The sequence below is a fragment of the Barbus barbus genome (assembly GCF_936440315.1).
Source record: "Barbus barbus genome assembly, chromosome: 19".
Classification (NCBI taxonomy): Eukaryota; Metazoa; Chordata; class Actinopteri; order Cypriniformes; family Cyprinidae; genus Barbus; species Barbus barbus.
This window is the reverse complement of record NC_136747.1, coordinates 5,642,425-5,714,513: the sequence shown is the minus strand read 5'-3', so window position 1 is coordinate 5,714,513 and position 72,089 is coordinate 5,642,425. Positions and strand designations below refer to the sequence as shown.

At 37.5% G+C, this 72,089-nt stretch overlaps 1 protein-coding gene across 1 annotated transcript; it reads left to right on the top strand.

Moving 5' to 3' along the window:
- Nucleotides 1–12,348: 12,348 nt before the first annotated feature.
- LOC306885314 (zinc finger protein ZFPM2-like) lies at nt 12,349–69,292 on the top strand (the record flags this gene model as incomplete). Its single annotated transcript, XM_079441767.1, has 8 exons — nt 12,349–12,388; nt 29,698–29,847; nt 33,403–33,504; nt 42,676–42,800; nt 50,797–50,893; nt 64,622–64,828; nt 65,525–65,749; nt 66,984–69,292. The coding sequence occupies 8 exons, from the start codon at nt 12,349–12,351 to the stop codon at nt 69,290–69,292; spliced, it is 3,255 nt and encodes a 1,084-aa protein (XP_079297893.1).
- Between the last annotated feature and the right edge of the window lie 2,797 nt (nt 69,293–72,089).

Genomic DNA, 72,089 nt, shown 5'->3' with positions numbered 1-72,089 from the left:
ACCGTCTGACAACCTCAATATGTCAGTTTTTGTTTTAATTTTGAACAGAATATCAATTGATTTATTTTTAAGTTATGTAATAAAGTGCTTGAACAATCTTTCTTTTAAAAAAATGCCTTTCGAGCTAATATTTTGTTGCAATGACCATTAAACACGTTTCTAAAAAAGCTGCTATTTGTGAACAATAGAGTCTGATGATCAGAGTTGAAATTTGAGTAAAAACAAAAGGGAAAATAAAGATATTCATTGCATGATACAGACCATGAAGCAACACAATGATGGATGTTTCATAACTCTATAAGAGATCCTGGTATATGTAGATGACACTCGGAGCGCTATTGTCTCCTCGCCGCCAACAGCTGTCTTTATCTTTTGTTATGACATGACAATCTCTGACAGAAGCCTAATTACTGTTTAAGTTAATTACCAGCACTACACTGATGCTCTGCCTTCAGTTCAAAGCTCTCAGCAGCTAATTGACACGTCGCCTTCTGCATATTGGAACGGTAATGGTGGCGTGCCATTATCAAACCCCTAATGATCAGGTGCTGGGCATTATATGAGGAAGCAGGGCCTTTCTGCCAAGGCCTCTGGACTCTCCTCGCCCCCCGTGGCGACTCGTCATGCCCCCATCGCTGATTTGATGCACTGGATGCTACAGCGGTGACAGCGCTAGGAGAGGATGTTCTCAGAGAGAGGAAGTGAGTGTGTGATGGATAGTAATTATGGAGTTGTTGATTTGATAATCCTGTCTGCTGTCCCACAGGGAGCTAATTAAACACTGGGAGCATTTATTAAGCTGCACCTGTCTCACTGGAAACGATAATGGGCCAAAGTTCATCTAAGCTGAAAATGTCAATGACAGAATGGAGGAAGTCAGGAAACAATGTAGGAGCTGTTGTGGTGAACGACTGGAAGCATCAGTGGGCTTTATAGTCTAAACCCGCTGGGAAACCAGTTTTAATAAACATGCAAGTGCTTCGTATTGTTTTCAGTTTTTTAAGGTGTCCTCTGCTAAACATTTAATATTTTTTCCCCCTACTTAAAGACAACATGAAATTAAAATTGGCAATATTTACTTTCTTAGTTTGGTTTATTATAACGATAACATCTAAATGAACTGTTTTTATTAAAGTTAAAATATTATTTCTGAATCACTGAATCAAGTATTTTTATCTCTTAATTATTAAAAAAAATATTTAAAGTAACCATTGCAGGTTAACACTTTTTACAGTGTACTTGATAATTATTTTACTAATTTAAAAAAGTTTTAAATCTCATTTTATTAATGTATTATTTATTATAAACAGTGGATCTGTTATTTAATAATTTATGAAGCAGATGTGCATTTCCAACATCTACAATATTAATCATAACCTACAGGCCATGTGAGCAGAATTATTTAATCTTAAATTGACAAATATCACAGACCTGTATATAACACTGAGTCATGTAAATAATGTAAGACTGATCTCTTTGACAAATCTGATATTTGATTTAACCAAATGCATACATTTAATGTTATTTGCATACAGAGTATTTTACATAAACGTTGGTAAACTGTTGGTAAAACCTTATAAGGTTTAATTTGTTAATATTACCATTGTTAACATGAACTACCAATGAAAATGACTTAAACATTTATTAATCTTAATACTGTATTTTTATTAAAGGGAACGTGATGAATAAATACTGTAATAAATGTATTGCTCATTGTTAGTTGATGCATTAACCATTTAACAAATACCAAATAATTTATTACAAATTATATCAGGTGTATTTGAGGAAACATTAGGGATACACCACTGGTAGATACTGCAAAATTTGCTGAATTTTATTCACAAATTTAGTGGCATTCAGTCCAACGTTGGAAGCACTTAGGTCAAGACTTTTTTTTTTTTAAACACTGTTCAACTTTAATTATAAAAAACTGAATGTTTCTGTCCTGGATGCTAATTGGTCAATCCAGTGTTAGAGCTTCCATGACTGCACATCTTCCATAGAAACTACTGTTAAAATGTCTAATTATATAGCCTCAGTGTTTAAAGATGTGTAACACAATATTCCAGTGCGGCGTGACAGGGGCTGAATTTGCTCTGTGTGACTGTTATAAGCAGAGGTGTTGTTCTCTTAATGATTAATTACCTAATGTCAGCGTGCCTGTGCGAGGGCCAGACGCACACAGAGACTCCGTCAGGTTGTTAGTATGTGTGATGATTAGCAGTCCAGCCCCATAGGGACGCATATTAATGAGGCCACATACAGTGTTAACAATTCATATCAATTCTTAAGGCAGGGCCTAAATTAATTAAGCTCTGATTTACAGGCATACAGAAACCCCTCTGGATTTGACCTGAAGAGAGGGAGTGTTAATAACGCTTTTTGGAGTAGCATTTACACAATTAATTAAATCTCATTAACAGCTAGTGAAATATAACAGTTATCAAAAGGATGTTAAGGTGATGTCTCAATAATGACGAGTCTGACGCTTCACTCCCTCTGTGGTCAGTCTGTAAAATCTCATTTAGTGTGAGTGTTTCAGTCGAAATATGACAGTACGTTGCATCTTGCTGGTAGTTTACACATACACACTCTAAAAAATTATGGGTTAAATACAACCCAGCGCTGGCTAAACTATGGACGAACCCAACAATTGGGTTGTTTAGACCCAGCCCGGAAGGTTGGGTTAATTAACCCAACTGTTGGTTGAAAACTTTCAATTAAAATAATCCTGAAAAAAACATATTTCCGCAAAAATATGATCAGCTGCACAACTGTTTTCAACATTGATAAAAATAATGAATGTTTCTTGAGCAGTAAATCAGTATATTAGAATGATTTCTGAAGGATCATGTGACACTGAAGACTGGAGTAATGATGCTGAAAATTCTGATTTGATCAAAGCAATAAATTACGTTTAAAAAATATTACAATAGAAAATGGTTATTTGAATTTTAATAATGTTTCACATTATTACTCTCTTTACTGTATTTTAAGTTAAATAAATGCACCCTTGGTGACAACAAGAGACTTCTTTCAAAAGCATTTTAAAATCTTATCAACCCCAAACTTTTAGTGTATACACTCTGCTGGGTTAAAAACAACCCAATATGGGTTATTTTGGCAACCCAGCGCTGGGTCAAAAAGGGACAAACCAGGCTTCTGGGTTATTTTAACCCAACAAGTTGGGTTATTATGTTTAACCCTGCATGCTGGGTTGCTTTTTTATGGTTTAAAATGACTACATTGCTAGGCTATGCAGTAGGATAAACACTCATATGCTAAATAGAGATTGCTTGCTTTGATAGATTATAACAAGTAACATGGCATTGACATTCAGGCCTTGTTCATCAACAAAACTTCATAAGAAGTGTGTCCAGGTCCTCCACATATTTAAAGATGAATAAACAGACATCCCTTGCTTCATTAGGTATTTTTATATTTATTCTTTTACAAAAATAATTCAATTTAACATTTTACCAAAAAAAATGTTCTATAAGAGATATGTTCCAACTATCATAAATGAACAGATGAATGATCAGATATACAGTTCTTTAAATGCAGTACACATACATACATAAGCTACATAGAGAGATTCCTTGCCTTGTTAAGATTATTCACAGAAACATGACATGGACTTTCAAGCCTTGTTCAGCAACACAATTTGATATAAATGTGTCCAGCTCCTCCAGATACTCAAACAATCAGAATATTGTATTGTACAGATGTGCTATATACAAATTATGCAAGGGAATCAGAATCAGAATCAGAATGAGCTTTATTGGCCAAGTATGTTTACACATACAAGGAATTTGTTGTAGTGACAGAAGCTCCACAGTACAACAGAAAGACAGCAACAGGACAGGACACAGGTAATAAAAGAATAACAACAATTAACCAAAAGGCAATGTACAAAGCAGCAAAAACACAATATATATAATATAAACAACTATGTATGTACAGGTCAAGTATGTGCAAATTAGGAATGAGAAAATAAAGATAAAATTAGTGAGTGTGGTGAATGGATAGTGTATTATAGTTGTGTGTTCCACATTTATTGTTGAGTGTTCATGAGATGGATTGCCTGAGGGAAGAAACTGTTCCTGTGTCTGGTCGTTCTGGTGCACAGAGCTCTGTAGCGTCAACCAGACTTAACACTTCAAAGAGGGAGTGTGCTGGGTGTGAGGGGTCCAGAGTGATTTTACCAGCCCTTTTGCTCACTCTGGATAAGTACAGTTCTTGGAGACTGGGGAGGGTTGTACCAATGATTCGCTCAGCAGTCTGGACTACCCTCTGTAGTCTTCTGAGGTCAGATTTGGTAGCTGAGCTGAACCAGACAGTTATTGACGTGCAGAGGATGAATTCAATGATGGCGGAGTAGAACTGTTTCAGCAGCTCCTGTGGCAGATTGAACTTCCTCAGCTGGCGAAGAAAGTACACAGTACAGCTTCTGCTGGGCCTTTCTGACAATGTGAATATGTGAATATCCCACTTCAGGTCCTGGGAGATGGTGGTGCCCAGGAATCTGAATGACTCCACTGCAGACACAGTGCTGTTCATGATGGTGAGTGGGGGGAGAGCAGGGGGGTTTCTCCTGAAGTCCACTATCATCTCCACAGTTTTGAGCGTGTTAAGCTCCAGGTTGTTAAGACTGCACCAGACAGCCAGCTCCTTAACCTCCTGTCTGTAAGCAGACTCGTCACCGTCCTGGATGAGGCCGATCAGTGTGGTGTCGTCTGCGAACTTCAGGAGCTTGACAGAGGGGTCTTTAGATGTGCAGTCGTTGGTGTAGAGGGAGAAGAGCAGTGGGGAGAGAACGCAACCCTGAGGAGCTCCAGTGCTGATGGTTCGAGTGCTGGATGTGAATTTACCAAGCTTTACTAACTGCTGTCTGTCTGTCAGGAAGCTGTTGATCCACTGGCAGACGGAGGTGGGGACAAAGAGCTGGGTTAGTTTATTTTGAAGGGTTTCCGTGATGATGGTGTTAAAAGCGGAGCTGAAGTCCACAAACAGGATCCTCACATAAGTCCCTGGTCTGTCCAGATGCTGCAGGATGAAGTGCAGTCCCATGTTGACAGCATCATCCACAGACCTGTTTGTTCTGTAGGCAAACTTCAGGGGGTCCAGTGATGTCCTTCAGATGAGCCAAAACCAGTCTTTCGAATGATTTCATGGCTACAGACATTAGGACCACAGGTCTGTAGTCATTAAGTAATTTTGGGTTTCTTTGGGACGGGGATGATGGTGGAGCGTTTGAAGCATGAGGGGACTTCACACAGCTCCAGTGATCTGTTGAAGATCTGTGTGAAGATGGGGGCCAGCTGATCAGCACAGGTTTTTAGGCAGGCTGGTGTTACACCGTCTGGACCTGGTGCTTTCCTTCTTTTGTTCTTCCTGAAGACCTGGCACACATCTTCGCTGATTTGAATCGTAGGTGTGGGGGAGAGAGGGGTTGCTGGAGGTGTGAATGGTTGTGTGGAGAGGTGTTCAGGGCGGGTGTAGGGTGATCTTTCAAAACGACAATAAAACTCGTTCAAGTCGGCCAGGTGTTGATTCTCCAGAGTGCTGGGGGATGGTGTCTTGTAGCTGGTGATGTCCTTCATTCCTCTCCACACTGAAGCAGGATCACTGGAAGAGAATTTGTTCCCGAGTTTGTCAGAATAATTCCTCTTTGCCACTCTGATCTCCTTTTCCAGTGTGTATTTGGCCTGTTTGTACAAGACTTTATCCCCATTTCTTTAAGCATCTTCTTTGGCCTGACGGAGCTGCCTGAGTTTTGCAGTGAACCATGGTTTGTCATTGTTGTAGAATAGATTAGTCCTGGTAGGAATGCACATAACCTCACAGAAACTGATATAAGATGTTACAGTCTCTGTGAGCTCGTCCAGATCGGTGACAGCGGCTTCAAAAACTGACCAATCAGTGAGGTCGAAACAGGCTTGTAGATCCCGCTCTGTTTCGTTAGTCCATCTTTTAACAGGCTTTGCAGACTTAAGTTTCTGCCTGTACGACGGAATAAGATGAGCCAAACAGTGATCAGAGAGTCCTAAAGCTGCTCGTGGAACAGAGTGATATGCGTCCTTTATTGTTGTGTAACAGTGATCCAATATATTACTGTCTCTAGTGGGACATGTGATGTGCTGTCTGTATTTTGGCAATTCGCGGGAGAGATTTGCTTTATTAAAGTCTCCTGTGACAGGTTGAACTTCCTCAGCTGGGCCTTTTTAACAATGGACTCAATGTGAATGTCACACTTCAGGTCCTGAGAGATGAGTAAAAAGACATCTCTTGCTTCATCCGATTCGACCCCAGGTAGTCTTTGATGGCATTTTGTTGATTTTTACTGTCCATCTGGAGTAAGGCAGGCCCTTTCACCTCCCCACAGAATAACTCACGGTGACTCTGTATCCAGCACAACACTGGGCCAATGTCTCTTACAAACTTCCACTTGATGTCCTCTTGGCACTCCTGTTAAAAATACAGAATATATGTGTGTTGGTCCACTAAATATTTGTCATACTAAATAGTATTTACCTCATCATTTTGCATACAAGAATATTTATCATTTTAAACCACAAAAATCAATCACTACAGTATCTAGAGAAATGCTCCCACCATTCCTCCATACCCTTCTTTACTGTTGAAACAGCAGCAGGGACCCCTCATCACAACAGAACTGCTCTGCATCAGGCTTGGACCAAACATGCGTAGAATGCTGTAAAACATGACAAACAAAGATTGACAATAATTATGTGATCGTTCCATTAATATAGAATAATACAAAGATAATTTGTCACAAACACAGAGTTATCCAGCAATTCATAGTGAAATTAAATGGTTGCTCAACCAAGTTACTGTGCAAGGGTACTGTGATCAGTGTATATCATTAAAAATATCATATGTATGTGAGTGAGTGTTTGGTGTGTGTGTGTGTGTGTGTGTGTATGGTGGTAAGTACATATCTGTGAGTCGGTGAGATGAGTGTTCGGACCAGTCGCGCTTCCTCTTCCTCTTCCTCGCCGCGTCGCGTCCTCCATGTTTGCACTGCGTCAGTTTCCCAACCTCCACGTTGTGCCTGCGCATCTGTTTCCTGTTTAATTGAATCAAGCCTTTAGAGTTTCCCTACACCCCCTGCAGTAAATGTGGTAAGACCACAGAAGTAAACATCAGAGGTAGTAGGAAGCAGCTTTTGCCATTCACAGCTTATCACCAAAGACCCATATGTTCACATAATATGCCTTCAATTTGAAGGAAAGGATAACATTGTCTACCAAATATCCCTCGCAGACAATGTTGGAGCAATAGAGACAAATACATCAAACTAAATGTGCTTGCCTTACTGTAAATATAATCTTCTGCTTTGTTTTTTAGGGGGAGTTAAAGCACACTTGCAGGAGTTGAGTTATTTTTGCCAGATTTTGGCCGTTTTAGATGCATTTTTTCTCTTTATGGATAGCACACAGGTGGGTAAAAGGTTGGCGAGGATGATGTTTTTGCCAATTTATTTTATCAAATGAACTAAAAATGAACTTCAAATATATCTCACGCTGGAGGCGAAAACATATGCAAAACCCATTACGCAGGCTTCACCCTACCCCATTTCACACTATAATTCTATCAGATATCCTTTTAATGGTCTTCAGAAATGTGAAGGTGATGGAAGGCAGGTGCAAGGAGTTGAGGGCTTCAGACAAGCCAGATAAGGTAACTGGATGAATTATGCCTTAATTGTGCCTGCTCGAGTCAATCTTCTCAGAGAGATGGGAAAAATGCATGGAGATGCACGCGGCAAAACCGCATGACAGAAGTCAGAACTGCCTCTGTAGTTCCTTGAGAAAGATCTCAGACTTGTTTGTTGGATAGTTAAGAGCCATTATAACCATTTAGGATGCGATGTTACATCCAAGCCATCAAGAATTTGACCAAACTATCCATTTCTAATCTTTCAAAATCTTAAAAATATACCATTTTGAATAATTAATGCATCAAAGGGTTCAAGTTCAAGCACTTCAATTCTTGTAAACGGAGCCGAAAGGAAGTATAAGTTCATACCTGCTCATAAATCCCTGAATATAATAAGGGTTAACAGATCTGGCTTGCTGTTGAAAATAGAGGGCTTCAGCTTGAGACTCAACTCGAGCGTTAAAGTCTCCTTAAACTGCTTAATAATGAATTTGTTATACATTTACATAAATAAAGGTGGAGCTGAACTGTCATGGCACTGAACTATGCAACTGTTGCATTATATTTGGCAAGATTAGATGAACAAACTCATCCAGAGCCTTCATTAGAAAGCAAAATGGGAGAAGTGTTTTACTGAAGTTTATTGAGAGCAAGACATTTCAGAAGGGCCTTCCCTAGTGTACTTAAAAATAAAACTTATTACAGAAATAGTATATTTACACATAATTGTGAATGAATGTATTGTCTTTGGACACTTACGTGTGTGTTAATTTATATTAAATTCAATTTATTATAGTTTCCATTCATATTAAATTTGAAAGTGCTTTTTTGGAGCATGCAATACAGACTTAAACACATCTTTATTATTTATAATTACTTCTGAAATATGGTTAAAGTGAACTGTTGAATGACAAGCATTTATGAGAAATTAGAATATTTTTTAGTGTCATTTCTATTGAAACTTGTATGTTATGCGTTTAAATATATCACACATTTGTAATGATGAAGTTGCAATTTAGTACGTTTAAAATATATTAACGTAATACTGAATAACAATTACACTTAAAATTACTTTAAACAGGGTTCGTACAAGATGCTTAAAGTGCTTGAAGTACTTGAATTTGACTTTTTGGTATTTAAGTCCTGGAAAACCCTTGAGAACAGCCATATTTATGAAAAGGTACTTGAAAAGTACTTGATATATTTTCACGCAAAATTAACAATGCTCAAAGTCCTTGAAAGTTTTCGAGTTTCACGAACCCTGTTTAAAACACAAAAAATAATGTAATGTAAATGTGCTTTAATTTAAAAAGTAAATACTAGTAATTTAAAATGTACTTTAAATCTGACATTTTTTTTAATTTACCAAAGTGTGTTAAGAAACATACTCATGACCTGTGAGTAATGCAGCAAAATGTACATTTCAGATTTGAAGTATGCTATAAGTGCCCATTCGATACATTTAAGCATACTTCTTTATCACAAGGGGTAAAATTTCTGTCTGAACGAACACAAATGTGATCTGTTCAACAGTCAGTCTTCAACATAAAAGTTTAAGCATAAGGGTTTTAAAGCCAGATACCATAAAGTTTTCAGTTATACAAAGAACACGTTTCTAGTTCATTTGTGTTTGTGCTTTACATAATCCAGAAATGGTTTGATCTGAAGAATATAACAAAAAGGATTTTTTTTAAGGATATTTTCTAAAGAACCATATAGCAACTCAAAAACAATCTATAGAGTGATTGATGCGTCTTGACAGGAGCCTATTGAAAGAGCCACTGAAGAAGCTTTAGTTTTAAGAGTTATGTGGCCGTGATGCACTTTCACCCGTTCTGTATCTTCTGTTTCACTGAGGTCATTACGTCCTCTGTGTTTTATATAGACTGTCTTTCCCCTGCCATAATTTTACAGCACAGTTATTTACATCGCCCTCTCGGTTGAGCAAGATACAGCATAATTGCATGTTAGTTTTTAATTATAAAAAAGTAAGGCAATGGGTTGTAAGGTAGCATCGCATTGTTCCGTCTTATCCGTGCTCTGTGATCGTGTGAGCCTGTCTCCTGTGCTAAGTGATGATAAGCCTGCTTTCTATGCTTGCTCATAATTAATCCATCTCTAGCGCGCCCCCAGCCCTTATCGCGCTCGCTCCCGCGCCTCAATGGAACTCAATTCTCTATTGATATCTCCTATAAAAAGTGAGGTGAAAATCCTTTAGTTGAGCCTTAGATTGAAGACATGATTCCCATCTTGCTAAATCTCAGCATCTACAGCCTGAAAATACATCAAATTACAAACAAGACACTTTTCTGCTATTTGGTCTTTAAGAAATGTGTCTTCTGGCTATGGAGGAATTCAGCGTGTTTGTGTTTATAGAACACCATGCACTCTTAAAAATAAGGGTTCCTTATTGGCATTCCATGGCAGAACTTTTAACATCAACGGAACCTTTCCAATACACAAAAGGTTCTTTTATAGTGGAAAAACGTTCCACTTTTTATTGAATGTCATCAATTACATTTAAATTAATCACTTAATTCAATGCACTTATTGTGTTAAATGTTTTTACATCGGATATTGTAATACCTGCATGTAATTACAACAGTGGTTAATTTCTGTAGGTCTGTTGTCTCTACCCTTACACCTTTACCCACCCTTAAACCTAACCATACCACCAAACCTGTCCCTAACCTTAACCGTATCCCACTTCAATAGCAGCAAAAGTGTTTTACCATATACAGGAATATAAAAGTACATACACTCTCAGAAAAAAGGTACAAAAGCTGTCACTGGGACAGTACTTCTTCAAATGGTACATATTTGTACCTTATTTACCCCTAAAGGGTGCATGTAAGTATCCATAAAATATACATAAAGTGTATAAGTATCTTAATGCTACTTATTTGTACCTTTTGTTGTAGCACCACAGTGACAGATTTTTTACCTTTTTTTCTGAGAAAGTAGCAGTTAAAGACACTTAATATATATATAAAGATTATTTTAAGAATTGTTGGCTGAAAGGTTCATTGTGGATCCAAAAATGGTTATTCTATGGCACTGCTGTGAAAACTCACTATTGGAGCATTTTGGAGAGTGTAGGGCACGTGATATTTATGGATAGTGAAAAAAGACTGATATAAAAAGCTGTGTGAAACTTGTACAGAATAAGAAATAAATTAACATTTTCCCTCCCCACATGTTTTAGTTTTAAAACGACTGAGCATGTGAACAAAACAGATTCAAATAAAATAGGTTTCTTCATTTATGATTATGAATTCAGTGTCATTGCACATAATGATTTTCTGAGCAGCAGCAGCACGGGCTCTCATCATGCTTTGGATCTGAATAAATACAAAGGTTAAAGCCAAAGCTGCATGTTGCAATTGAAGGGACGCAGTGGTTGGCACATGATTACGACATGCTTAAAGGTTTGAGTCCGGCTTCTGTCATGTTCCTGTTCCAATTCCCCTTTCCCCCTCTCTTCCTTTTCCTGCTGTTCTTTACTGTCCTACCTGGTAAAAAGGCAAACTTAAAAAGTATGCCTAATTGTTACGTTACACGCTTTAAAATAGTGCTACTCTCCCAAACTGAACTGAAGTCACATTCATTGATATTGCTGAATTTTTTTACCCTTTCTGAATCAGAATGCATCAAAATCAGGTCCAAGTAGTGATACATTTAGAATGGAATACGTATTGCATACTGTGCAGTAAACACTGTAAACAGCCTATTTTGGTCAAACATGATGTATAGTGCAACATTTCAGATTCAGCAAGCCATCAGCTCAGAAATAAAAAATTTCATATTTGATGTAAAATAGTTTTATTTCTTTGTAATCTGATAAACAAAAACATGATAAAAGTGATGGATGCTGTTCATTCTCACACTAGAAAGGTAAAACTGAGTAGATTGCAGCCTATTGTAGGTTATAGGGCATAAATGCATAAATCCCAGTTTCCCTGTACTGTACCAAATAGGCTTTGCAGTACCCCACAGAGGAGTCTATGGCAGCAGTCTTTGGCATTACATCAAGTGTGGACCCAGAGGACGACTGTGCAAACCATGCAAATGCTATATACACTGCATATATATATTTTTTTTTTTTCATAGTATGGAAGTATGCAATTTTGCACACAGCCACAGTATAGAGACAATTTATATCCGTTTAATTTAAACTTTTACATTGTGTTGTTCTGTATTCAATATTTCCAGCTACTATACAGAAAACAATAAACACTGGTTGTAATTAAGAAGGCGAGATTCGTTCACAAGCAAACAAACAAAAACAAAACTCCATCTAATCCGGGAAGTTCCATCTATTTCACCGGAGCTGGACATCCCGAGGGGACAGAGAAAACAGTGAATGCTAGAGTGCAGTGAATGTGTGTGTGGACAGTGTGGAGTGTGTGAGCGCTGCTGCAGCTCTACGGCGCACCGCTGCGCTCAAACCTCCTGCAACAAAAGCTGAAGACGCGCTCATCTGCGCTGTCAGTGTGCGCCCGGATCACAGCACAACTTAACCCTCTACACGACCAGACCAGCAACCCCTGACTGGAATCAGACCGACACCCGAACACACACGAGTCTTACAGACAGCGCGTTTATCTGGGTTTGGATGAATCGCGGTATCATATTTTAATCTCGAGTCCAGCGCGCGGAGCAGGAATGTCCCGGAGGAAACAGAGCAACCCCAAGCAATTCAAACGTGAGTTTGCCAACGCGGATTTGACTCATGCATTGTTTCAGAGGACAGGACAGGTTGTTTATAGTAGTTTCATAGTTTTTATAGGTTCAGCTGAAGTTGATGTTTCATTTAAAGATTTTATATCGGTTACATCGAATGTTGATCAGTCAGATGTGGATCAGAAAAATCAAAGGCTCGGTTATCTAGTTTGATGCGTTTATCAGAATTGTGATTCATTGTTATTCTTCTTTTATTTTATATATATATATATATATATATATATATATATATATATATATATATATATATATATATAAAATATAAATGACAAAATTGAGATCTTTGGAAAGTTGGAAACTCTTGATTTGTTTGAATGGCTGCATGCAATTTGTGAAGTAGAAGCATGCGCTTTATGGTTTTTAATCCAGTGCTTTGAATAAACTAAGAAATATAGACTTTTTAAAATTACTAATTCACTACAATTATCATTATTTTTGTAATCCAGAACTTTCCAAATTAATGCTAGAAATGTAAAATATCTTATGACAAAAAATATATATATATATTTAACCCGTAAAAATTGTAAATCTAGGCTACTACACTGTTTTTTTTTTTTTTTTGAATAATGCAAACATTGCAAAACATCTGTATCTGTTCATGCATCTCAGAACTACAGAGAAGTGCTTTGGTCCACACTGTGTGAAATTTCTATTTTTATTGTGGCAGACTTGAAATCTAGCACAAGGACAGCTCTCCAAAACACCTTATTTATTTTCAGTCTTGGCATATTGCACGGGAGTTTCTGCAAGTGATGAAACTGTTTGCTTAGCAGTCCGGCATATCAGCTCTCATCATGTCTGTTTTCTGCTTTTCAAGGTCTGCATTATACAGAAGGCAGTTGTAGTGATATCTCAATCTGCAGACGTGTCCCACATATTTCTGGAGAGATTTGAAACACTAGCACACAGCGGAGAGTTCGTGAAATGACTGTAGGCTAGAGCACCTGTAAAGAGCGCAGCTTTACCAGCCACCTGCTTCATAGCAAAGGACAAAGAGGTTGTTATGGGTAGAGACGCTCCTCTCTCTCTTTTTTTTATGGTTACATTTTGTTCCCAATTGAACAGAGTTTGTCCTGTTATCTGAACCCTGGCGATTCACCCTGGATTTTCATATTTTGCCTATTCCATTCTCTGGTGTGCCCTCTGTGAGGCAGATAAAGCGAGAGCACTGAAAGAGCTCCATTAATTTGCCCCGATGACTGTGGCGATAAGGGCAGATAATGGGCTTGATAAGCTGGGGAAGATATACCATCAGAGACCCCATTATTACCATTAGAATTCCAGGCCGGCAATCTGTTCCAGCCTGATAATCCCTCCCCCATCCTCCACTTCTCATGATAAGACAAGGAATAGTCAGTCCACACTCTCTTTATTAGCCCGCCTGGATATTCCGATAATATGGTGATAAATTATGTATTTTCTCTTCTCCCACTATTTTAGCCCCATTGAAGGATCTGTCTCTCTCCTTATGGAGAGATAAAAGGGCATTTTTGGTCATCTTTTTTTCCCTTCCCATGCGTCCCTCCCCCCTCGGCTGGTGTTTAGGGGTTTATTGTAATAAGAGTTTGATGGTAAGGGAGATTGGGTGGCCAAGGTGTCTTGGTGGGAGAGTAGACGTCAGTGCTATCAGCTCAGCATCTCCAGCACAGGCTGCTACCAGCTGTTCATCTCAACCTCTTATCACCTGCACGGCCAATCGCGGTGTAAATTTGATATAAATTGTTAGTCGGTGCAAGGCGGGATTGCCAAGTAAATGACAGCAAGAATGGTATGAGTTGCTATAGTTGTCTACCAGCTATTTTTGTCATAAACTGAAACGTAATTTATTGTTATGTTGAGGACATGTTTACTGTCTATGGATTTTTAAAACAGCGAATAATTGCTGTTGGTCATCGCACTATTGAGAAAAAGGTACAAAAGCTGTCACTGGGGCAAAAGGTACATTTAGGAATGTATCATTTAGGTATTTATAAGCACACTTTAGATACTAATATGAGCATTTATAGTACAAATTTGCAGCCTTTAGGCATAACTATGGAGCAAAGGTGTAGCTTTTGAAAAGGTACTGCCCCGTTGACAGCTTTTGTAACTTTTTTCCTGAGGAAAAAAGGTACTAAAAGAGGCTGTAGATGTACTGAGGACTTTTTTTAATGAATGACTTATTCACATAATTTGAAATTATGGTTTGTGTCTCTGTGTGTGTGTGTGTGTGTGTGCAAATTTATGTATACACAATGTTACCCAGAATATATGCATATATTACAACTCTCTTGAATACTTGATTTTGCGTTCTATCTTTGAATGTCCTTGTCTAATGATTGCCAAACTGTAGATTTAATTAACAAAAGTGTATTGTCTTTAATGTCACTCTGCATCTCTGTAATCTGTCAAAAAACAAACAAACAAAAAAACAATATATATATGCTTCTATATGTTATGCTTCTGTTTCAGTATGGTGTAACTGCTAATGAAGTTTTGTGACTAGTTTCAGCTCTTGCAGCAGTGAACTGTCAAAGTATTTCTCTTGCACTCATTGTTCATAATACTTCAATTATTTATTTGGAGGCTGTCATTCGTGGTTGTTGGCGCTAACTTTGTGCTGTCAGAATATGATAATTTATTTCATTATTATACCCTATCAAGGATGTCAGATTTGTTGCCTCTCCTTTATTCTTTTTTTAATCCGTTTTGATTAACTTCATCTGCCAACTGTCAGCGTGAGGCATCCCTCAGTCGTGAGCTATCTCTCAAAGATCAGTGCAATATGAAGAGAGAGCTTATTGCGTGCCAACTTTCTCCCCAGCATCTGTTCAGCACTAATGAGCTATGAAGTGTGGCTCACTAGGCTGCAGGAGGAGGAGGGGAGATGGAGAGGACAGGAACGCCACGCGCCTGTCTCACCCTTCTCCAGGAACACTGGGAGACGTCCCAACTGTTTAGGAATGCAGCTACTGTTTGTCTTTGTTTGTTACACACAACAGTTCCACAACTCAGTCATTATAATGCCTGTATTCTAGTCTAAAGCAACAAGCCACGAGAGGCTGTGCATTACAGTAAAGGTAAGAGGTAACTGTGGTAAAATTCTTGTAATGCACAGTCCTGACTGGTTTATCGCTTTACAAAATGGTATGTTAAAACTCCGATAAGTTATCAATAAACAGTTACATTTACATACAAAATATGAACAAAATAATATTAATAAAGCATATGGAAACCTAGTGGATGACAACTTGTAATTTGAAAGGTATACACACACACACACATATATATATATATATATATATATATATATATATATATATATATATATATATATATATATATATATATATATATATATATACTGTATATGGTGAGCATTAGAGAATGGTAGCGTACATTTTATATATATATATAACCCGAATTCAGAAAATGTTGGGATGTTTTTTTAAATTTGAATAAAATGAAACCCAAAAGAATTTCAAATCACATGAGCTAATATTTTATTCACAATAGAACATAAATAACATAACAAATGTTTAAACTGAGAAATGTAAAAATGTTATGCACAAAATGAGCTAATTTCAAATTTGATGCCTGCTACAGGTCTGAAAATAGTTGGGACTGGGGCATGTTTACCATGGTGTAGCATCTCCTCTACTTTTCAAAACAGTTTGAAGACTTCTGGGCATAGAGGTTATGAGTTTCTAGAGTTTGGGTGTTGGAATTTGGTCCCATTCATGCCTGATATAGGTTTCCAGCTGCTGAAAAGTGTGTGGTCGTCTTTGGCGTACTTTTCGTTTAATGATGCGCCAAATGTTCTCTATAGGTGAAAGATCTGGACTGCAGGCAGGCCAATTCAGCACCCGGACCCTTCTACTATGAAGCCATGCTGTTGTAATAGCTGCAGTATGTGGTTTTGCATTGTCCTGCTGAAATAAACATCATCAGACTTCCCTGAAATAGACATCATCTGGAGGGGAGCATATGTTGCTCTAAAACCTTTATATACCTTTCAGCATTCATAGTGCCTTCCAAAACAAGCTGCCCATACCATCAGAGATGCTGGCTTTTGAACTGAACGCTGGTAACACGTTCGAAAGTCTCCCTCCTCTTTAGCCCGGAGGACACGGCGTCCGTGATTTCCAACAAGAATGTCAAATTTGGACTCGTCTGACCATAGAAAACTTTTCCACTTTGAAACAGTCCATTTTAAATGAGCCTTGGTCCACAGGACATGATGGCGATTCTGGACCATGCTCACAAATGGCTTCCTTTTTGCATGATAGAGCTTTAATTGGCATCTGCAGATGGCACGGCGGATTGTGTTTACTGACAGTGGTTTCTGGAAGTATTCCTGGGCCCATTTAGTAATGTCAGTGACAGAATCATGCCGATGAGTGATGCAGTGTCGTCTGAGGGGCCGCAGACCACGGGCATCCAACAAAGGTCTTTGGCCTTTTCCCTTACGCACAGAGATTTTTCCAGTTTCTCTGAATCGTTTGATGATGTTCTTCACTGTAGATGATGAGATTTGCAAAGTCTTTGCAATTTGATGTTGAGGAACGTTGTTTTTAAAGTATTACACAATCTTTTTACTCACTCTTTCACAGATTGGAGAGCCTCTGCCCATCTTTACTTCTGAGAGACTCTGCCTTTTATGTTACAGAGCTGATGTCAGTTAACTTAATGAGTTGCTAGATGTTCTCCCAGCTGAATCTTTTCAAAATTTCTTGCTTTTTCAGCCCTTTGTTGCCCCTGTACCAACTTTTTTGAGACATGTAGCAGGCATCAAATTTGAAATGAGCTCATTTAATGGATAAAAGTGTAAAATTGTTTAACATTTTTAACAGTTTAAACATTTGTTATGTTCTCTATGTTCTATTGTGAATAAAATATTGGCTCGTGATTTGAAAGTCTTTTAGTTTTTCGTTTATTCAAATTTAAAAAAATGTCCCAACATTTCTGGAATTTGGGGTGTGTATGTATATATATATATATATATATATATATATATATATATATATATATATACACACACACACGCACACACATATATATATATATATAGATTGATAATCGATAATTATATGAAAATTATGCTACCGTTCTCTAATGATTATTTGATCAGAAGTACAGTAAAAACATTAATATTTTCAAATATTGTTACAATTTAAAATAACTGTTTTCTATTGTAATATATTTTAAAATATAATTTATTCTTGTGATCAAAGCTGAATTACTCCAGTCTTCAGTGTCACATGATCCTTCAGAAATCATTTTAATATGTTGATTTGCTGCTTAAGAAACATTTATTATTATTATCAATGTTATTGATAATTTGATTCAATTTGATGAGTAGAAAGTTCAAAAGAACAGCATTTATTAGAAATAGAATAATTTCTAAAGTCATAAATATCTTTACAGTCAGTTTCAATGTTTTTTGATCAATTTAATGCATAGTTGCTGAATAAAAATATAATTGTACATATGTATAATATGTATAATTGTACATATATTGGCATCAGCAGTTAGTGAAACATCCGTATCAGTAAACCAACACAAAATACAACCAAAAAAAAAAAGCATTATAATACAAATATACAAAACACTGTCTTTAAGGCGCGTCTGCAGGCCGCCTCTGGGACCAGTAGCTTTAAAAGAGGCCGACAGAATCAATGGCAAAAACAAGATAAGCAAGATGTTTATTTGACGAGCCTTAATCATTGATGCCCCTGCTGTGCTAGATGTCCTATCAGTGAGGTCCAGCGGCTCTAAGGGAACACGCCACTTTTATTCTCCTCACCTTCATTGAGCTTAGAGTTCAATGATGTTAAATCAATAACTGTTGTCAGATGCACAAACTGGTGCTTGGTTTTCAATGGGAACAAAAAGACGGCTCAATTAGAGTGTTTGTGCTGAAGATTTGTTAAAGAGCTTGTCCTTGCAGTTAGACCAGCGTCCCTTTAAGGCATGTCATTGCACTTGGCGGCCATCTTGGTAGCGCCCTTGGGTGTCTGTTTTCTATGTCGTCAATCGGCAAGCACATCTGTCCACTTCAATGGAAAAAGACAGAAGTAGTCAAAACTATAAATCAAGATTACATTTGAACAATGTCAAATCAGCAATGGAATCAGACAACAAGGGTATCACATAGTAAATAAAACATTGAAACAACAATTCAATTTCTTTAGCTTTAGCTTATTTACCTTTGTAATACTTCTGTTTCTGCATAAAGTGTTACTATACTCAAATTTATTGTTGTAAAAGTAGTGGTCGACTGATATCCTGGGCAAATATATTGGCTGATATTTGGGATTTTTAAATTATCAACATTAGCAAAAAAGTGTTTCACCAATCTGTTTCGCCAATGTGTTGGAAGCAGACTTTTATTTTGACAGTGTACAGGATTTTTATTTTGACATTACTGAGATCTCCCGAGGTGATAAATCTGCTGATATTTGGGATTGTTTTTAATTATTGAAAAAAAAAATTGCCAAAATTTGGCAAAAAAAGAAAAGGAAAAAACGTTTGAACAATGTGTTGGAAGCTAATTTTTATTTAGACAGTGCATGTGACCTTTATTTTCACCTCGATGAGACTGATTTCCTGGGCCGTATATCTGCTGATATTTGGGATTTTTAAAAAGTATATATATATATATATATATATATATATATATATATATATATATATATATATATATATATGTAAAAGAAAAAAAGTTTGGCCAATGTATTGGAAGTTAACTTTTATTTTGACATCACTGATAACACCAGAACCTGAGTACGATAATCAGATTTATTGAAAATGCGATTTTTCTAGTCAAAAATTGGACATATACGGCCTCTCAAGTTGTATTTACAACTGGAAAACTCTGAGATCATTTTAATAAACTAGTTTCCAAGTTGGGCGGGCCATAAACTTTAAACATAGCGGAGGAGAGAAACATAGCAGTAGTTCTGTCATTTTATTTTTGTTTTTCCCACAACAGTTACATTGCTTTCTCCTGAGGTTACAGTTATGTATATTTACGTATATAAATAACCATTTGATGCATAATGCATGTACTGAACACATCTAAAATAGGATTTATTTGACAGAAATGTAGCGTTTGCTTTTCTATGAATCCATTGCAGTTGTCATCTAAATAAATATAGTTTTTTTAATCAAGTTATACATTTAAAAAAAAGATCAATTAAATTTCAGCATTTGTTATGCATATGTTTGTTACTATCTTTAAATTAAATAGTGTGATATCATATATATCATTCATTGGCCACCCTCCTCTCTAAGATATCTCTAGTGCTCTGTCTGCTCATCCTTATACTATTTTATTTCATAAATCAAAGAACTTTCTGTGATACTATTAGAAGAAGGATTTTTGTTGAATATTTTCCTCCTGTTGTTGGCTCAGTGAAAGAGGAATAGGTTTGTTGACTACCTACAGTTAATGATGTTAACTTAATCTGTGATTAAGGATTTGACTTTCTTTTGCAGACTGATAAATGCCTCAAAGCACATTCTCTTTTAGCTAGTTGTGGAAATGAAGAATATCTTCCCTCAGTGACTGTTAAGAGTTTATATGTTTCTTGGTCTGAACGTTTGTGGAGTTGTTCCTCACAGGAAGGTTCTGAGATGTTGATCATGTCATGTGGCTGAAATATCACTTACGAAGTTAAAGAGACATATAAATATATAAACAGAAGAGCAGAGGAGCTCAGAAAGGTTTGCTTGTTGGATGCAGTTTTTAATCAGTGTCTGATCTAAACTAAGACGCTAAGCATGAGACATTGTCAAATCATCTGTCTAATAAATGAGTTATTTGAAAAGCCAGATATGTTTGCTTGTACAGTGGCTGCTGGTGCCACAGTAAACGGTGTTTGTTGGGATTAGAGAGCTCGGCGGTCTAATTTTAACTTCAGCACCTCCACAGCAAATGTGATGGCACGCTTTTAAATGCGGAGTGGAAAATTGCTAATGGCACAAATCCGGGGCACTAATAGGTGATAGCTGAATTTTGTGTGAGCATCTTTTGCAAACTGCGCTTAAAAGTTCATAATTCAAAGTGCTTTTGGGGTTGAGTCTGCAAAGCTGTTGATATCAAATGACAGCCTTTAAGTTCTTTAATTACGTTAGTGATTGCACAGCGAGCTCTCGGGATACTGGAATACTGTAAAGCTTAATTATTAGTTGTGCTTTCTGTTTATATCAGGGATTTGCAAGAAAATGATACAGTGTGTTGCTTGTTTTGGAAATGGTTTCTTTGCCAAGAATATGAGGATCACAGAATAGAAAAATAAAACAGGAGATCTCTTTAATATCTCAGTTGATTCTCACAGACAGTAATGAGATTAAATGAACTAACATAGACGTCTGTGTAAATCTGCTGCTTCTCAGATTTTCTCCTGAGAAAACAACCCCGATGATCAATGATGATTTCTGCTCAGATTTGTAAAGTCTGCAGTCTCGATATGATCTCAAATATTTCAGTTACTGATCTACATTCATTTTACAGCGCCATACTCTTACTTATTTGTGTATTTTTTTATTACTTCTGGACAATTTTAGGATGGTCATCAGTTATGCTTCATTTATGATTTCAGAGATTTTCCATCACTGTAAAAAAAATTGTTTCAAAAACTTGTTTCAATTTAAAATAATTTGTTAACACGCTCACTTAAAATTTTTAGCTTAGTCAATTGAAATTTTAAGTTACTCAATGTTAATTTAAGGGGCAAATGGAATATTTTAGTTGACTAAACTAAACATCGGAAACGTCGTTATTAAATAATTTTATACCTTTTGCATAGATAGTGTGCGGGATTTGTTTCTTGTTTTTTAGTTGACTAAAAAAAATTTAAGTCAGCGGGGTAACAAATTATTTTAAGTTGAAACAACTATTTTTTTTTACAGTGACACATTAAACTTACTTCTGTTGTATAAATGCTGTAAATAATGTAAACATTGAGGAACAAAGACTGTTTTTATGAATGCATCTTTAAATAAAAAAAAAAAAAAAGTAAATATACAATTCAGTAGAGTAAATGTCTGGATAATGGTGACTTTGCTCTGATTAATGTAATTGATTATTTTATGGTGGATTGATTTCTTGTTGGGTTTCAGTAGATAATTCCGATCTTTAGAGTCAGGAAATCAAAAAAAAAAATTCTCAGATAAGGATGTTTGGTCATTCTGTTCCCTCTTTAGTCACAGTTTCTCCATCCAGATGTCAGCTCTTATACGAGGCGTTGTCCCAACACTTATCCTTAAATAGTTCTGGGATAACAGAGTGTATTGTAGGATGAGGTCTGAACGTTATTCATATTTCCATGCTGTGTAATCATTCATCTAATCTCATTTAAAGATACAGCAGCACGAAGGCTGTTCGTGGGAAACACTGAGCATGTGTGTGTGTGAAGATTATGGGAACATGGTGATTGCTGATGGGCTTCTGTATGCTAAACGAAAAAAGTTCCTATTGTATCTCAGATTAGTCATGCATGGAGTTTTTCAATCTCCCCAAACATCACAGAACAAACACAGATGTATCACTGAGATGCTTTGAGAGCTGTATAGAGAATATTAAATACTTAGCTTTAGGTGCTAAAAAGCAAAAACATAGTATTTACACCAACACTACCCTTAATAAAATATTTGTACGTTAAGATACTTTAAAAAAATATACACTTAATTGCATGCTATTTACAAATAAATGAAAATTTTATTATATATAACATTTATATTAAATGCAATTAGCTGAACTGAAGACTGTTTTTAAACCCACTTAAGTAGGCTTATCTTTGTATGTCATTTCATAATTACTTTTGTTAACTGTTGAAATATAGTTAAAGTGTACTTCTGAATGTACTGACAAGCATTTAAGGTAAGCTAAAATATACTTTAATGTCATTTCTTTTGAAATCTGTATGCCATGCATTTAATTCTATTTGTAATTACACCTTTCTAATGATGTTGTAGTTTAGCACGTTTAGAATATAAAACACTAGTTTAAATGATAATCATGTGCTTTAGTAGTCGACACATCAAAATAAGTGTACTTCTTTAAAGCACAACAAAATATTATTAAAACATAATGATTTAAATGTACTTTAAAGTAAAACTTTTAATTTGACATGAATATAAAGTGCACTTTTTTAAAAGTGTGTTAAGAAACGTTGACATGAAAGTGAACTCTGTAAGTGGCCTTTTATTTGATTGATATATTACTTGCAAGTATATTTTCTAAAAGTATACTCTTGGCATTTGAAATATACGCTACCTTTAGTGAAACAATTGTAACACTTCTTTTTGTACTATATATTGTATGCAACAGTACACTCTCAGAAAAAAGATACCGCTGTCACTGGGGTGGTATCTTTTCAAAAGGTACACTTTGGTACATTATAGGAACCAATACATACACTCTCAAGAACTATTATTGATCTTTAAGATACCATATGGACCCTTTAGATACAAAGTTGTACCATTTGAAAAGATAGGCCTCTGCTTTTGTACCTTTATTTCTGAGAGCGTACAATATATTGAACATGCTGTGTTTTAGCCCTCTCAGCCTAATGTTAATTATTCATGTCAAATTATACATGGCCTGGAGGTACAGTAGATATTCTCATATAGGCCCTGGGACACTTTAAAAGACATTCTTGGCCCACACCTTTCCTGAAGCCTCTCTTTCCTTGTCCCTTTCTCCTGTTTTCTCCGATCTCTCTGGCCCATCTACCCCTGGGAAGAGCCCAGCAGAACGACTGAGATGTTATGCCACTGAGGTGATCGGGCATGCGATACGCTGCCAGGCTTCCACAGCTGTTTGTTTGATGTTGTGCCGAGGTTTAGAAGGAGGAATCCAAATCTGACATTCACACAGAGAAACAGGAGGAAAAATGATTCTGTTTGGGAATGTAGTCAAGCATGCTCTATATGATGCATCTTAGTTTTTGTGTTGTGTTGTCCTTATAGTAAAGCAAGTTGTTTTTAACCCTTTAGGCGCCAGGGTTTTTTGGAAAAAATGCTGGATTTTGACATCAAGATTTCAAAAGCTTGTGGCTTGAAATGGCTTAAAGATAGAGCTCTACTGTAAATTAGAAAAATGTTGGGCATGACCGAAAGTTTATGTGGGGTGTAAATATACTCATCTAATTAGCATATTATGACGTCATCAGGGGCGCCCCTCTTGAATTTCATAATATTTAGGAAATAGTAGATATTGAATTGATGTTTGATTTTTTGGTTTCTTTTTTTGTCTTTTTCTCCTCATTCCAAATAATCAGAAAAGAGGAAACCAACAATAAAACAGGAGAAAGTACTAAATTATTACTATATTACTATACTATATAGTAGTAAAACGCATGTGAACAGTAGCCTACTTTTTGATAAGTTCATCAGTAATATTCAGGAAATAATAGATATTGAATGGATGTTTGAACTTATTTGCATGTTGTTGTTGTTTTTTTGTCTTTTTATCCTCATTCCAAATGATCAGGAAAAGAGGAAATCAACAGTAAAACAGGAGAAAGTAGTAAATTATTACTATATTACTGTGCCGTAGTAAAATACATGTGCCTATTTTTTGATCAGTTGACCAGCTATCTGCCCAATCAGGTATCTATGTGACAGTTTATAGTTCTTGAGAGTATGGTACCTCTCATTGTATGGCACAGCGCACAGACCTACCCCAAACTGACTACACCTGTCCTGTCTGCCGGCAGCCCTTAGAGCGCGTAGAGCTCCTATGGACACTAAGACCACGTCCACCCCTGCCACCCTCATCCCCGTTGGGCAAAGTGTTGAAATGATCACTTGTTTGTGCTTTGTGAACGATCGCGCCTTGCGCAGCGGCACCATTGCGCGGAAAAGATGTTCCGGGAGAAGCGCGATCATTAGACGGCCGATCGTCATTTCCAAAAGGCAAATATTTCCCTTCAGAGTCAGAATCGGCGAATGACATTTGCAACACATCCTCACAGTACAACATTTTATTAGCCGTTTGGCGATTTTCTCTCACAAATCTCACAATTTACTCAGACGCTATGAACTGAATTGCTTCTGCATCAATGACACGATAGCTCACTTACTCTGCTATTTCCTCGAACAATTTTGGTCTAGAATCGAAGTACTACATGTCTGCCATCTAGTGGAAGGGAATACAAATGAGCCATTACACCAGATTAGGAACTACAGCCCATTTCATGAAGTATGACGTCTTGTCGCAATTTTGCGACTTTGGCGTTTAGAGGGTTAAAAACTGCAAAATTTAATTCGGTAGGTCGGTGTTGGAGGGTAGTTTCTGGATGTTATGCACATGTTTTCGATGCATGGTATTTGCAATATGCATACAACGGGTGTGTAATATTGACAAAACCAGCAGAATTTATTTACACTGCACTTGTAATTGCATACACAATTCTATGATATTAATGTTTTAAAAATATTTTGAATATTAAAATATAAAATTATATTTTGAAATCAAATTAAGCTTTTCCATTTGAAACTAAAACCAACAGCAGGTGCGGCAAGTCATCTTTTTGAGTGAGTCATTGAAACATTTATTCAACCAATTCGTTTGAACAACGAATTCATTGTGGGAACGAAGCAAATGTATGTCTTTATGAATGGATCATTGAATCATTGATTCATTCAAAAACACAGATTCATTCAGGAACGAAGCAAATATCTGTCTTTATGAATGGATCATTGAATCATTGATTCATTCAAAAACACAGATTCATTCAGGAACGAAGCAAGTGACTATCTATGAATGGATCATTGAATCATTGATTCATTCATAAGTGCAGATTCATTCAGGAACAAAGCAAGTGACTGTTTTATGAATGGATCATTGAATCATTGATTCATTCATAAGTGCAGATTCATTCAGGAACAAAGCAAGTGACTGTTTTATGAATGGATCATTGATTCATTCAGAAATAAAGATTAATTTAGAAATGAAGCAAGTGACTATCTATGAATGGATCATTGAATCATTGATTCATTCATAAGTGCAGATTCATTCAGGAACAAAGCAAGTGACTGTTTTATGAATGGATCATTGATTCATTCAGAAACAAAGATTAATTTAGAAATGAAGCAAGTGACTATCTATGAATGGATCATTGAATCATTGATTCATTCATAAGTGCAGATTCATTCAGGAACAAAGCAAGTGACTGTTTTATGAATGGATCATTGATTCATTCAGAAATAAAGATTAATTTAGAAATGAAGCAAGTGACTATCTATGAATGGATCATTGAATCATTGATTCATTCATAAGTGCAGATTCATTCAGGAACAAAGCAAGTGACTGTTTTATGAATGGATCATTGATTCATTCAGAAACAAAGATTAATTTAGAAATGAAGCAAGTGACTATCTATGAATGGATCATTGAATCATTGATTCATTCATAAGTGCAGATTCATTCAGGAACAAAGCAAGTGACTGTTTTATGAATGGATCTATGAATCACTGATTTGTTCAAAAATTCTGATTCATTTTGGGGGAAAAAAACACATTTCAAAGCAAAAACAGACAATTCTGACAATATGGCATCTAAAATGTAACTCTCAATATTAACTTGTTTATTGAACTGCTATATAAAATCAATGTCACATCTGCAGTCCTCCTGATATTTGGGCAAACAGCACGCTTGCTCGTTTAGAAATATAAACATACACAGGCATATTTGTTCCATAATTTGAATTTTGGGCTTATTCTAACTCCAATTGGAATGGAAGGTCAAGTTGAGCACATTGCATTGTGGGATATAATATGCTCTGCCGTATTCTGTATACTACTGCATATACTGTATGTCAAATGAATTCAGTCATATTCTCTGCATAAACAAAATATCTTCTGCACTGTATGCATTCTGCATTTCAAAAATAATTGGTAGGATGCCCTTCCTGCTCATCAGTCTTTGGTCAGATGTAAAAACTGTACTGTAAAATAGCAGAATAGAAGGAGCAGGCTGGAATGGCATGGAAAAGAAGGCTGATTTCCATGCGGCTCGGTGCTGTCAGATTGAATTAGCTCAGGTGTAATTAGAGCGCTGGAGAGCGTCCTGCTTTGGCTGCGGTGTGCGACGGGGCAGCATGGCTCTACACTGAAGCCAGCTGATACCGAGCCGGGCCGCTATCACCATGCAAACACACGCCTCCAACATCGCAGGCGAGCGGCAAATCCAAGCATGAAATTAGCAGTCACTCAGATCATGCCCGCATACTTGCATATTTCACTTTGTGTGTTTTCTGTTGTGTGTGTGTGTGTTTTAGAGGAAGTCTGAGTGTTTGAGCGGCTAGCTGGAGTTGAAGTGCAGTGTGTTCTGCTGGAAGGAGGTCAGACACTGTTTGCAAACGACGTCTGTGCGTGCTTACTTAGTGACCTTTTGTCAACATGAAAATGGACCTTATTTACGGTCTTCATATTTATTCAAAGTCAGTTTTTGTACAGTTTATCAGTGCATGTTATTTTAAAATAATGAAAATGCAACAATCTTCCTCCAATGCCCTCCTGTTTTTGCTGAGATCTTCAAGCCCTCTTATTTTTTTAAGCTTATGCAGTTCATTCTTAAATGATAAAATTAAAAAGTCCTGCTCAACATGATTATTTGTTGAATATCCTGTTTGAATTATTGCAAGGTAAAATTAATTAGCAAGCACAATCTCTCAATTTAGAAATAGATTCTCACTGATTCTACAGAAATCAAACCAAGAGAGTATTTGAAGATCACCAGAACTGTATTATATTATATGTATTATATCATAATATCTTTAGTTTCTTTTAATATCTATAAATCTGTATACACTGAAAAAAATAGTGCAGAAGCAATTTTCACACAGAAATGGATATAGCTTCACAATTATAAAGAAAAGCAAGTAACACTGAATTAAACAAGAATAAAAACTGAGATAGTATTTTCTTGTAAAGCACTTCATTAATCTGTTAAAAAATATAGTGTAGATGTTATGAGCTTTGCAGATTTATTTAAAATTACAATTATAGTAACTTACTCTTATTAACAGTTAGTTGATGTGATCAATTCATGAAAAGTTACTGTAATTTATAAGCAAGGTCACTGAAAATACCCATGATGCAAGGCATATTATAGTTAATTTACAGTTCAGTAAGGGTTAACAGTGTATTTAGTATCTAGTGTTTATCCTAGAGCTCTGTTTTTGCCAAGATAACAAGTTTTTGTCAGCAATCAGAAGATTTCCATATGAACTCAAGGATTTAATTTCTCTGAAGTTGTTCCAAAATCAAATAATCTGAGCTGCCATCTACAATCATTTATACTAGGAGTGAAATTTGTTTATACCAAAGTCTATACTCAAGTGAGAACTCCATCAAGACTGCTGAGCTGTGGAAAAGTTACATTGTCATCTACTGTAGTCTGGACATTTTTGTTTTTGCTACAAGATCAAATGTGGTAAAACTCTGACCTTGCTCTCACTGCGTTTGTGTCTCCGTTCCTTTCATGTACACAGTCACTGCTGCCCTCCTACAAAGGGGCCATTCATAAAGCTAAAGAAAAGAAAGAGTTTACTCACCTAGATCACACCATCATGGCATTAACACACACACACACACGCACACACACACACACACGTTACTATGTTATACCTCACCCAAATGAAAACTTTTAGCATTTTTTTGCACATATTTTATACATTAATTGATTTTCTTACTGAGAACATCTCCATAGAGAGGTTTTGTCAGATTTAGTTCACTTTTGGAGACAGTTCTGCACATAGACTCTCACTGAATGTACATCCATCCTTACAGATTTCAGCCCTGTAAACATAAAAAGTGGAAGCCAGAATATTTTTAATATCAAAGGTGAAACACGTCTGTTTAATTTCGTTCAGGTGGGTGCTATTCCTCCATGCCCCCTGATTGAATAAAAAACATTAATATGCAAATATCAAAGTAGATGTACAGCTGGAAGGGAAAAGGACTCTCTTGATAGAATGTAGCCAATGTCTTTTTTTTATTTTTTTCTGACAGAGGAAAGAAATTAATCAAACAGAGAAAAATTAACTTTGTGATTGCACGGGTGTACCACCCAAAGGCATGGCAAGCAAATGAAAAATCAACATTGTTCCCACTGATAAGGCAAATTAATAAGAAAATGTGCTATGTCTACCTTCAATGCTGCTGCTTGCGTGAACAAGTTATCTTGGAGCAGACGTAACCTTAGGCTTTGGATCTGTTCCTGTGTTGGCTTTGCTCGAACACTTTGCAGTTGCGTTCATTTATAGTTTTGGAAGGTACAGACACATTACAAAACAGATATACTGTCGTAGTTTGCGAGGTGCATGGTGGTATATGACTTCTTCAGTGGTGTTTGCATCCTGCAGTGTTTGATGGACAAGATGTTACATGGCTTGTTGAAGAGAATGTGCATTTACTTTTCTAAACATCAGATTTATACTTTCATTTGTGCTAGTAAGCATCCACCCAATACACCCTTGCACGTTTTCTAACATTTACATATTTCAAAAATGCCTCATCAATGCCCTTGTAAAAAAATAAGTGTGCACTTAACTGTATTGAATGTGCACTTGTAGTGTGCTTCAAATCTTGTGCATATTTTTAAAAACTGTACTTGCAGATAATATAATATTAATGCATTAAAAGCCACTTAAGTGCATTTTCATAAATGTTTTAACACACTTTAAAAAGTAATATCAAAGTTTTACTTTAAAGTACATTTTAAAGCATTATGTTTTTAATGAAGGACACTTATTTTGATGTGTTGACTTAACATACTAAAGCACATATAAAGTACTTGACTATAATTTTAACTGTAGTGTGTTATGCATTATCACACTTAAAGTTAATCTATTTTAAATGTACCAAATTGCAATGTGCAAATGTGTAATTACAAACATATTTAAATGCATGAGATAAATGTTTCAATAGAAATAACATTCAAGTATATTTGCTTGTCAGTACATTCAGCAGTAACTTTAACCACATTTCAAAGACAATAGAAGTAATTATGAAATGACATAAAGATGAATTTAAGCCCTACTTAAGTGGGTCAGAAAACACTCAACTTTTTGGCATTAATTAATACATTTTATGCAATTAAGTATTCAAAACCAATACATTTAGTACACATTTATGTATATTATTTCCATACAGTACTCTTTTTAAAAGTGTATTAATGTGTCCTTCTTTTTTCATAAGAGCAAAGACAAAGGTGAATTCCCTTTCATATCTTCTGAAGTGCTAATGCTGTGCACTTGTTTCTCCGTTATTTGACAGGGGTGTTTGACAATGGGCTTGAGACAGACTCTGAGGAGACAGAGAAGAAAGAGATCTTGAAAGAAGAAGACGGGTCTGTGGAGGATGACCCACTTTATTACTCTGACGCAGAGAACGTTGTCTCTAAAGACGGAGATCACTTGAGGAACGGTGAGCTCAAAGTTAACCTGGGAATACATGTATTTGGTTGAAAATCAATTGGAAGTCACGGTAACTTTAGATTAGGAAACGCATTTTCAATATATTACGAGTTTTGCCTCAATGAACTCCTAATTTGCTGCTTTTAGTAGTTATGTTTAGATATGGTGTCGAGTTAAGAGATCTAGATTAATATGTGCTTTATAAGTACTAATAAACAGGCGATATGCTAGTAATATGCATGTTAATAAACATCTAATAGTGAATCGGGTTCTCTAATCTAAAGTGATACCGAAATCACAATACATATAAAATTAATCATTTTTAATCACATTATTTGGCTTGTTTTAGTACACAAACCAACACCTCTGTATGATATCCTATAGAGGGATATATATTTTCAATTGTATTTCACAATGCTCTATAAATGTTAGAAGTATCAGACCTTTTCTACTTTCCCCACCTTCCCACCGCAGCCCCTTTAGCTCAAAGCAGTGTTTGGTTTTGTGCTGAAATTGAATTTGAATATGAAAGAGAAGATTGAAGAAATATGGCATTTTGAGGGAAGACCTACTGTATATGTTACTAACAGGGTTATTGGTCATAGTAAATAACAACAGAGTTGCTGGTATTTGCTGCAGGCCTCCACCATCAAACTCAGGCTAATAGCATCAGCTCTTTGAACTGAAATTCAATTACAGGCGTTTCTGCCGGCCACACCTTACCGTCACAACGGCATAATTCAGAGCCCCCCCAGCCATTTGAAATTCACTCTGCATCCTAGCGTTATGCTTTTCTATTTGTAAACGATGAATCTTCACTTTGAAATGCCTGTCTCGGTATCCCCAGCGTCCAAAAGTTTGCGACGGCAATAGCGAAGTGCATAAACTACCTGCTTTGCCTGCGAGCGTGCAATCTTCAAAAGAACAATCACTTGCGCTTTTTTGTGTGCCGGTTTGCTTTTGTTCTTGTTGAAAAGCAAGAGGGGCAATTCTTTTTCATTTCCTTGCATGTTTTGACCTATTAAGTTTTGAAGGGCAGTGGCAAAAAACAGTTTTGAATATTTGAATATTTATTGTTTTTCTTGATTTTTTTTTTCTCCCTCACTTGATCACATAATTGCTTTTTGAATCTCTGAACCGTATAATGGAAATGTCAAGAATAAAAGTATAGATCATGACACTTATACCTGATGAAAATGAGTTATGATTTACCGTTTATGATTTCCTCAGCGGGGTCATTTCGAGCCGCTCACAGGACTGTAGGATTGCTTATTAATTACTCAGTCATGAATAAATAAATATGTAAGAACGTCAGTTTTCTAGCTGAGGTTTATTACATATATGATAAGTCATGTAATAGAATAGTTAATCTGCGAACCGTATAATGAAAATGTCAAAAATAACAGAATAGATAATGGCACCTAGATGAGTTATGATTTCATATTTATAATTACATTAGTAGTGGCAGTAAAGCTGATTAATTACTCTAGAACAAATTGATGGATCTGTAAAAATGTCATGTTTCCAGATAAGGTGCTTTGAGAAAATATCAGCACCTGCTCGCCGACATCACTGAGTAGTAACTGATTACATGTGATCTGGATTACGAAATCAGATTCCAAAAATGATGTACTTGTAATTAGATTACATTACATTTTAAAATACTTGTAATCAGACTACAGTTACTTTTTTATTGATTACATGATTACATATTTCCCACACAATAGCATTTAATTATTTAATATATTAATAATACAGTTGTGCTCATAAGTATACATACCCCTTGCAGAATGTGCAAAATGTTAATAATTGAAACAAAATAAAAGGGATCGTGAAAATTGCATGTTATTTTTTTCATTTAGTACTGTCCCACACAATGCTTTAAGAGCTGGGGATGTAAACATTTTGAATTGGATGATCAGGGTAAATTGTACTTATTCTGTCGTCGGGGAAACATTCATTTATGTAGCTTCTGGTGTCCAGGACTAAATGAAAAAAATATGATCGTTAAACAAAATAAGAAGAATTTACACATCATCATCCTGTTCAAAAGTTTACATCCCCCCACTCTTAATGCATTGTGTTCTTGAGCATCAGTAAATGTTTCCACCTTTTGCAATAGTTGTGTTTGAGTCCCTCCATTGCCCTCAGTGTGAAAAGATGGATCTCAAAATCATACCGTCACTTTTGGAAAGGGTTCAAACACGCAGAAGATGCTGGAAAACCAAGGAATGTGCAGGAGCTGGAGGATTTTTCTGAAGAACAGCAGGAAGTTGAACTGCTCAGGACAAACAAGGGACTCATGAACAACTATCACAACATATAAAAACAGTCGTGTTTCACCCAGGAAATGACACATGGTATTAAGATTCAAGGGTATGTAAACTTTTGAATGGGGTAATTTTTTATATTATTATTATTATTTTGTCTTGTGGAGTATATGTAAACATCTGTTATGTGAAATAACAGATTATTCAGGACAGTACTAAATAAAAAATAAATAAATAACATGCAATTTTCATGATCCCTTGTATTTTGTTTCAATTATTAACATTTTGCACATTCTGCAAGGGGTATGTAAACTTATGAGCACAACTGTATATTTTCTTTCTCTTTGTAGTTTTATATCAGTATGGTACAAGATTATCCGTTTTTAAATCAATGTGATAAACAAGTTAGGTCTAAAGTAATCTAAAAGTAATCCAAAAGTAATCTGATTATATTACCTAAAATGTGTACTAACTATTTTTGTCATGTAATTTGGAATCAGTAATGGATGACAGTTTATAAGTAGGCCACTCGTCAATTTCTCAAACTTATATAGGAATCCATATTTTTCAATTTATTGCTCTTTTTTTACTGATAATTTATCTGAATACATGTAACCCTCTGGTTTGAACATGCACCAGCTTTTAAGTGGTATTTTGGCTGTCTTGTCCATTCAAGAAGGTTTAATACTTGGCTCTGTCCCTGTTTTTATTCAGCTCGAGTTTTAAGATCATATGGTTTTATCCATTCTAGTCGCTAGAAAGGAATTTCCTGTCTGCAGAGGACATGGGCTGATTCCCTGTCTGTCTGTCTGTGTGTGTGTGAGGATCAGAGGTAAATAGGCCTGTTCTTGGAGTTAACTTCTCTTGCCTGTGACGGTGTTAAATAGTACTTTGCCCATGGTGTCAGAGCCAAAGGCAGAAAATCCTTAATCACAGCTTAATTAAGGAATCATCTTGTAGTTTAATTTCTTTCCCAACACTGTAATTAAACATTTCCAATAAGTTTCGTCACAGGGCTTAACACAGGCAGCCGGTCTGTGATCAAGGTGGGTCCAGGGACTTGCTCTCTGTCTCTTTTCCATTCTCTCGAAAGAAGCGAACATAAAATCCCACAGCAGACACTTGAAAGACTCCAAAATGAGAAACCGCACATTGGAATTACAAGGAATAAGGGTTTTAAATGAAAGAAAATGAACAGATGCTGCCGCTGCGACTGGCACGGTTCGGTTTACTGACTGTGCTACAGTTTAGCCGTTTGTACAGCAAAACCCTTAAGCTTTGATGTCTTTATACAGGTGAAATGGGAGGAAGTTTAAAGGTGGAGCAACAAGACAGTGACGGACAAGAAGAGAGAGTCCAACCAAGCCCATTGACAGCAAAGGAATGGGACGGCCCAAGTAAGACAGCCGTCCAATCACATCTCAACAGTCTTAGCATATTTTACATTGGTAACACTTTATTTCGATAGTCCACTTCAGACATTATACTAACCATAAGTAACTTTACAACTACATTTCAACTAGCAGTCATTAGAGTATTAATATACTGTCTGCTTAACAGTGTTGGGGAAAGATACATTTAAAAGTAATGCATCACAATATTGCGTTAGTCCATAAAAACGAACTAATTGCATTATTTAGTTACTTTTTATGGAAATTAATGCATTACGTTTGTACTTTTGTGTTACTTTTTGTCACCCAGGCTGGGGTTGTATTTTAATAACAAAAAAACCCAAAAGTTATATCTTTGGCAACTGTAAGCTTCACTTTTCACACTAAAATTAATACGTTTCAGGCTGAAGGAAGTGCCTCAACAAAGATAAATCCACAAAAACACAGCTTTTATATACCACAGTTGCACAGTGTAAGACAGAGTAAAGTGAGCCTGAAAGGTGCAGCTGGATGATGTACTGTAATAAGCCTTGTCCTCTTTAAAAGCATGAAATCTGATAACGTAATAATGGCATTTTGGGAGGCGTTTATCTTGCGTTTCACACTAGATTTACACAATACAGTCACTAGTGCCAAACTGAGCTGACTTGTTTCCTATCTTTATATCTGATCACGGGGCTTTGTAATCAGTTCTTGATGGTGAGATATCACAGCACACTGATATTCACGCTCTTTGTTGCACTCTCTATCTCTGGATTTCTCTTTCTCTGCCTCCAGTGGTCTGAATAAACATGATTAGTTACTCATTCGAACAATAATGAGGCACAGTGTTTTCTTATCTGATCAGGAAACAGTGTTTTTGTCTTCGGTTCGAGTCTCACTATGCTAAGCCAATAGACACAGAATATCTGGAATTGGTGTTTTTTGTGTGTGTGTGTGTGTGTGTGTCATATCTGGGATCCGACACCTATTTTGTGGATACTTCATCTCATACGCCTCGAAAACAATTTGTGCATACTGGAAACTGCCATTCAAAAGTCTCTTATGCTCACCAAGGCTGCAACAAATACAGTAAAAACAGTGAAATATTATTACAGTTTAAAATAAATGTTTTCTATTGTAATATATTTAAAAATGTAATTTATTCCTGTTATCAAAGCTGAATTTTCAGCATCATTACGCCAGTCTTCAGTGTCACGTGATCTAATATGCTGATTTGCTGCTTAAGAAACATGATTATTATGATCAAAGTTGAAAACAGTTGTGCTGCTTTATATTTAAGTGGAAACTATAATACAGTTCTTTGATGAATAGAAAGGTCAAAAGAACAGTATTTATTTGAAATAGAAATATTTACTGTCACTTTTGATCAATTTAATGCATCCTTGTTGAATAAATGTATTAGTTTCTTACTGACTCAAACTTTTAAATGGTAGTGTATGTTTCGTGAGAAATAAAGTGTAATAATATTTGTTAATAACAGCGCTATCACTGTAAAAATGTAAAACATAAAGTAGCAATGCAGTTCAATCATTGAAAAGAGGTGGCAGATACGCTAGTTATTTCACTTTTAAATTCATAGAGGAGAGTGTTGCTTGCTACAGTAGCACAATAATCTTATTTGCATATTCATTTACCCCAGTGCATCTTAATAGGAAACCATTACTGTAGTAACGTGCTTTCAAGGCACATCACACTCAATCTGTAAACAAGCAAGTGTCGGGACACAACAAAACAAAGGGTGCTTGCACACTAGAGAAAACTCAGCGTTTCACAAACAGGAATATGTAGTTATACAGCAATTCAGATTCCCACAAGCACAGCTAGACCTGCCTGATCGATTTTGAAATGCGGGTTGTTTTGTTGATTTTAGTGGGAGTGACGTAGTTTCATTGTGTCACACCACACTCTTTTTTATTTTATGTTTCATGACCCTCACAACCTGCCGGACCCGTCACTGGTCCTTGTTCCTGGACCTCATCGGTTACGAATTAAAGCATTGCCTGGAACGAATTCCAACATCTCAAAATGAATTATCATCTGTAATTATAACTTCCCTATGAATATTGCAGCAGAAACGGCAATGATTGTCAAAAAAAAAAAAAAGAGTGAGAGATGTATGCAAGGAGCCCGATTCTGTCCAAGGCCCCTCAGAAGAAGGCAAGATGGAGTGAGGGATTTTAATGAAAGTGTAGTGGATTAGAGAAATCCCTGGAACAATATAAAATCATTACAGCTGCAGTCGACATCAAAGTCCCACTGATTGAGCCCCCTAAAGCCTTTTCACACAGGGAATGGGAACGCAGCGGAAGAACATGTAAACCAGAGCCGAGAGCGCCTGACCACTGCGCTTACATCCGACCGAGAGAGAGACACGGATTCCAGACTTCTGACATTTTGACAGAGCATCATGGGAAATTAACTAAATTAATTTTAACTAAGGGAGTTCATTATTTCACTGGTCTCCTTGTTTTCAGATTGGTTCGGCAGATATTCTCAACCCTGAGTTCAGGACAAAACAAACTATATGTTTTATAAGCACATGTGGTAGATTTTGGTGTCTCTCAAACAAGCATAATTCATAGTAATGAACACATTTCACCCGATAAACAAAGTACAGCCACTGACGTCGACATTATACATGTTAGCATGAGACTAGAGTGATAAAATTACTTACTTACCTTGTCTGTGTAAAGATAGACTCCTGTCATGAACACTCAATACATTTTTCTATTTGCTTACCATAGTAATAACAGTAAAGTATGCATAACCAACTAACCCTAAACTAAACCCCAACCCTATATTAAGGACATGTTGTTAATTAATATTACCCAGTACTTAATTATACACTGTAACTACACTATAGCAAAGGCACCATAAAAGAAAGCAACCTGAATTTATAATTTCTAAAAATATTGAGCTACAAATAAAAAGGAAATAGAAAAAAAAGAAAAGAAAAGAAACGTGCATTAATTTTTCTAGTGCTGTCAAACGATTAATCGCGACTAATCGCATCCAAAACAAAAGTTTTTGTTTATGTAATTTGAGTGTGCACTGTGTATATTTATTATATATATACACAGAGTATATTTTGAAAATATTTATGTATTATTTATATTTGTATAATTTACATTATATATAAATATTTTTATTATAGAAATATAGCATATTTTTCTAAATATATACATGCATGCGTGTATTTATATATACATAATAACACAGTACAAACATATATTATGTAAACAAAAACTTTGGATGCAATTAATGGCGATTAATCATTTGACAGCACTAAACTTTTCACAATAAGAAGATTATAAGATTGTAAGTTCTCTAAATCATTGTTTAACATTGGGCTACTATAATTTTCTTTTTCCTGTGCTCTGTAAAAATAAATATTTTTGGTGTAACTTAAAAAAGTAAGTTTCATTGAAACTAAAAATTTGAGTTAATACAAAGAAAATGATTGGTTTAATCAGCAGGAACTCAATGTTACCTTAATTGTCAACATTAATTATTTAAGTTCTTTTGACAAAAAAAATAAATAAATAAATAAAAGTTGAACAAATCATGAAAATATTTTTTTTTACAGTTTATGTGGAACAAAAGCATGGTAAAATAAAGCGTTACCAAATGCTACTTAAACTCAACCTTAAACCCTGCTTCTCTCCTTCAATTGGCTACAAGTTTGCATTCAGATCTGCTTCCATCCAATCAACAACCTGTTTAGAACTAAGCCCCGCCCTACAGTTTTATTATTCATCAGTTTACTCTGGGACTCCACATAGGAAAAGATCAGTTGCTACTTCTGTTTCATTGTGACTTTATACAAAACAAAATTTGCTTGTTTTTTTGAACTCGAGTCAAAAAAAAATTCTGAGGTAACCTAAAAACAGACAAGCGGAAACAACTCACTTAAAAGTTACACGTGACCTTTCTGTAAACTTCTTCCCTGTTAGAAAGCATTCAGTTCAAAAACCGTCCCGAGCCGTGAGATCTGTGACTGTGTGACAAAAGTTTGTGTGCTCCTCTTGACCCTCCTCAGACGGACACCATGTGGCTCATTCACTGCCGGAGCGATACGGCTGTCCCTCCTAACGCCTGCAGGAGGGGGGTGGGGAGGGGGCTGTCAGCCGAATTAAAATACCACGTAATAATAATAATAATATAAATAATGACATTGATAAAAGGGCTAATCTACACAAAACAAAACAGCGTGTTCCTCCCTGATTGTGTGGGTTGTTGCGGTATTCAATTAGGCCATTTTCACTGGCATATTAATCATCTTTTCAACAAACAAGCCGGCGTTAATTAAAGCGGAGCGCGAGGATAAAGACGTGTTGCTGGATCATCACTCCGTTTATCAGCCGTGTGCACACACACCCCGCCGTTTAGCAAATCCCGCGCAGCGCTGCGAGGGGAATTTCAATGCTCTCTGGTTTGGAGCTGGTTTTTGGGAGGGGAGGAGGTGGATTTCACGAGTTTCAAATACGGAGACTGTCAGTGTGAAGCCCTCTGCCCTTCACCGCCGGGAGATGAATTTATTCCTCAGTTTATTCCATCTGAAAAAAAAAAGAGCGCGGAGAGTAAATCGCTTTAACCCCGAAACGCGCGAGAGGAACCCGAAATTCTGTGCTTCTCTTTTAAGGGCCTCAACAGGGAAGAGAGTCAGATAGATTTAATATGGGGTTTAACATGATGAATGAATGGATGTTTGGCTGAAATCAAACTGATATTAATGCACATATTGGAGAAATCTGAAATGCACATGTTTGTTACAAAAATTTACTGTAGTTTACATAATAACTACATTTATTGTTGAATTTACAGTTACGTTGACATTTATCCATTTATCTATTGGTCAAATATGGATTACACATTCAGTAGTGCAATTTATCGTTAACAAATAATCCATATAGACATTACCACATTTGATACAATATTATAATCAATAATACCACCAAAAATGTGTTCTATATTGCACATATTGTTCCCTACAAAATTTAGCAGATATTGTTTACCGTAATATCATAATTTCCATCCTAAATCTTCCATCCCCACCCAAACTTATTGTTATATTTACAGTTACATTTATGCATTTACTTTTATCTTTTGGTTAAATAACATGCATTACACAGCACAGTACAATTTATTGATTGCAAATAATCCATAAACATTATGGAGATTAAATAAACACAGTTTATACAATATTTTAATCACACACACACACGTTTGTTTTTGTGAAAAGTGGGGACATACCATAGGCGTAATGGTTTTTATACTGTACAAACTGTATGTGCTATTGCCCTAAACTTAGCCCTCACAGGAGACTTCTGCTTTTCCCCAAAAAACCTCACTCTGTATGATTTATAAGTGTTTTGAAAAGTGGGGACATGGGGAAATGTCCTGAAAAGTCCCCTTCACCTTGTAATACCTGTCATACCTGTGTCATTATACACATTTATGTCCTCATTTGTCACAAAAACATGCGCACACACACACACACACACTCACACACACACACTCTCACACACACACACACGTGGGTGTGTGTGTATATCTTATGTTCTTTTGTATCTTTATGTTCTAGTCTTATTGGCCACTTTCATGAAATGCAAAAAGTACAGATGTCAATGTGTAAATCACTTGTAAAACAATTTTTAAATATATTGTCTCATTCAGTTCATCTAGACCAAAAACTGACACACAAGTTTGTTCTGCTGGCGTTTCATAAACGAGACCCATTACATGGTAAACAGAGAAGAGCCAAACTCTTGAATAAATCGAGTATAGCACATGTGCGTTGTGTGTCCAGGGCAGTCGGCGCGTTTGAACCCCACTCATCCACGCAGTGCACTTTGCCTTCGACATCTCAGCCTCCGAAGGACTACATCACACAATCACGCCACACTCCCACAATCCCTTTCTTCTCTGGCTGCTCGACTCCAAGCACACTCAAACAGCCTGCTGCCCCGCACTGAGATCTTTCTCATTCTCCCGTGCATTCTCTCTCGCCCTTTTCCCATCTCTCTCTCCAGGAACTCGCGGCAGAGAGAGAGGAGAGAAGTCAAAAACCCACGACAATGTGCCAGAGAAATATCAGAGTGGCTTTTTTTTCACTCGTCACCCAAGCCAAAGATGGGCCGTCTCCAAATCCTGCTGCCCTATCAGACAAATTAAAGTAAATCAAGCATGAAATGAAGCAGGAGAGCCTGGAGATAAGGTCCCTTTAAGTCCCTCACAGATTAGACCACTGAGAGAGAGAGAGAGAGAGAGATGGAAGAGAGGGACAGTGTGGAAGGAGAGAGGTGCAGAAAATGCCAGTTTGCTGGTTTCTCTGTGGCAGACAGTGCTTTTGATTGCTTCACTTTGGCTCTGACGCAGAAGAACAGTGGAGCTGTTCCCTCAGTCATTTTTCTGAGAATTACTTTTGTTTATTTTAATGCTCCTGCGTTCTGAAGTGCTTTGGAGTGTGACTACATTTTGGAGATGAAGTGTAGTTCATTGCGAGTGTCCTAATGTTCATTTGATGCATTGAAGTGGAACGGTACAAAAAAATATTTGGAAAGAAAAATCCTTTCTGCGGCGTGATGTTGTAGTAGTAGTTTTCTCAAACATTGATTGGATTGTAAATTACAAGTCTGTTCTTAGTTTTAAATCAAAATGAATCCTTTGTATTTTCTTAATACACATTGCTGTTGCCATTGTGAATGATCTGTGCACTTTAATCCAGAGATAAAAAAACGCTTTGTAATCTTGTCAGAATGCAATAATTTGCTCCGCCTATAAAACAACATTCTTTTTTGGTTTACATCAAAATTATGATACTTCACCCCACCACGCCTTTTGGTATAATGGTCACTTTTCATTCCTGATGGTTAAAAATGAGTCCCATCCTAATTGTTCATTTTACTAAAAAAAAAAAAAAGAAGGAAAAAAAAAGAAAATTCTGTCATAATTTGCTCACCCTCAAAATTGAATGACATAAAAGATGATATTTTGATGTATGTTGGTTGCTAAACAGTTTTGGTTCCCATTGAGTTCAATTTTGTTTTATCCATAGAGTGGAATTCAATGGGAGCCAAATTGTTTGGTTGCCAACATTCATCAAAATATCTTCTTTCATGTTACACAAAGTAATGAATGTCAGATGGGTTTGAAACCGAGTCAGAAAGTAACTTAAGGGGCAATCTTTGCCCCTGGTAATGCACAACACTGCAAAAAAAAAAGAAAAAAAAAAAGAATAAATAAATAAATAAATAAATAAATATATATATATATATATATATATATATATATATATATATATATATATATATATATATAATAAAAATAAATAAACAACATTAAATAAAATAATATGTAAAAGCAATCTGATGCAATGTGCACCGATCTAAGTGTTATTCTGTGAATTGACAATTTTCATTCATTTTCACTTTTCAATTTAACCACGTCAGCTGTAATAGATAAACTTAATCATGCAGGGGGAGTTTTTACCCTTTATCTTCAAATTGTGGGGCATTTTTCTTCATTTTGGTGGCATTTTTTCCACAAGCACCTGTTTATTTCTGAGCCCGGTTTGGAACGACACGAGGGTGAGTAAATGATGACATGATTTTTGAATGAACAATCTTTTAAAACTTTGATGTAATGTGGTTTCATGTTGTCTTTACAGTTTCAGATTTAAAATGAACCTTTTAATTTACGTTATAAACCTATATGACGTTCTTTCTTTTGTGCAACATAAAAAAAGATTTTTTTTTTTTAAGAATGTTCATGCCGCTCTTTTCCATACAGTAAAAGTGAATGGATAAAATTACCATAAAGCAGACATAAATTTAAGTCGTTATTTGCTGAAAATCTTCCTTTTCACTGCAGCTCTCAAATTTTTTCAACTCATTTTAATTACATTTATTTTTATTTAATTTTAATTTTTTTTTTTTTTTTTTTTTTTGCTTGATTGAATAATTTCCTTAAATTATTCTAAAGTACAAACATATTGCACAAGTACTGGTGTGCAAAATTCATGAATATCTAAATATATATTTATGTATAAAACCTTTTTGAATCATGCCCCACATTGGTGCCCTTCTGTGGCTGATGGCATCTATTAATCCAGAGAGGGGATGGGTGTAAAGGCTTAACCCTGATCTCCTGAAAGCACTGCCTCAAGATTCTCTTTATTTATCAATCCATCGGCCGGCATTTCACATCTCCTCCATAAACTGGATAATTTAACACGCTTCTGCACTGTTCACATCAAAACTTCCAGCAGAAAGAGGCTTAATCCACCTTATCTGAAGTCCTGTCAAAGCAGTGAGCGAAAGCCTAATCAAAGAGACAGGCAGGGTCACCCGGGAGAGGGTCCGATGGATGGGTGTATGATTTCTAATTGAGGGAGACTCTCACACTAGGGCTTAGTCTGCTCATGGAGTGTTGTGGTGTTGAAGATCTCCGCTGGTAACTGTGTAGATGTAGGTTTAAACCCCATGAACTTTCAGCATTGTGCCCTTGAGGAATGCACTAAACCCCAGGGGGATTTTCCCTGTAATTGAAATGCACATACAATATATACAATGTAATACACAATATGAAAGAACAATATATACAGTATGGGTTGATTAAATAATTTCTATTTCAAATAAATGCTGTACCTTTGAACTTTCTATTCAATCAAATTCTGAAAATTCAAATTCAGAATCCTGTTTCTAAAACAACAACAACAAAAAAAAATAGGTAGAACAATAATTTTTAACATTGATCATAATCAGAAATGTTTCTTGAGCAGCAAATCAGCATATTAGAATGATTTCTGAAGGATCATGTGACTCTGAAGACTGGAGTAATGATGCTGAAAATTCAGCTTTGATAACAGAAATAAATGTCATTTTACAATACATTCATATGGAAAACACTTATTTTAAATTGTAATAATATTTCAAAATATTGCTGTTTTTACTTTATTTTTATCAAACAAATGCAGCCTTGGAGAACCTAAGAGAGTCTTCTCAAAATCATAAAAAAAAATCTCATTAACTCCAAAAATTTGAACTGTATTGTACTTGGATGAAACTTTTTTTTTTTTTTTTTTTTTTTTTTAACATAACATAACATAACAAACAAGTTAGAAACATGCTGAGCTGCTGTTTGGGTCATAACTTTAAGTTTTTGTCTTCTAAGGGGAGCTAAAAATGGTTGGTGAAGGGGGAGAGAGAAGAATTTGCTCTTGTCAGGCACTTCTGCTGGGCACCACGTGGGGACCTTTCCCTGGGAAGATTGAGGGGGCCACAGGAGGAAGTGACAAGGTGGGTTCATTTTTTTTTTTTTTTTTATGAGGGTGATTTCAAAAGGTAAATTCGGGCAAAATGTGGACATTTAGTTGGAGTTATGAAATATTGTATAGGTGACCAATTTCTTTTTCACTTATCAAGTTTTACTTTTTTTAATGCTATATTTTGATGCTTGCAACAGAAATGAACAGAAAATAAGATATGTTTTTCTCTGATTGTTTAAATGACAATCAGAGAAAAACAGTTTGCAAAAATCAGTTTGCAAAAAAAAATAATCCAGATTTGATAATTATGACATTGGTGTGTCATTCGGTCATTTCTAAATGCAATCATTATGACGTGACTTAACATAATATGTACTATTGTGGTTTAGCCGGGTCAACATAATGTTTTATTTTGTATACAGACTTATTGAATTGTGGGTCATTACAGGAAGGCCTGGACCGATTGAGAGGACAGCAAGGGACAGAAGTGAAATCATTTGAACGCTTTTTGTGTCCATTTTTGTGTTTGGAGGCCTTGGAGAAAGCAATGTTGTGTTTTGGAGTGTACGAGAGGGAGCGCGAGTGTGTGTGTCACGGGTAATCTGTGCCCGTGGCAGGTTTACCCTGTGAAACGGACTGGTATCTCAGGCCCATTGTTGTTGCTCCTGTCAGAGCGGGGAGAGGCCGATGGAGGCCTGTGCTGGCCTGATAAGGGGAAAGAGGATTCAGCGGAGAGAGAGACAGGCAGAAAGAGAAAGAAATGATTCAAGGAGAGTGGAGTGTTGTGTAGACTCTGTCTTTTTCATGAAGTATTCCCACACAGTCAGATCCGCGCAAACCTCTCTCTCTTTCTGACGCTTCATTCTGAAGGTGAGGCTTTAAAAACAGACACCATACGTGCTGTAAGTGAATACGCGGGCCGCACGTGGAAGGTAAACAAAGTATGCACAATGTTTGTTTGGCTCTCGTGGGTTTTTATTGGTGTTTGTAAGACAAGGCAATCATCAATACTGTTACTATCGCTCAAACTTAAATGGACAGTTCACCTCAAAATGAACATACTGTCAACATTGTCGTTCCAAACCCATAAGAATTCGTTCATCTCCAAAACACAAATGAAGATATTTTAATCAGATTTGAGAGATTTGAGAGACTCAACTCGCATTGACAGAGGAACCCAGGTGAGCAAAAAGTATAGCAACCAATTTATTGTAAAAATACCCTAGAAAAACTAAAAAATGTGAATGGTCAGAAAACGTGAAATTGGTTTCCTGGGATAACAATCGATTATACAGTTAAGTGTCACTATATAAATATATATTTGACAGCTGAACGCCACGATTGCCCAACCAGAATCAAGTATTCCAGAGAGCCATGTTATAATAATAACAATAGTATTTTTCTCTAGACATGTGAACTTAGTTGCATCAGTAGAAAAAAAAGTTGTTTGAGAGATATTTTAAAGAAAGTAAATCATTAAGAATGATTAAAAACATACTCGGTTACTAATGTAACCTCGGTTCCCTGAGATATGGGAACGAGTACTGCGTCGTAAGACACTGTATGGGAAAAACTCCTTTTTTCCTCTTCACTGAAGCCTTTTCAATCACGCAGTGAAACTACGATAAAAACGAACCAGTGGCACGGCGGCGGCGATGAGCAAGCCTTTGGCTATGCAGCCCGCCAAAGCCCGCCAAAATGGGGGTGGGGGGTGGGGGGGTGGAGGTGGACTTCTGGCTATATAAGCGCCCGCTTTGCCGCCGCAAGTCAGATTTCTTCGAAAGAAGCGACTGAGGCGTGCAGCTCATAGCACGGCCAGGAACGCAGTACTCGTTCCCATATCTCAGGGAACCGAGGTTACGTTAGTAACCGAGTACGTTCCCTGTCGATATTTCACTCGTACTGCGTCGTAAGACGCTGTATGGGAACCAATACAATCCCGCCGTGCTATGATGGGGAACGACTCAAACATGACTCCCATGGGAGGGCCCAGGGGAGTTAAAATTACACCAAGCACAGGCTGAGCCACCCGGTCAACCATGGCCTGGGTGTTGTCCTCAAGTAGACACTTAGTGCCCATAATATGGACCTTCCAAGAGAAGGAGGGCCTTGAGCAGAGATGGTCAAGGAATCCCAGAGATAGATTATCTAGCCGTAACGGCGAATTTTAACCGGAAAGGACCCTGGCCTGCAAGGCGGGGACGTCCATGTTGTAAAACCTCATAAATGTGGACGGCGAGGACCAGCCGACCGCCTCACAAATTTCTGAAATGGACACCCCGCTGGACCATGCCCAGGAAGAGGCGATGCCTCTGCCTCTGACTCCAATGGGGCACTGCAAGCCCATGGAGGAGTATGCTAGGGTCATAGCATCCACTATCCATCTGGAGATACTTTGCTTTGTAACAGGGCGACCTTTAGCGCGGTTACCGAAGCTGACATAAAGCTGTTCTGATCTCCTGAACGAGGCAGAATGCTCGATGTATACCCTTAGGGCCCTGACGGGGCAGAGCAGGAACAATTCCTGGTCGTCCGTCGAGGGGGGAAGCGCGGGAAGCGGTATGACCTGGGCTCTGAATGGAGTGGAGAGCACCTTAGGTACATAACCCAGCCTTGGTGTCACGACGACCTTGGAGTCATTAGGCCCGAATTCCAGGCAAGCAGGGTTGACAGAAAGGGCCTGTAAGTCTCCTACCCGTTTAACCGACGCCAGTGCCAACAGCAGGGTGGTTTTAAACGAGAGCGATCTCAGGCTCGCAGATTGCAATGGTTCAAACGGGGGGCCTCTCAAGGCCCTCAGCACGGTTGGTAAGTCCCAAAGTGGAACTGTACGAGGGCGAGGAGGGTTCAATCTCCTGGCGCCTCGTATTAATTGGACCACCGCACTATTTCTGCCCACTGAACGACCAGCAATAGAAGCATGAAAAGCCGCTATGGCTGAAGCATAAACTTTGACGGTGGATGGGGAACGCTGTTTGTCCAGCAGCTCCTGCAGAAACAAAAGAACCACTGGAACCTCAGAGGTGACACCAAGCCGAGAAAATAGACCATTTCAGAGCATAGAGGCGTCTAGTAGACGGGGCTCTAGCTTCTGCCATAGTGCTTAAGACATGCTCTGGGAGGACAAAAGGCTCCCGTTGAGGGCCCATAACTCGGGCCGTGGATGCCACAGCGTGCCGTTTGCTTGAGAGAGGAGGTCCCGTCTCAAGGGAATGGGCCACGGGGCCCAGCAGCTGGAAAAGTTCCGACACCCACGGCTGGTTCCTCCAGAAGGGGGCTATTAGGAGAAACCTGTGCCGTTGTTCCCTGACTCGTCTGAGTACCTGAGGTAGCAGAGCGATTGGAGGGAACGCGTAGAGCGGAAGACTGGGCCACTCGTGGGCCAGGGCATCCGTGCTCCTCGTAAAATAGATTGGGCAGTGAGAGTTGTCTTCGGAGGCAAAGAGATCTACTCAAGCTCTGCCGAAGATGTCCCAAATTGTCTGAACCGTGAGCGGGTGGAGCGTCCATTCCTGTGAGGAGACGTGGTTCCTTGACAACATGTCTGCCCCTAGGTTAATTTTGCCCGGCACGTGCGTCACCTTCAGTGAGCGCAGATTGATCAGAGCCCAAACAAGAAGGCCTTTCGCCAGCGTGCAGAGGTGCTTCGAGACGAGGCCGCCCTGGTGATTTATGTATGACACCACGGACCTGCTGTCTGAGCGTACTAGGATGTGGTGTCCCCTTATGTCCCGCAAGAAGAACTGACAGGCACGGCACACTGCTAGCATTTCTAGGCAGTTGATGTGCAGACCCGCTTCCTCCTCAGACCAAAGACCGAAGGTCGGTTTGCCCTCGCACAGCGCTCCCCAACCCTTGTTGGAAGCGTCTGTCGTGACAACTTTCCTTCTGTGCGCCATGTCTAAGATCACACCTCGCTTCAGCCAGAAGTGGTCTCTCCAACGGCTCAGGGCTGATACACAGGCCCGAGTTACCGTTATGCGATGGCGACCGTGACGCCAAGCTGCAAATGGAATCCTCTGCTTCAGCCAGAATTGTATGGGACGCATGTGAAGCAGACCCAAACGAAGCACTGGCGAAGCCGCTGCCATAAGGCCCAGAATTCTCTGGAAAGCCTTGAGCGAGTGGACGGTCCCTTCCTTGAAGGAGGCCGCACGGCGCTGAATAGTGGCTCGTTCCGCTGAGACAGTTGCTCTCACTGTTCCCAGGAACGAAACTCGTTGGCTGGGCAACAGTGCGCTCTTGGCAAAGTTGACCCTGAGTCCCAGACAGTCTAAGTGGCTGAGAAGGAGGGTCTTGTGCGACGTTGAAACCGCCTCTGACTGGGCCAGGATGAGCCAGTCGTCGAGGTAGTTGAGGATGCAGATTCCCATCTGAGCTCCTCATCCGATCTGGGTCTGGCACTGCAAGAAGAGGATGGCGGTAAGAGGGCGGGGTCAGACATTGAGCCCGGAAACTCTTCCGTGAACGAGTATGAGTGAAATATCGACAGGGAACTCAAGTTTTTTGGTAACACTTTACTTAAAGCCTCCATGTATAATGCATTATAATGGTACACATAATGATATAATGCATCATATCTTTTCATAAATAATTGTAACCAAAGTTAAAATGCATTATAATATTTGAAGGTTTTATTTGTTTTGTTTTTTAATGCATTATGCATTTTATATGTGTAGAATTAATAATATAAATGTGGTTAAAATTATTCATGAGAACATATGTTATAATGTACATTACAAGGCATAATTAATGCATTAAAACAGCGTATATGCATTATATGCATTATGCATTAAAAAGGCTTTATAATGGATGATATACTTGATCGATTACTGATCACACTGATCAATTAGTCACAATAAGATCAAGAACATTTATACACAGTCAAGTTGAATTTCACGCTCGCCATTTTTCTGGAAAAATTAATAAATAAATAAATAATGCATCTCCTTTAAGAGATCTCAACATTTTCTTTAAGCTGTGCTCAGATTTATCAAGACACCAAAATCTGCAATCAAACAAGATTTCAATATGAATATTTCTGATCAAACTTGTCTAAAGGCTGGAAAACACTACACGACCTTTGCACAGATTTGACTCTAATTTACAGTCTGGAGTCGTCGATTATAAGACGGGTCAGTTGGAGTCGATAGATTTTACAGTAAATCACATAATGTATGATGGTCACAGATTTTTTGGCTTGGTCAGAGACCATCATCAACATGTTTGATATTTTAAGGCAATTTCATAACCCATATTGTTTTAATTTGTTCTGTGTATTTCAGCAACAAGGCACATTTCTCTGTGAGTTTGTTGTGTTCAAAACAACATGAAAAGTCTGGTAGTGTGATCCTCAGTCGGCAAGTGCATAATGCTTAGTGTTATAGTGTATTCAAGCCTCAAGAACACTGTAGAAATTTGATGGTCCCTTCTGAACATTCTGTAGACACTAAGTACTGTTGCAACTACATGTCAGCAAACTCTCATTAGAGTATTAGTAGACTGTCTGCTTCATATCTGCTGACTCTTTATTGTGATGGTCTCCCAACAGACACTCTACTGACTGTAAGTAACTTTGCAAGTACATGTCAACTTATTCTAACCCTAACCCTACCAGTCTACTGATACACTACTAACACTCTGAGAATTAGTAGAAATGTAGGTGCAATGTTACTTATAGTCAGCAGAATGTGTTTAAAGGACCATCAACATAAAGTGAAACGTGATTTTTTTGAAGTTGTAAATAAAAAAAGAGTAATGGAGTATGTTTTACAAGAAAGTACAAATATTTCTTGTTTTTTCACTTCAAAATTTCAAATTTAAATCAGTGTGTTATTTGCTGTTTCTTCATAATTATTTCTGAAATTTACTATCACTTTATGTGAAAATATTTTTTTCCAATGAAGATTTATTTTGATTTAGTTTAGGTCTGTATTTATATGCATGGACCCCAAGCAGAGCCCGTGTCATCAGTTTATACTAATTTCAGATGAATTCATCACAGCCCTTCGAGGTGAAGTGGATACAATCTCTGCTACCTGTAGGGACCGGGACACGTCCAGCTCTAGAACAGCATCATCCCTTCATATCCCTGTGGGGGAGGAAAGGGAACCCAATGCTTTCCAGACTCTGACACGGTTATCAGTGCACTTATCTCTGCAGGAGCTCGCGCTCCCGCTCTCTCGGGCCAAATCTGCATTTTTGCTGAATCATATCACCTTCCTGCCGACTGGTCAATCCCAGACCAGCCTGACAGGATTTATGGCCTATTAGAAATAGTGAGTGATAAAGCATACTTAGCACACTTTTAACAAGGATACTTATTACAGATATAATATACTTTAAAAGAATAAAGTGTGAACTTAATGTAATGTTTAATGCAAGCATTTAAATTAAATGTCTTATATTATAGTTTAAAGTATTTTAGTTAAAATTTCTGTTAATTGCAATTAGCTGAAATTTAGAGTCTTTTTAACCCAAGGCCACGTTTACACTAGTGCGTTTTCATTTTAAAACAGTGTTTTAAAATGAAAACGATCCTCGTCTACACTGGCGTTTCCGCTGCGTTTCAGAAACGATCTCCGTCTACACTACACAACACGCCATCGTTTTCAAAAGTCTCCGTTTTGCTCCATTTACACTGAAACACAACCCCAGAGTTTTCAAACTAAATCGGGGTCTGAAGCATTTCAAAAGCCTCTGTTTTCGAGGGTCGAACGCGCCAGAGTAGTGTAAACGATAGGTGTAACCGTAGCAAAAGTTATGCGTTTTAAAACGAAAGCGCACTAGTGTAAATGGGGCCTAAAGTACATCTTGATATGTAATTTCATAATTTTGTTTTCAAAATTGTTTTAAATATGGTTTGTATAGCTGCTGAATGTACTCTCAAGCATTTATAACAAACTAAAATATACTTTAATGTCATTTCTATTGAATTTATATTTATATTTCTAAAACTTTTTTGTAATTTTAACGTTAAAATATTGTAAAAACACTACTTAATGTTGAATTTTCTGGTTTATATTCAAATTTTCTTGTTTGTAAATGACAGTTGATACTGTAAAATTTACAGTTTTTCTGTATTATTATTATTATTATTATTATTATTATTCTGACAACGACAGCTGCCAAAATTTTGTAAAAACTATTTTTTTTTTTTTTTTACAGTGTAATTACATCTTTGTAATGTTGAAGTTGCAATTTTAAAAACAAAAGATTATTAAAACATGATTTAAAATGTACTTAAAAATAAAAGGCATTATTACAGAGTGTATTTAAGCGTGTTAAGAAACAATCATGAAAGTGAACTCGCTTGAAGTACACTCAAGTTGCCTTTAGTTTATTAATATTATATTATCTACAAGTACAGTTTTTTTTTAAATATATCACAAGTGCATATTCAATACAATTAAGTACACCTCTTTTTCAAAAGGGGAAATTTTGCAACATTACGGATATCACACAATTGTGTGAGCATGCTTTTTTTTTTTTTTACAGAAATATCCATTTAATTCAGTCATTCTGTTTTCAGTTATGAAATCAAATCCTCCACCCATCCTTTTGAAACCCATGCCAGCTCTTTAAATTCCCCGTGTGTGGGTGTGAGGAAGCTGTGATGCTGTGATAGAGGGCACAATGTGTCTAAAGATCAGTGCTCAGCATCCGCTTCTTCTGTCTCCAAGTCCATGCCACTCCATTCTGGATCCCAGAGCTCCCAAAGGATGAGATCTGATCAGGTGAAACATTCAGAGGCTCTCTTAACAATGCAACCATTCAGAGGGCAAACGGGACGGGGTGTGGCCTGCTTGCCCCTCTCCTCACACACATACGTGGAGATATAGCCTTTGGGAATGACGAATTCATGGTTGAAGTTGTTTAAACAAGTTTGTTCACTGACACTCTGATGCATTTTGCACACAAAAAAAATGGCAAGTTTTGGGTTCGAGGCTGTGGTCGGTCGCTGTATATGTGGATCAGATGGTCTGTTCTCATGTGGAGGAGACTGAGGTGTGTGTTTTGTGTCGCAGGTTTCGCTGGGGCTGTATGGAGGTCCTCGCTGGCTGATGGACATGATGTGGGTCAGTGCAGAGGACGGAAAGAGCAACTGCGCCGTGTACAGCAAAGGTGAGAGTTTATTCTTTGGGCTGACAAAAGTCTTCTGTCAGGCTTCTGTGCTTCTGTTATTAAAAGACCCTGTGAAACGGCTGGACAAACACAACTGAAGCAAATCAGAACGGTATCCATCAGTAGAGATGATTTTGATGAATACAAACTGTGTTTAAATGGATGCTTTTGGTAGTGTGTTGTGGGTCATTTAGAGTGGCAGTGTTTATTGGATCAAGGCCCTTTTATTGCCTGAAGTTGTGTTTTTGATTTACTGATTCACAGTATAGGAAACAAGCGATTGGAATGGTAGTGGTATTAGATTGGGACGGAAATTTGTTTCTTTCCTTTTGGAAATTAGAGAAATATGCCAAAAAAAAAAAAAAAAAAAAAAAAAAAAAAAAAATATATATATATATATATATATATATCAATAAATAAATGTTATTTTTTGATCAATTTCTAAGGTGAAATTGTAAACTTATTTTTTGTAATGTTATTGTTTTATCATTGTTTTATTTTGCTTCCTCGCAACTGGTTGAAAATCATGATTACATTTTTTTTTTTTTTTTCTATGATGACAAAAAAAAAAAAAAAATACAGCTCAAAACTAAATTCTTTTTCTATTTTACTACAAGTAATTATAAATGAAAGTACACTTTTTTCAAAAGTTTGATGTCAGTAAGATTAAAAAGAAGTGTACTTTTATTCAGCAAGGACATTAAATTGATCAATAAGTGTGTGTGTGTGTGTGTGTGTGTGTGTGTGTGTGTGTGTGTGTGTGACAATGTAAAAGTATTTACTATTTCAAATAAATGCTGTTCTTTTTAACTTTTTATCTTCATCAGGTATTCTTAACAAAAATGTCTCAATGCTTCCAAAAGTAAAATAAATAAATAAATAAATATATATACACACACACACACACACACACATATATATATATATATATATATATATACACATATATATACACACACACACACACACACACATACATTTTAAAATATATTCAAATATGAAACAGTGAGCATAACAGAAAATATTCTTATAAAATCTTATAAAGAAAATTTTGTAACCCCAAACCTTTGAAAAGTACATATATCTGTGTTTTTATTTCTGGAAGGGTGTCATATCTGAGGGTCTGTGGCATCAAAAAGTTGAAAACCTCCTCCACTACCATATTTAGATGACCTCAAAGCTATATCACACATGGACTGAAAGCCACAGCTCAACCCTTAACTCGATTTCATGGGATCTTAAAACCCCATGTCTTGACTTCATATGTACAGGGAATCTAAAAAAAAAAACATGTGCCCTTTTCCGAGATAAAGCCATGGCCCCGTTTTTAACCAAAGAAGAAAAAGTGAGCGGTAATAACTTACCATTCCTCGAACAAATGCTCAATGTTTAAAGAGCAGAAAGATAACTCTTTGTTGCTGGCGCTCGCTCTCCTTGACTAAAAGTGATATTTCCGCTAAAGTGCTCCAGTTTTTTATTATCTGCAGGGGCTTAATTGATTAATCTACTTACAGTACATGTGTAAATTCAACAGAGAACAATCCCTTCTCCATTCTGAAAAAAGACTTGAGGAAATGAAAGACTTAAAGGCCTTTATCACACTTATCTGAGAACACAGAGAAATTGAATAATGGTTGAACATCTCCAGCAATGTCAAATTCCTTTATCAGTGTATTCAAACAGCAGCGCCCCCCTGGAGGAGTGCGCGGCACAGCGATTGCTTTTAATTAAAAGACAACGCTGATGAACTGAAGGGCTTTCAACGGAGAAGTTATTAAGGAACTGAAAGGGGGTCGGGATCGATTAGGCCAGGCTGCCGGATATCTCTCCGGCTTACTGTACTCAACCAGCTTCCCAGCGCTGGTCACATCAAGAGGTTTTGAGTGAGCATTTTATACTGTATGCAGATTATAGGATGTATTCTGGATCGGGGGATGAATTATCATAGTACAATGTCGGTTTTCACACTTTATTTGCTTGCTTGGTCCAAACCTGAGTATCCTACTGCTCTGTTTTTCTGGCTCTGAGGGCCACTTAAATTCATGGGGCCTGGACAAAATTGTTGTGTTGGTTGGGTTTTGACACAGAATTCACAAGTCAATTCAATTCCTATTCATGAGGTTTTGATTAGATTCTGATTTGAGATTGATTCGTATATAGATACTTTAGGGAGAAAAACTCTCTCTCTCTATTGACCTTTTTCTGTGGTTGATAAACTGATTGAGAGATTAAATCATGATACATTTTAGTACGTTATTCAGTTTTTTTTTCAACATACCTTCTGATGTTCATTCATATTTATTTCATGCTGTAACTTGTATTAAAGTGGAAGATATGATCTTTTCACTTGAGGTATCTTCATCTGTTATGCCACTTTAAAGAGCATCAACACAATTTATTGTTGGAATTTGATGATAAAATTGACTTGATTTCTAAAGAAACAAAGCACAAAGCTTATTGTGATTATAGGATGGTATTAGTGCTGTCAAACGTTTAATCGCGATTAAGTTTTTGTTTACATTATGTGTGTGTACTGTGTATATTTATTATGTATATATCAATACAAACACATGCATATACATATTTAAGAAAAATATGTTATGTTTATATATTATAATATATTTATATATAATATAAAATATAAATGTATGTACATGTAAATATTTAAATATATACTGTACGTGTGTGTGTTTGTATTTATATATACATAATAAATATACACTGTACACACACAAATATTATGTCAACAATATTTGGGGTCGCTATGTTAGCAATAATAACGCTACCTGCTTGACAGAAAGGCTTGCCAGGTTTTCACAACAAAACCCGCCCAATTGCTACTCAAAACTAGCCCAAACTAACTGTCTTACGAGGGGTCCCCCCGGTAAAAATCACATTCCGGGGGTTAAAATACACGTTATTGGGGTGGCTTCAACCCACGGACATGAAAAACAATCCACGGCAACAGTATTAAAGTACCGTTGACTTGGCAACACTGTAACGGCTTTCCTCTATGTATACATATCCTTACAAGTACAATTTTAGCTGTATTACTACTCTCGTGAATGGCGGCGGACTGACCCGGAAGAGAAGAAATTGTTGAATGAAGTCATTAGTTTTGTTTTCTTTGCACACAAAAAGTATCTCGTAGCTTCATAACATTACGGATGAACCACTGATATCTATTGAACCACTGTCTATTTGGGCTACATGGACTATTTTACCGATGTCCTTACTACTTTCTCTTGGATTTCATCAAAAATGAAGATGAATGAAGGTCTTATGGGTTTGGAACGACATGAGGGGTGACTAATTAATGACAGAATTTTCATTTTTGGGTGAACTGTCCCTTTAAGTTGATATCCCTACAATTACAGACCAGTGTGCAATTCATTCAAGAACGTTGTGCAAGTTTGCTGCAATAATGGTGATGATATACTGATAAGCAATCATTGTCAAAGTTGTAAACACAACGGCTGTCTTCATCCATGAGAAGGTTTGGTGTCACAATGGCTTTGTTTCCAGGTGGACTGTTAGGAAACTCATACTGGTTGATCGCTTATTTGGGGGAACGTGTCCCCATGAGGGTCTATAGTGGTTCTGGTCCGGTGTTTTCTGTAACAGCATATGGGTTGTTGAGTTGTCTGATATGAAATGTTGCGTCGATTACATTCGGCACACGGCTCATGAACTGACGAGTTCCCGCGAAAAGGGCAGTAAAATTCTTAAGCGCGTATTTTATATGTGCTCTCTATCCTGTCAGAGGGCTTTTGGCTTATCTTGAGTGAATGTCGAGGCTGGAAATGTCAGGCACGGGCAGAAAAAATATGAGATTATGAAGCTGCTGGATGTTGTCATGGGGTTGTGATGCGTCATAAATCCTGGCTTGATGGCAGTGGATGTCTGGATCAGGAGGGACACGGCTTAAGGACTGCAGAGACTCTGAGCTCTGCCACTGAACAGGAAAGAGGTTTATTCTGGTCATTAGACGATGTAGACCTCATCTTTTGATTTATCACCCCCCCAGATTTTCGCTCTCCTCCCTTCATATTTCCTGCTGGCTGTCTCTCTCCCCCTCTGTCTCATTTCTTGATGGACTGATATCTGACAGGCTTATGGCTGTCTGAGATGGAAAGGAGCAGCTCTGTTAAGGTGAATATGGGGTCAGCAGAAAGAAAGAAAAGTCCTGGCACACAAGAGGAAACGATGGTCGTTGGCTTACCACTTGTAGTTTCCTGTGATAGTAGTTGTGGATAGTAGCCAGAAAGCCATGTGGAACATTTGTAATGCTGCTTAAATGCATGTTTGCCTTGAGAATTTACAGTTCCCCCAACTAGAAAATTGGTCCACCTAAAATGATGATTCAGTCAACCTTACAGATCAAATTTTAATATTTTCAAGTTTATTGAATTAGTTGTTAGTGCAAAATTAATTAGCTTCACATTTCTGTTTTTAGACTTTAAAAAGATACTCCATACAATATATTCCAGGACTTATGTGCAATAGCTTTAGATGAGGATTAGACTGATGTTTAAGTTATTATTTACAGAAAATCAAAGGGAAAGTGGAAAGGACTTGTATTTCAGTCTGTGTTTTTTAATTATTTTATTTTGTCCTTTTATGGAGCTTGACTGATGTGGTCACTATGAATTGATTATTATGTGGAAAAGAGTTGCACGATTCTTTAAATTCTTCATTTTTATCTTTTGTGTTGCATAGAAAAACTTTGCTGAAGAGCATAGAAAAGCTTACTGGTTTAAGCAATATGATTTTTAGGGTGAACTACTTTCTGAACCCTCGATTTAAAAAAAGTTACACAGAAGTCCTTGGAGTGCCAAAAACCGTCATAAAAAATATTATATAACAATATTTATTTTTCCTGCTTTCCCTGATATCAGGATATCAATCCTGATCACAACTATCAAATTACAATCATTTTCAGGATTTTAACCTTTTAAAAGCCTATTTATTTATATAATGGCACTACCCCCAATCAGTTATTTTCTATATAATTAATGCTAATGCAGTTTTTGGGGATTATTACTGTCTTGGATATGTCAATTATTAGCAACAACCTTAATTTTACCTCATATTTCTTTATGGAGTGTATCAAAAATACCACACACACACACACAAATTTCTCAGTACATACATACAAACACAATTATAATTACATAATTTTAATTAAATTGGCTTTTTTTTCAGCAGAAGCAGGAAACAAGTAAAACGAGTATTTCCTCTATAGGCTAAACTTAGAAAATGTTAAACAAAAAAATAGTAACAATTTTGCCAACAAAACAAATGCCTTTTAACAGAGAATGCAATGTTTATGATATGTTTTCCATTAATTGTTTTTTCAATTTTTGTCCTTAAGGTCCTCAGCGTAACGCTTTTATGAATTTACAATTTCTATAGTGTAAAATTGATTTATGAAAGGAAATTTGGGTGAAATTTTTAAATTCTACTATAAATACACATTTTTGACTAAATTTATGCTTTTTGTATCAATGGAGTCACAATGATGGGGGAAAAAAAGGAAAAACAAAGACATTTTTGTTAAATTCTTTTGTCGTGTTATTGTTTTTGAGGATCTAAAGCAGGAATCTTGTATCTACCCTGGGTCTCAGGGTTCAGGGTTACAGTTAATGTCAGAGAAATTTCAGTTTGATTCTCACTGAAGACGAAGTTGACAGAGACAAAGTTTAATTGAGTTTTCCTGAAACCAATCGGGAGTTTTGCTAGAAGGTAGAAAAGCAGAAGCACATAATCCTCTTCCCACTGAGGCGCTTGCTTGAGGGGTATCTCTCCTCCCTTTCTCCCAATCTCTCCCTCCTTCCGTCCCTCCCACCCTCTCTCCTGCTCTATCCCATTACCTGGAAAAAAGCAGCCACAATACTGAATACCCCAAGATAAAAGTAAAACATTTCCTTCTGAGATGTTTTTTTATAGAAGCTGCAGTTGTTTTGCAGTCGCAGATCAAAGTGTCTCACCGGTGTGACTCTATAGGCTGCTCTATAAGGGTCATAACACTCGAGGACACTCCTCTGAGCAGCAGAAATCTTCCCAGTGTGAGCGCAGTGACGATCTACTGGGAGAAATAAAGTGATTTGCATAGTATGTCATCGACCATAATCCCTAGTGAGGCCCAGCAGTGTCCTGTTGTGTGTCTAACAATTCCTGAGAAAGAAGAGGCGATGGATGAGCATAAGAGCTGCTTATTTAACACAATTACACAGATTTGAGAACAAAACAAAACAAAAACCCCTCAAATCTGAAATCTAACTTGCAACATCATTAGACTTTGTTTACCTTTTAGTTTGTTTACATTTAGCCTATTTACCTGTTTTCTTTACGTTTACATTTATATTGATTAACTATTTTGTTAATGTTTACCTTTTAGCCTTAAGTAAATTTATATTTACTTTCACCAATTTTGTTAACAATTTCTGTTTACTTTTTGTTTGTTTTTTTGCATTTCCCTTTGCTTACTTATTAATGTTTACTTTACATTTGCCTTTAAATTTGTTTACTTCTACATTTATTAATTTTAGTAACATTTACCTTCGTTTACCTATTTTGTTTCATGTTTTTTGCCTTTGGTCATTAATTTTGTTCATGTTTATATTTGCTATTCTGTTGATGTGTCTCTTTGCATTTGAATTTGTTTGCCTATTTTGTTCATATTTACATTTATATACCTATTTTAATGTTTTCCTTTTCATATGCCTTTGTGTGGTTTTATTAATAGTTTTAGATTACGTTTATTAATAATAAACATTTGTTTATTAACATTTACCTTAATATTTGCCTTTACATTTATATATACTGTTTCATTTAACCACTTTGTAAATGTTCATCTTTGCATATGCATATTTGTATATATTTACATAATTATTTTGCTAATGTTCCCTTTTATATGGATTTGTTTACACATTTTGTTAATGTTTACATTTATGTTTACTTTTCCCTTTAGATTTGCTTTTGCGTTTGCCTTTGTTTCCCTATTTTGGTGATTTTTTTATTTTTGTTTTGTTAATGTTTACACCTTTGTGTTCTTTTATGTTTACCTTTGTTGTTGTTGTTTAATTTGCTATCATTTACATGTTTTTCACCTTTATGTTTGCATATAAGCTACATTCATGTTTATCTATTTTAACATCTATTTTGCAAGCACGCATATGCTGTATGTGCATCTCAATTCAACGACACATCAGCCGGGCAACACATAGCACTGATGGCGTGGCGCGCAGCTATTAAGGAGCTGTCACAAAGCTTAATTACACATTGGGATATGGAAATGAGTTGCTGCCTGTCAGCGTGTCTCTGATTTGAATGCTTCACATGTAACACAGAGGGACTGTCAAGAAAGACTTCAATCAGAAATGCTAAAATAACCGAGTTAGCTACACTTTCCTCCGTCTTTATTAAGATCACCGCAGTATAAAAAACAGTAAGCGAGGGGGAGGGAGGATGGGAAGCGGGTCTATCTCAGGCAGAAGAGATGTGGTTCTATCCATATTCATATTCAGCAGCAGCTGTTATCGCTTAAAAGGCTTTCTAATTACAACAACAAGACAAAAATTGCTTGGATACGGTCCAGACCCGCTAAATGATAAAATAAGCGCTCATTCACTCTCTCTCTCACTTCCTCTCTTAATCTCCACAAAGCACCTTGGAGTCTACTCACCCAAATACATGCCAATGAACAGGGAAAGTGCCATTCGGAGATGCAGGTGTCACGTTTGATAAGAAACTTCTGGATTAAATATGCTGTGGCTAATGAGCAGCCGGGCAAGCCAGTGAGGGTGCGACCATGGGCACGATTGTTCTCCGGCTGATAACATTCTGTGGAAGAAACAGTCAAATTCCATCATTTAATAAACAGCCCCGGCCTCTATCAGAGAGAGCGCCTGGATCCCGGTGTTAAGTGGGAGACATTGCTTTTCATTATGCCAATCTCAGAGGGCTTCCATAGGAGTGTGGAGGTGCGGCAACAAACAAATTGTCCCATATTTAGACTCATTTGTTTGTGTGCATCTCTCTGTGTGTGTGTGTGTGTGTGTGTGAGAGAGAGTGTGTGTGACAGAGAGTGTTTCTCAGAGATGCAGCAGGAGTTAAAATCTTTAACTTGACAAATTCTTGCTTTTATTAGTGGAATGCATCACTATTGCTGTTGCTCATTCACTAATAAATTTAGTGTAAGATCTACTTTGAAACAATTGAAATTGTGTGTAAATGTTGTAGATAATTACAAAGATATGGTAAGTCACACACTGAATTAAATGTGAAGATTTGAAGACAAAAGACTGAAGTAGGATTTTCTTGTAAAACATATTCCAATAATCTGTTTTAATTACAAATTTATTTTTTTTAATGCCAAAAGGCGGTTTGCGCTGGCGCAAGCTGTTAGTAAAACTGACCCTAGGTCTATACACATACACCAAATATAGACTCATCTAATAAAAATGGCCTAGCATGTAGCCCCAAGATCATATATTCAAAAAGTTTTCTGTATTTCTTAAGGAATTTTCCTCATACACTGTAAAAAAAAATGTATGTTTGTCACTGGGGCAGGGACAACTCTTTATCTTGTCTACCCCTAAAAGCAGCATATTAGTACCTTAATATGTACTCTTAAAGTACTATTATAAACTATTAAGGGATAAAGTTGCCCCTTTGAAGGTACTGCCCCGGCGGCAAGATGTTGTACTCCTAAAACTATGATTTGTGCACATTTTATTCTGAGGTACAGTTGTGGTCAAAAGTTTACACAAACCTTGCAGAATCTGCAAAATGTTAATTATTGTACCAAAATAAGAGATAAAATAATAAAATGCATGTCATTTTTTATTTATTTTTTCTAATTTCATGGGCAGTTTAACTGTTCAGGACAAGGGACTTATGACCAATTTTTATCATTTTTATAAATGCAGCTATATTTTGTCTTTGGAGCTACGTAAACATCTTATATGTAAAATATCTTATTCAGCACAGTACTAAATAAGCAATAATATGAATTTTGTATTATCCATCTTATTTGAGTAAAATAATAAACATTTTGCCGATGTAAACTTTTAGATGCATATTATAGCATATTGACTGTTTCTTACCACTCATAAAGCACATATTAATACATTATTCTGCATGGCCATATTTTAGATCCCTTAATCCTACAACATATCTGAACTTATCTACCTTACTAACTATTAATAAGTAGCAAATTAGGAGGCAAAAGATGTACTTAATTGTTAATCATGATAACTGGTCCTTAAAATAAAGTGTAACTAAATTTCCAACATTTTTTTACCCCTAAACAAAGAGCGAAAAAGGCATTCACTGTGAGTGAGGGCCATACGTGATAAGTGGTGACATCCCATTCATCTAATTTCCTCTATCAGTAAATAACTCTGGATGTCAAAGATTGACCTCTTCAAGGTCATTTAGATGCCATATTGAATCTGTCGGACTGACATAAAAGAAAAGAAAAAGGAAAGCAAGACAAACGCAGATCTTGACCTGTCACTCATAAGGAGCTTAGTTCACCCAGCCAGTAAAATCTCACTTTCTGCCAGCATTCGCTTTAGCCGGACCAGTAGGCTAGCTGTCAGGAAGACGATTCATTTCTCAAAGCCCATATTTAGAAATTGGAATTGGAATATTTTTTTGGCAGACCTGTCAAGCTGCCGCCTCTCCTATATTTGAAAACCGGGGATGTGGTGTGGTGTGCTGCAGGAAAATAAACACTGACTGCACCGCCTCATGAATATACAAAAAGAAGCATAACTTCACACCCTGCTTCCCCAGCCAGTTGAATGGCCGTGCCTGATGCCCCTCTGGTGTGTGTTTGATGTAGCGCGTGGGCCAGGAGATCAATGAGGGTGCAGGTGTGTGGGGCAGATGGTGGAGAGGTGATACCCGGGGCGCTGGCCAGGAACACAGGAGCTCCATGAGGGCGGCCCCCGGGGGAACGGAGTCGTATGACTGATGCACTCTGGGATGCAGCGAGGCAGAGATGTGATTTATGGAAGGGAGCAGTGAAAGTGAGCTCCCGCTGTCTCACACACACACTGCTGCTGCGCTTGCAAGATCTCACTCTCTTATGTTGGGCTTTTTAGGAAACTTTTTGTCTGCGTTTTCTTAGGAAACTCATTTCTTCCTCATTAAACACTGTTGCTGGGTGAAATAAAGATGGTCTTGGCCCAAGAGCCAAGTTATGTAGGTCGTTTTCTGCCATGAGTCACGGCGTTGCAGTTTAAAGGTAGAGGAGAAGGCATAGTTTATTGTCCTTTTTATTTTAAAATCATACTTGTAATTTTTGAAATAAGGTTTAACACAGAATCATGAAGAAAGCAATGCAGAATCTTATATCCTGATTAAATATTCATGTACTTTTTACACTATTAGAAACCTTAATACTCTTGTTCGATATGAAACTTTTGAGGGAAGCAGATCTACAAATCACCGATATTTTTGGTGGTCAAAAAAACATTCGCAATGTTGAAAACTGCTGTGCCACTTAATATTTTGTGGAAATATTTTGATACTTTTTCCAGGATTTTTTTTTTTTTTTATGTATAGCAAGTTCAAATGAACAGCATTTATTTGAAACAGAGTATAGAATATGTAATAGAATAGAATATGTTTTAATTTTCATGTCGGTCACATTTGATCAATTTAATGCATCCTTTCTGAATAAAATTATAAATTAATGTATGAATGAATGAATAAATGAAATAAATACATACATGCATACATATGTACGTACATATATACATACATACATAAATATTGACCCAAACCATTAAACAGTAATGTGCATTTTTTCAAAATTGACGTACAAAACAATCACATTCTTAATGTGGTATGAGACTATTATTGCTTATTTGTGTGTGTGTGTGTGTGTGTGTAGTAATAATAATAATAATAATAAGAAGAAGAAGAATGATGATGATGATAATATATATATACGTATATACAGTATATATATTATTATTATTATTATTATTGAATAAAACGGATGCTGAATTATTCTGAATTTATTCAGGATATTTCTTCTGGCTGAAATACAGCTAGCATATTTCCTCCGTAACACACACACGCACACACACACATTTTAGATATATGTATGTATACATATGCATATATGAGATAATGCATATATGTATATTGAAATAAAAACTGACAAACAGTATTTAACAGAGGAGCAATCTAACTACCTTTATGAATGATCCTGTGAGACCTTGCTTTCAAAGGTGAGGACATCGCCACCTTGTGGTGAAGGCTTGATAGTTCTGCTGTGTTCCTCAGATTCCTCAGGAAGCACCATTTAAACTAAGCCTGACCACGTTCATCTGCCCATATAGCACTGTACAGTCCATTCTCCAAAAATGCTATTGCCCTGCAGTTTCCCTTTAGCCGTTAACTTTAATTTTTAGTCATGTTGGACGTTCAAACACTATAGAGCTTTCTTATATTCTTTCCAGCTTTGATGAGCAAGAAACTCATTGACAGATCCAAATATTTGCTTGAATTCAAGAGAGAGAGAGGACATGCACATGCATTTCATTTAAACCTCTCATTGTCTTCGCTACAGTGTGTCGTGCCAAAATAAACCCTGGTCAGACAGATTGCTCTGTTTCACTGCCAGAACTGAAATAGCAAAGACACAAGACCAGGCTGGGCAGAGGCTAAACAAAACTTTTATTTTGCTTTATCTTTGTTTGAGGATTGTTGCTACTGCTGCTATGAATTGTACATTATTTACACACTGCAATTTTTATGTTATTTGTCCTTAATAAATATGCACCATGGTAACTGTAGTATCTACAAAATGCCAGTAAGAACAATTAATAAAACTTGTGATGTAGTTTCGTCATTGTGATCAACAAATTATCAAAAATGTACCTGTAAGTGGCTGTTAAGAGGAATTATTTTGAATAATTTTGTACTGATGCAAAACCACAATTGCATTAAAACATCTGTTTTACTGAATGGACATCTGTTCCTCATGTCAGACCCTCCATACCAAAAGTCCCGTCCAAGCACATGCAATTAGCATTCCTCTGCGGGAGGCATGACAGCACATCACAGGTCACTTTTTCTGCTTCGACATGCTGTCAGAGAGCACTCACGCATGTTTGAAAGGTAGCATTGAGTGTACTTCATCCTCATTGTCCAACTCCCCAATTAGTCCACATCCTAATTCTAGCATTTAGGGCTGGCATATCATGTCTCTTCTTGTTATCATGCATTCCAGACTTTTGTAAATAGTCATATTTAAAACTTTAATCCCCTCAATGGAAGATGACGTGCAGACAGAAAGTCCGTCATTTAGACAGATAAATGTTATCTCAGTCACAAAGCACTCCTCTTCTTTTTAACTGGCTAATGAGTTTGTTCTGCGGACTCCAGTGGAATGTTTCATCCGCAGCCCTTCAAATTGATAATGCTGTACTTTTATCCTAGATGTCCATTTTCTTTAGCGGCAGCGTCTTCGGTAATACACTTGTCCCAAACTTGTTTGTTGCTGCTTCAAAGCAATGCATTCGTGTGTACAGCATGCTGTATGTGGGTTCAAAAAGTATTCTGTTTCTATTTACCACTATTCTGATTTCTGTGTATTTAGTAGAAAATAGATAAAAGTAGAGGCCTATACTGCTGTTTCTGAAAAACAAGCTTGTGAGGTCTTGCACTGATACCACGCTGCCAGAAAAAAATTATTTGCAACAAAAAAAGTGTTCTCTGAGTGAATTTTATGACAAGTAGAAAGCACCATTTTTTTTTTACTTTTTATTTTGTACTGTTCTCTGAGGTGCACTTATAATGTTATCAAGATTTTTTACATAAATAAACATAATTATTTAGAAGCAATAGGGTATTTTCTGTCCTGTTTTAACCCCCCTCATCAGAACGCTCTGTTTGAAAAGTTGTGGCAGATTGAAGACTCAGAAGTAAACGCCCACTGCAATGATTGGCTAATAGTTATGTATGTTTGACAGTCTACATCCTTCACAGATGAATACTGCTGTGATTTAGGTTAAAACCGCATAAATACTCATATCAAACGATCTGTAAAAACAGACAAAGTAATAGCAATCGCGTAATAAAAACAGTCACTCACAATTGTGTTGCGACATGATTGGCGGTTCCAATATAGCCAGCACAGCATCGTCTTTTAGTTTCAATATTTTTGAAAATCCTGCGTTGAATTGTGCCTTGTTTGTAAACACTACGTATGCGCAAATCGGTGGGCGCAGCTAAAGAGACAGTGATGTCGATCTTCTTCTGCGGAGGCAGTGCTTATCCACACTATTACGTCATTGAGTAGCACATTTCACACACAGCTGTGGTTTTGGCAGACTGCCTTTGATTTTGTTTTTAAAAAAAGTTGTTTTTACACCATGTCTTCACCGGACGCAAGCGGCGCGGCACAACAAAATACTATCAGTGATGCTGTCTACACTGGATGCGGCGCTTACCCGACAATAAACTGCTGCCGTGTTCTATATATGATGTATTGACACAAAGCTGTTGCGGCGCCATGTGGCGCGACACGACAACGGTTGCGTCCGGGTTAGACATGGTGTTAGATTAACAACAAAGTTTTGAGTTCTGAAACTTACAGGATGTTTTTATAGTACAATGACCTCTTATATGTCAAAGGATCAAGGGAATGTCATGACCCCTTTAAAATACTCTATTAAATAAAAACTATGCTTTTTCTCACAGGAGGACATGTGTGGTGTTCCACAACTAAAAACATCATGGAAGGAGATGAACTTGCAGCCTGTGTGGTGGATTTGCACTCGCATCTTCAAACACCAGCCCAAACTCCCTACGGTCAAGGGATGTACCCGGCCCGACAGCTGGACGGCATCCAACTCCTTCCTCAGCAAGCAGCCATGGCGTCCATACTGCCCGGCGCTATCATCAACAGTGAGTGCTGTATTATCAGGCCTCTGCCACAGTGGATAGACTGATTAATGTGCTTGGTTAAAAATGGAAATCCATGTCAAAGAGTCATCACAGCTCTGATGTGCATGTTTGCCATGGATAAGAGAATTACCAAGGGTCGAAGCTGACCTTCAGTTTTGCAAGAATTAGATATTTACCCTCTTCCACTCTCTAATCATAGTTAACAAGAATTTGATGGAAACAACAGTGCATTTGCTTTGATGGGGTCTATAGGTTTGGGTTATGTGGTTCATCCCTTTGCATAATTAAAATTACAGATATATTGTATCCTAGCATCCATCTGGGACTGATGTGCTCTTGAGCCTTATATTATTAGAATTCATTTTATAGTATTTGTTAAATTATTTGAATAATGCTTTCTGTTGTGAATTGCTGAAAAGCATTTAAACCTGGACAAATATGTGGGATTTTGGAACTTTTCAAAAAAGAAAAGTATATTATAAAACAAATAAGAAATATTTAAGATTCTGCACAATTTCAAGGTCACGAATCAATTTTGTATAAAATGACAAAAAAAAGTCAAATAGAAGCAGTTTTCTAGTGGTCTTGGATTTCTTTACCCCACTGTATTTAACTTCTGCATTTTTAGATGCTGGCTTTTTACAAGCTTTAGATAATACAATATGGATATGCTTGTGTCCATTTCTGTCTTTGTAGAAGACATCTTCCCCTGCAAGGCTTGTGGCATCTGGTTTCGGAGTGAAAGAAACCTCCAGGCCCACCTTATGTATTACTGCAGTGGGCGACAAAGGGACCCTGAGATGGTGGCAGAGAAAAACGCCAATATCAGCCATCAAATACTCCGCAATTGCACATACCCCCAATGCAATATGAGCTTTGCTGGCTCGCATGCCTTGGAAATGCACTTATCCACACATAACAGTGAGTAGACCAAGAAGACATTCTTTTATAGATAACCATTTGACCAGTCACAAATAAGAAAGACCCACTCGTTTAACTAATCTGGTCAGGTTGGTCTAGTTCATGGACAGGCAACGTCGGTCCTAGAGTGCCGATGTCCTGCAGAGTTTAGCTTCAACCCTGAAGAAAAACCTCACCTGTATGTAGCCTTAGTAATCCTGAAGACAGTGGTTAGCCTGTTCAGGTGTGTTTGATTAGGGTTGGAGCTAAACTCTGCAGGATTGTGGCACTCCAGGACCAATGTTGCCTATCCCTGGTCTAGTTTAAGGTCCGGGAATACTTTACTTTCCACGTTCCGTTCCATCTCATGCACAGCTGCATACACACCGCTTTCAAAGTATACTCAAATGCAGATGAGTGTGCATGGACAAGTTCGACACATGCGCAGTACCACCTAATAGACTCTCAGTCTCAACATTTATTTTGTGCACGCGCTGTTGTGCACGGAAAATCCGTGGACACTTCTAATGATTAAAATTGCATCACGCGGACAGATTGTGGAACGTGGATGGACGAAGTATACATTGGGCTTTAGGGGTGTCCAAACCTGTTTCTGGAGGGCCATTGTCCTGCACAGTTTAGCTCCAACCCTAATTAAACACACCAGCCAATCAAGGTCTTCAGACACACTAGAAACTTCCAGGCAAGTTTGTTGTAGCTGTTTGGAGTTAAACTCTGCAGGACATTGGCTAGGAGCAGGATTAGACACCCCTGGTCTGATCGATAGTTTTTGATGAGTTTTGTGCAAGTATCACATGGACAGGCTGCGAGACCAGCTAAACCAGCTTAGTCTGGTTTGAGGTGTTTTTTGGTAGTTCAGTAGAGAGAGTACAGGGAATTATGGGTATAGTGAAGGGGTGTCCATACTTGTTCCTGGAGGGCCGATGTCTTGCAGAGTTTAGCTCCAACCTTAATTAAACACACCTAAACCAGCTCAACAAGGTCTTCAGACTCACTAAAATCTTCCAGGTAAGCGATTCGGAGCTGGTTGGAAATAAAATCTGCAAGACGTTAGCCCCCCAGGAACAGGATTGGGCACCCCTGGTATAGACGATCAGGAAATGTTCCAAACTGGATTTCAACTAAAGTTATCTGAACAAGCACCATGACTCAACATAGGAGCCTTGGTTAGACTCAACTTTGTATTGTAGTGTTGCTCATTAACACCATTTCTGTTTTCTTTTTGTTTGTCAAGGTCTCAAGTCAGATGAGATAACCACTGGAAGCAAATTGAAATGCACAATTTGTGACTACTCTGCCGAAACCCTTATGGTACTCCAGCACCACATCCTCTCCCATCTGTCCCAAACAGGCCTGAGATGTGGTCACTGCCATTTCACATTCCAAACCCCCAGAGAACTGGTCAAACACCAGGAGCTGCATGGACATAGTACGGTCAACAAACTCAAAGAAGACAAAGCTGATAACTCTCCTAGCAGTATTGCAGGCAGTCCTCAACAAGTCAGAGCTAATGCAAACATGAAAGACCTTCAGGAAAGCACAGTACAACGTGATATAAGTCAAATGTCAGAGCTGGAAAGCACGGAAAGTAGCCAGACATCCACTAAGGGTGAGGGAAACTCAGGAAACAAGGCTAGTGTTTCATACTCCAGAGTAAAGTCAGAACCTTCCAGTCCCCGTTTAGCCTCTTCACCCATTCAACACCACCTGCCTCCTGCATTTCCCTTACCCCCCTTCATACCACATGTACCGTTCTCACAGGATATTACAGTGGGCCCGCAAGCATCTGAGATACTGGCCAAGATGTCAGAGTTGGTCCATCGCCGGTTACGCCACGGGGGAAATGCTTACCCTCCAGTCATGTACAGCACACTTGTGCCAAAAGGAGCAACATGCTTTGAATGCAATATCACCTTCAATAACCTTGAAAATTATTTGGTGCACAAGAAGCACTACTGCAACAGTCGCTGGGAAAACACACACAAGCCACATGACTTCCCTGGACTTCTGGATAAACCAGCAGGCACTGCAAGCCCGAAAATCGGAGCTAGTTTAGCTGTTATGCTAAATGCAGGACATCCCTCTGAAGTGAAAGGGCATGAGCCTAACCCTTGCAATCCCATCGCAGGTGGAAAAGTGACAGATGAACTGTCGGTGCAAGTTAAAAAAGCGTCAACTCCATCTGGTGCACAGGAGAGACCAAATGGTACACAGCTGGATTTACAAAGCCAGAAAATGCCACCCACCGAAACTGAACCCAACCACACAACATGCGACGCCTGCAAGATCACATTTAGTCGACATGAGACCTTCATGGTGCACAAGCAGTATTACTGTGCCACTCGGCATGATCCTCAAGTGAAACGCACAAACAATAAAGGAGCAGCCAATCAGAAGGCAGTTCGTCCTCGTAAAAGAAGAAAGGCATATGAGATGGCCACTCCTGAACAAGAACAAATGCCTCCTATGGGTATGCCATCATTTCTTGGTATGCCTACTATAGGAGGTCCATACATGTCAAAGGACACACTAGATAGCTTCAGGGACCATCAGAGATACAACATGATCCAGGGGTTAGTACCCAAATATCCAGAGGCTTCAATGACAGTTTCAAAATCAGCTCTTGTGTCAAAATGCAATACAATCTCTAAGGAAGAAGGTGATGCACCTATAGATCTCAGTAAAAAATGCATGCCACAATTTGGCAACACTTCGGTTTCCTCTAAAGGACTTATGGATTATCATGAGTGTGTCGTGTGCAAGATAAGCTTCAACAAGGTTGAGGACTATCTCAAGCACAAACAGAACTTCTGCCCAGGTATTATTTTGCAAAACACTTCCACTGAGAACAAAAGCATCAAGAAGGAAGGTCCTAGAAATACTAGCAACCTTTTAGAGAGTGCCCTCTTTGGGCTCCCAGCTCTGCATGGAAAGATTGAGCATCCAAATGCAACTTCTGACATCCAAGCTTCCAGTGAGGACCAACCAATCCAGATAAAAGATGACACGAGGAGTGTGTTTCACCTGTCTGGTGGTTACCCAAGTCCTGCTAAGAAAATGAGACCCGATGAGCAAATTTGGCCTTACTATGAAATCAAAGCCACTGATTATGCTACAGGGATGCTGGTCTCACAAAGCGAACGGAGGCAGAGTCCAAGCGAGGGCAGTGAGGGGGAAAAAGACCAGCCGATGCCTGATGGTAGCCATCTTAGCACAGATGATCCCGAGAATCAGAGCAAGTCTTCATCCTTAAAGGACAATCTTGACCTTGAGGACAAGATGGAAGATAATGGAAATAAACAACATGGTTCCCCTACACTGGAGAGCCATGCAGACAGTCCCGTCAACTGTAAGGAAAGCACAATGCTGGTGCCATCTTTAAAGACTGAGGAAGTCTCAACAAGCTTCAAAAGAGTGTTGAATGCCACCACAAGTAACGTAAAGTACTGCCGTCCATGTGACATCCAGTTCAACAACCTCTCAAACTTTATAACACACAAGAAGTTCTACTGCTCGTCACACACAGCAGAGCATGTGAAATAGTGGACCTGCACCCTGTCTTAAATCTAGTCCACGGTAGTAGAAAAGTTAGAGCTGTTAACCAGCGTCATATCTTGACTTCACATGGCCCGGGACATTATAAAGGCGGGTCCAAGCCCCTAAACATGTAATAAATGTAAAGACACCAGGACAACTCACCCAGTTGTCCCCCTTGATGATGACCCTGCTGTTTTGAATCGGACAATGGACACTTTTGTTTTTGATGACTAAAAGTGACCATTTGCCCCCTCTTCTTTGAAGTGGACATATTACATTTTTCACAAGCACCAGTTTCTCCCCTTGTGGTCAACAACATAAGACATTTTTACAATTCCATGCTGGTGTACTCAGCAGCAGGAGGACAATCAAATCAGGAGATTTATCCTACAGTCATTTATTAGAAACTTTTAAAATATTTGTTGGGAATACTGTGTGTTGATAGTTTTTTGTGTTTTTTTATGTATTAATTTATTTAATAATAGTTGCAGCTCTAAAAAGAAAATGCAGATCTGAGATGAAAAACAGGTTTGTTGACAGTTCTCTTTAATGTTTCTTTTACAATTACAGAAGGAAGCCACATGAATGGTAGAAATTGATTAAAAAGAAAAATCTACAGATAGTGGAGTAACCTCGGGCTGACTAATGTGTCAACATATCCTTAAATATGGCAATCAAGTTTTCTGAATTAATAATCGTCAATACATGTAGAGTCTAGTTTGTCCTTGATGTTTCTTTATGCTTCCATATGTTTTTCTTGTCAATGCAGAACTCTTCTTAAAAAGTGACCTGTATGTGTGTTTGTTGATTCATTATCTCTTTTTTAAATATTTGGCTTCTAATGCAATACTTTTTAAAAGATGAAACATGATTTAACGCATTATTATGAAAGGGTAACTTTTTTACTTGGACCCCAGAAATCGTCTGTGTGAAGTGTTTACTAAAGTCTTGCTGGAGAAGGGTTTACACTTGGTATGGATGACTCGTTGTAATCTTTCCTACAGAAAAAAACAAAAAATAATCTGCTCAAAAAAAAAAAAAAGTTGTCAAAAATGTGTTGCTATGCATGTACCTGTATGGAATGAAATTCCAGAAATGTGGGAAATGTTATTTTATGTGACATAAATATTAAAATCTAATCTCAGGACAGCAGTGTCAATGAATTTGCTATGTATAATCTCTTTTTATCATTAATGCACATATTTAGTTCAGGACAATATCTATAGACAGTACGAGTGTGTATGGCCAAATGTACAAGCACTAGCACCACCTAATGCTAGTTATGATTTAAGATACCTTTCATTTAAAGACAATAATAAGCAGTAAACAGTATTTAAATGGTTGAATTGAAATTGCCATTTTCAATCCACTACTGCAATCAAATCTTCCTGTTTAAAAGCCACCTGTTTCTTTTGTATGCTTTGAAGGAGGTTGCCAGGTCGGCATCATAAAATCAACCAAATTGGTAACTAATCCAGTCACATTTTGGGGAATAATGGCTATCAAGACTGATTCAAAATCACTTTAAAATCACCTTCCGGGGAGTCAAAGCCTTCTTCCAGGCAGTCTAAAGAACAACACGCAGCAACAGTATAAAAAAGCAATTTCTGTGTGATTTCATGTGTTGAAATGAATGTGGTTGGGAACCTCTGAGCTACACAACAAGGTAGGCCTGCTTACTACAATGAAGGTACTTATGGACAATGACTTTTACATACACTCACCTAAAGGATTATTAGGAACACCATACTAATACTGTGTTTGACCCCCTTTCGCCTTCAGAACTGCCTTAATTATACGTGGCATTGATTCAACAAGGTGCTGAAAGCATTCTTTAGAAATGTTGGCCCATATTGATAGGATAGCATCTTGCAGTTGATGGAGATTTGTGGGATGCACATCCAGGGCACGAAGCTCCCGTTCCACCACATCCCAAAGATGCTCTATTGGGTTGAGATCTGGTGACTGTGGGGGCCATTTTAGTACAGTGAACTCATTGTCATGTTCAAGAAACCAATTTGAAATGATTCGAGCTTTGTGACATTATCCTGCTGGAAGTAGCCAGGATGGGTACAAGGTAGTCATAAAGGGATGGACATGGTCAGAAACAATGCTCAGGTAGGCCGTGGCATTTAAACGATGCCCAATTGGCACTAAGGGGCCTAAAGTGTGCCGAGAAAACATCCCCCACACCATTACACCACCACCACCAGCCTGCACAGTGGTAACAAGGCATGATGGATCCATGTTCTCATTCCGTTTACGCCAAATTCTGACTCTACCATCTGAATGTCTCAATAGAAATCGAGACTCATCAGACCAGTCAACATTTTTCCAGTCTTCAACCGTCCAATTTTGGTGAGCTCGTGCAAATTGTAGCCTCTTTTTCCTTTTTGTAGTGGAGATGAGTGGTACCCGGTGGGGTCTTCTGCTGTTGTAGCCCATCCGCCTCAAGGTTGTGCGTGTTGTGGCTTCACAAATGCTTTGCTGCATACCTCGGTTGTAACGAGTGGTTATTTCAGTCAAAGTTGCTCTTCTATAAGCTTGAATCAGTCGGCCCATTCTCATCTGACCTCTAGCATCAACAAGGCATTTTCGCCCACAGGACTGCCGCATACTGGATGTTTTTCCCTTTTCACACCATTCTTTGTAAACCCTAGAAATGGTTGTGCGTGAAAATCCCAGTAACTGAGCAGATTGTGAAATACTCAGACCGGCCCGTCTGGCACCAACAACCATGCCACGCTCAAAATTGCTTAAATCACCTTTCTTTCCCATTCTGACATTCAGTTTGGAGTTCAGG